This window comes from Vigna umbellata, chromosome 1, assembly GCF_029865625.1.
Source record: "Vigna umbellata cultivar VRB3 chromosome 1, Vumbellata_1.0, whole genome shotgun sequence".
Lineage (NCBI taxonomy): Eukaryota > Viridiplantae > Streptophyta > Magnoliopsida > Fabales > Fabaceae > Vigna > Vigna umbellata.
Genome location: NC_142165.1, coordinates 108,449,172 through 108,500,457, shown reverse-complemented (window position 1 = coordinate 108,500,457; position 51,286 = coordinate 108,449,172). Strand labels below are relative to the sequence as shown.

Below are 51,286 nucleotides of genomic sequence, written 5' to 3'. Positions count from 1 at the left end.
TTTTTTTTTTAGTTTTGAGAATGAAAATTATTAAAATACCCTTAACCTTAAAACTTAGAATCCATGGTATACAAGGATATTTTTGTCTACTAAAATCCGGTACACATTACTAAAATGTACCAACTGAAAAACAGGCGTACGCGCGTTAGCAAACCCCATATATATATATATATATATATATATATATATATATATATATATATATATAACGACACGAATAACAGATAAATATTTTTATTGCGGTTAAATTATGAATGGATATTATCTCGTATAATTTCTTATCACAACAGTCAATTAAATTATTGGTACAGTGACAATACTAGTTAATGTGAGTCAATTAACAATGTATGTCATTCCATCTAATATTCACTTTCTTGAATTTAAAAGTGTTTAGATTAGGAAATAAGACTTTTTAAATAATAATTAAATATTATTCTTAAAATATCTGCACTTTTAGATCTATTCTTATTTTTGCATTAAGAAACACTTGTAATTGGATATAAGATTGTGTGTATTTAATGTCTTCAATGTTTTCTTGACCAAACATTTCTCTAAATTAAGCTAAAGCTGAGATATGAAATTGATTTTTTTTTTCTCTTCCTTTAGATAGGTTTAAAATTTTGGTAAATGTGGCTATTTACATATGATAGACATGTCAAAGTGATAATGATTCGAAGTTTTTTGAAGATTGATCAACAGTTCCATATTAGGACTAATTTCACATATGTGTCTATCTTTTCTGTTAATAAAAATATAAACTATTTCATATAAATATCATTAAATTTGTAAAAATGAAATAATAAAATAAATATTATTTACAACTTTATTATTGGGATTTTTTTACTGTAAGTAGTTAATTGATTTTAAAAAAAATAGAAAAAGGCTAAAATTATAAGGATCTATATAATTACAAAAATACTTGAAAAAGGAGAAATTTCTTATTATATATAAATATAATAACAAATTATTCAATTATTAAATAGTTATTTTAGTTATCAAAATATTATTGTTCTTGTGGTACTAATATCCTGAGAAGGGTATCTCTGAAAAGTAAAAAACCAAAAGTACAAATGCAGTTAAACTTAGAAATTAGGTGGGGTGGCTTTAGAAATTACATTGGGCCAATATTAAATTATTGGCTGCTCGGAATGGACCAATTTGTGCAGTAATCGAATTTCGTTGGCCCAATAATTTACCAGTCTGAATAATGAACTGAGCTGAGTCATCGTAACATAACCATAGACATCGACAGCTCTCTGGAACAGTGGGAGTTGCAGGTATTGCCAAGTTTGTCTGGTATCCTCTTTTTTACCCTTTATCTGCGTCAATTTCTAAACTTCTATTTCGCTTCAATCAAACTATGTGTTTCTCAAAGATTTCTGGTAAGAAATTGAATTCAATTGGTTAGTTGAAGAAATTAATAATGTCGGCATGCTTACTACTAGAAGAAATTAACTTAGCAATTTAGTTTTTATGAGATGGGCATTTTTTAAACTCGTCTCTGGCTATGACCACTGTTAACTCTTCCGAATTTCTGAGAGATAAAAGTGTCTGTGTTGTGTTAGTAGGGATTGTTGTTTGCTCATGCTAATGAAAGATTGCATGAATTCCCGATTATTGTTGGACTGTGCAAAAAGTTGCATATTGGCTTCTTCTCCTGTTTTCAGAAGACAACAATTCTTGATAAGGTGTCTGGAAGGCTCCATTGATCATCGACCTCATTCTAGAGATATGCAAGCCCTAAGGTCTATTGAGGTTGACTCTGAGAGTGTTATTCGAGCAATTACTCCTGCCCTTGATCCTACCAGACATAAAGGCCAGGCTGGTATAACAACATCCTTGCATTGCATCTTTCTATGATCCATTTTATTAACAGAGAATAAACCACAATTTTAGTACATGATTATTACTCTTGCTCCTAAACGGTGTCTAAAGCAGAATATATATATATATATATATATATATATATATATATATATATATATATATATATATATATATATATATATGTGTGTGTGTGTGTAAATAATAAAAGTTATGATAAGTAGTCTCATAAATATTAAAAAAAAAAGCTTTAAAATGGTTCCTGATAGTTTGAAATATATGAATTTACGGACTAAATTGATGGATATTCGTATTTGGAGTATTACTCATATATGTAGTTTTACTTCGAGGACAATGTGAGAGTAATACTTGGGATACAATGTGCATGTTTGGATATAAGTTTGCTAACTTAAGTTCAGCTTAAAGTTAACCAAGCTTAAGTTTTCAAAGTGAATTTGCGAGGCAACCTTAGTTTTATTTCTGAAAATTTCAGTATTCAGACAAAATTTTGATGTGCAGACCTATTTTTTAGGATATCCAAACATGCCATGAAACTGGGTTTATTTTTCAAATTGAGTTTGTAGCACACCAAAAGAAAAACCAAACCCTGTATTTTATTTTTTGGCTGAAGAAAAAGAAGTCATGTCTAATGTTTCCTTCTGTTATTTTCAAATCAGGAAATATAGCTGTTATTGGAGGGTGCCGTGAATACACAGGAGCTCCATATTTTGCTGCAATTTCGGCCTTAAAAATTGTTAGCGCATGCATTCCTTTCATATCTAACATTTTGCCTTTTAACTAAATTCTTGATCTGAAAAAGAAAGAAAAACTTTTCTATCAATTCAAGTTATCCCATTATATTCCAATTCATGCAGGGTGCAGATCTGTCCCATGTTTTTTGTACAAAAGATGCTGCTCCTGTCATCAAAAGCTACAGTCCCGAGTTGATTGTGCACCCTGTTTTGGAAGAATCTTATAATGTCGGGTATAACATCCAGTCTTGTATAGTTAATGTTATATTATGCCCCCCTGTATGAACATTTCGAAACCAAGTGGGTTTTGTTTTTAGTGAGAGACTAATTTCAGGGAGGAAAACAAGAGATCCATAACAAGCAAGGTTCTTGCTGAAGTTGATAAGTGGATGGAAAGATTTAACTGCCTTGTTGTTGGTCCAGGCCTTGGAAGAGACCCATTTCTTCTGGTATGTTTTCTCCTGAATGCTTCATTGTGTACCTGTTTTATTACACACGGTGTTTACTTTTTCGAGTTTTATCTTAAATCCATAATTTTTCTTTCTAATTCTCAGTGAGGCATATGCATTTAGTCTTTCAGTGAGTTGTGTTTCTTCTGACTACGAGGTGCGATCCTATTTCAGGGCTTCGCTATCCCTATGCCATTCCCTCATAATTGTAACATGTTAACGTTAGGATGGTAAACCCCATCCATTTTATCATTAAACATGTTTGATGTATCTAGTTCATTCATGTAATGCTAATTTCAACTATGAATCATTCTATAAAAAACAAAACAAAACAACTATGATATAGTGACAGACAAAAAGCACTCATTTGGAAACAGGCCACTGGAGAATAACCCAAGGTTTTTTTTAATACATGTGAAACGTTCATTTGGCTTCAAATGTGGTAAGGCATAATTCTTGAAACTTAATGCTATTTGGTACGGAAGGTTTTCTCCTTAACTTGTGCTGTAGACAATATATTTTTCTTATTTAAGTTCTATGTATTGTTTTATATGCTTTCATGACATTCTTTCCGCCTCTGTCCACCATCTTTAATTCAACATTTGCTCAATATTGTCAGGATTGTGTGAGTGAACTCATGAGACATGCAAGACAGTCAAATATCCCAATAGTTATAGATGGGGTAGGTATATTGAGTTTTAGATATCTAGCACAAGGTTGAATAACATGTGAATCCTCTCATTTTTTTCACTTTTATGTTTGAACATTCTCATTAAATTTCTGGGTGTTGTTCAGGATGGTCTTTTTCTTGTTACAAATAATCTTGACCTTGTTCGTGGCTATCCCTTAGCTGTTCTAACACCAAATGTCAATGAATATAAGCGTCTTGTTCAGAAAGTACTGAGTTCTGAAGTAAATGATGTAGATGCTCCTCAACAACTGCTATCTCTTGCCAAAAAGTAAGTTCCTCGATTCAACTTACTAGATTTTTTTATGTCAATGCTGTCAGACAATTGCTCTTTGTGTTATGATGTTTATGAAACATGTATCCAGACAACGAGTGAGTTGTAAAATTCTGTGCATCCACACATGTACTTGGACTAACAGAGTAGTAAAAAAGCATCTGTTAGTTTTCACTCGAGTCTGTGTAATATGTAAAAGCAGTATATAATCCTTCTGATTGATTTTGCTAAAAGAAAATTAATATCTTTTAACAATAAAGGGAGTTAGATAATAGCGTAATGCTTAAATAGTTTGCTTTGATCCCCAATGTGTAGTTATTTCTCACTATTATCTATGTTGTGATTCAATGCTCCACTTTATTTACAATTATGGACTGTTGTTAATGAACAGGATTGGCGGTGTTACTATCTTAAGGAAAGGAAATTCTGATCTTGTAAGTGATGGTGACACAGGTAGTTCTTTCACCAATATAGGTCTTATTTTGTTCTTTATTTTGGAGGAGGGGGATCAAAGATTTTGCTTGAATAACAATATTCTGCAATGGCAACAAAGAAGTCTTTCATTTTAAATTAGTCTGTTTCGGTGCACGTGGTGGGTGTCTCCTATGGCTATATTAATTTAGCAGGTTTTGGAACTCAAAAATGTTCTATCCATGACCAGAAAATTTAGTCATGGTACAAACAACTCCAGTGGATAAATTGTATCCGCATAAAGAATATTAATAGAGATTTGCAAATGCTAAGAAGTCGTTTGTGATTGTGGTATTATTTTCATTTATGCAGTCAAATCAGTGAGCATATATGGTTCTCCTAGACGTTGCGGTGGCCAAGGTGATATCCTTTCTGGAAGGCAAGTCCTCTGTTCTTGTTTCAAAATTCTCGTGTGCTATATTATGTTTGGGTGGTTCTTCTCTGTGAGATGGAAATTTCTTTATTTTCAGTAGTTGATTTTTCTAGTGCCAAATTTGCTGATGAACTTTCAAGTAGAATATTGATTTCCTGTTTAAATGAATAAATCATATCCTCATCTTTTTGGCTGGAACACAACTATATCTAATACTTAAAAGTACTTCTGGAAGGAGATTATTTCGGTAATGCTGTTAATGCATTCTTCATTAGTTCTTCTGAGAATTGAAGTAAAGTTGATATCATTAATTGTGCAGTTGGAACATGAAGTTTTTTTTATGCTTATCTTAAGTGGTGCAGTGTGGCTGTCTTCTTATCATGGGCACGTCAACATATCTTGGCTGCTGATTCAAACTCGAATCTCAGTTGTAAAAATCCAACAGTTTTGGGATGCATTGCTGGGTCTGCTATATTGAGGAAGGCTGCATCACTTGCTTTTCTAAAGAAGAAAAGATCCACAGTCACTGGTGACATCATTGAATGCTTGGGACAAAGGTAGTGTATTATAGGACGAAATTGTTTGTGGGATTGTGACCAAATATTCTTTAAGCTTTTGCATTCTTTGTTGCAGTTTGGAAGACATTTCTCCTGCCAGTTAATTCACTCTAGATGCTCACCGTTGCAACCAAGTTTACGTATCCTGCAATAATATTTTCTTTCTTTGTTGAGTTTTCTTCTTTCTTGTCTTTATTTCTCCCATTTTGGTCTGCTTTTTTTATTTTGAATATTTAAAACATGTCTGCCTGTTTTGCAATGATAGCCAAAGTGTGTGGAACAGAGTTTGGCTAAAACTTAACGTTAAACGTGCACAATGCATTTATTAAAGTTTACTACGTTTTTTGAGCTGCCAAACATTTATTGCACTTTTCAAGACACCAAACAGAAAAGCACCTACATTTTCATGCACTTGATAAAAAGTTGAAACTTAAGTTTTTAAGTTTGCAAAAGCGACCCAAACCCAAACTGTGTTTATGGACAAAGTTTTATTCTTTACTAAATTTTGCAGTGTTTTTATTTATTTTTTAAATTTGTTCATTTTTTACTGGAGAAATTATTTTTGTAAATTAATTAATTTAATGAATATTAAACAAAATTATTATTTATTTATTTTTATTTTTTTAATTTAAAACTATTGTTGCATTAAAATACTTTATAACTTTTATTGTGTGTAATTTTTTCGTAACACTGTATGAAAGCTTAGATACAAATTTTGTTTTAATTTGAATTGCACAAAAAAAGTAACTTAATAAAAACTAACAAATTGAGTCTCTGTAATATTAAAATGAGGTTTATTTCTGTAAAATTAAAAAATTAAAAATAATAAGAAAATATATTAAATGAGAAAAACTAATAAAAAGATTAAATAAATTAAAATTTACTGTAATTTATCGAGTACCAACATACTCCTTGTAATAATGTGTACTATAAAAATAATCATTGAATTCATTACCTAATTTATCACTCTCCAACTATGAATTGCATCTTCTACAGTAGTCTTTGAAGATTACATCAATATGATTTTCAAGGATAATAAATCAATATTACCAGCATGCATAGTTAATTTTAAAATAAAATAAGTATAATGTTTGATTAACACAAGTTCTAATAGTTTATATACACATATACATACATATATATAAATTAAGTAACACTGTTATATTATACAAAATTCAATCTATTAAATATTAAAACAAGTTCTAAAAGTAACACAAGTTATGAGATATGTACTTTTTAAAAGTATAATATTGAATCGTAGTAAGACAACTCTAGTCAATTCTAAAATTACATTAGGTCTAACGTTAAAATAATTGCCATAATTATTCTCGCAGAAAGACTACTAGTGATTTACGATAATACTTTATTTGAGTTTATATTTTACAGAATAATTTTAAAAAAATAAAGTAAAATAGAAATATTCGCATATATAACTTAATTTTTCTTTTAATAAATATTTAAAAAGTAATAAATGAATAATAGACAAAATCTTTCAGACAAAATGGATAGAGAATATTTATTACTATTAAAAGAATACTTAGATAAAATATTCTTTTTTATTCAAAAGGTAAAGTAAGAAAAAAAAATAAAGAAATATGGAAATTAATTAGGCATTTTTAGGAGAAAGAGAAATAAAAAAAGTGAGTCAGACTTATTTTTACTTCCTCCCAAATTGGTAGAAAGGAGTAATAATTATTTTAAACAACATAATCCCTCTTTAACACCTAATAATTAATCATCTTATTTTGTAATTTTCTACTTCTTTCTTATTTTTCATGAATCAAATACTCCTATTTTTACTTTCTTCATTGCCATATTCGTGTGTCCTGTTTTGTTCCGTTTTTAAAACGAAACCAAATATGGAATGGAACTTTAATATCACGTTGTGCCGCGTTCTCGCCTGCAGAAAACTCGAATCTCTTCACGTGCTAAAAAGTGTAGCAAAAGTGAAGGATACTAAGTCCAATTTGTATTGTTCAGTGGCAATGCTATGAAATTGATTTTTTGTAGTTTTGAAATTTTGAAATAGAATGGTCGAAGGAAATTTAGAAGCAGAGGAGTTTTTATTAGATTGACAAGCGTTACTGTACACTGATAGAACCAAGTGCTGATAAGAAAAATACTGATAGAACTAAGCTACTCCATTCATATGCCTCATTGCAGTGGTTATTTCTCCAAAGGAACCTCTATTGTCTGGCTGCAACAACTGCTGGCCCTTCCACCTGATGTATATATATCATTCAACCAGTTCATCAATGGAGATCAAAAGACACTAACACTGATCTAAAGAATAATGTATTTGTTTCATTTTGTTACCTTGAAGGTTGCACCCCAGATTTCCTCCTCCTTAGCAGGAACTGCAGTGATCTTATTCTTAGGATTTTCATAACACATCAATCCTCCAACAGCTGTGGAGTAGAAACATCCTGTCCAATCAGAGAGCAAGAGTTTGAGCAATGAGAGAAAATGTTTTATTCTTAACATATTGAGAACAAATTAATGGGAATGGTGATACAAGTTAAGCACCTTGAGGGAAAGAAGCAAGTGACTTGCCACAAGCACCTTTAAGCAATTCTGCATCATCAGCAAATGCTACATAGCCATCAGCAGTAATTCCCCAATACAGAGGTACCTTACCATATTGATCCTGCCAAAAATAATAAAATCAAAATGAGGAAGAAATGACAAGTTACAGTGTATGCTGTGGGAGTGTGATTACTGACAGAGGCCAAAAACAGGGTGGAAGTGGATTTGTCAAACAGTATGAACGCAAAGCTCCCACTGAGATGGCCAACAACGTGATTAACAGGGTAAGGTGCTCGGTCACGCAAAGCTTTGTAAGCCTCAATCACCAACAATACTTCATTGGCTGACTTCCCCAGTCCATACTGTTGTCTCAAGTGCCCCAAATTCTCAAGGACTCCCTCAAACAAGCAGAATACCTCATCCTTCACTGCAAAAGATCTGCATTTTCCACTCAATACTTAGTTAGACAAACCAAACTAACCTTTCTTCTTATTCGTATACATAAAAAGAAAAAAACTTTTAACTTTTCATTGCCCAATTCCTGCGACTAATCTCCGGTTTTGACTGCAAAAACCTATTAACCGTTTCGATAAGACATAGGTTTAGTTGGTACAGACAAAAAATATTCTGAACGATCGCAGAATGTTCAGATTTAGATTTACGTAGAAATAATCAGATCCGGTACGCTTGATTAAACTCGTTGGGCCATCATGGAACCATGGAGCCTATTGGGCCGTCCAATTGCCCCATGTAAAATCAGAACATATAAAATAATCAGATCCATTCAACTATACTTTCACTTATCACAGTCACAGACAATCACTTGGAATATTCTCTTCGGGGACGATAGAAGCAATAAACTACGTAGAGGTCTAAAAAATGGAATTTAAAGTCTCTAAATAAAATTTAAACCTATTCGTATATTATAGTTTCATTTTTCAAGCAATCATTCGATACATGATTATAAATGCTTTTAATAAAATTTGAAATCAATCTTACACATTATCATATTATAAAGAAATACGAAAATATATTTTTTCATTTTAAGGAATTAAAAATAAACAAATTCATACGGTATTAAAAAGAAACTTGAGTTTTGTAAGTTGAAATTAGCAATTACCTTTACCTATTTATTCAAATAAAACCATTTTAAAAATAAAAAATAAAAATAAAAAGTAAATCTGACAACTTCATAGTTCTTGCAACGTGTCGCAAGAACCAACCACGGTAACCAGTAACTACAGTTATTTCACTCACTAACTCGTCGTGTGTGAGTCACGACGATCAGATTTGGCACCATCAACCATACGATCATTTTACGAATTACCTTTTTTTTTCTAAAGTTTATAATTAATATTTTTGAAGTTGAATGATTAAGGAAGGAGCAGCGGTGGTTTATTTTACCTGGGTTGAAACGGCGACTCGTTGTGATGGGTATAAGCTAGGTGGACATGCTCTCCGATCTCCACCGACACTGTGGAAGCGTTTTTCTCCTGGAACCGCTTCCTCAGCGCCGCCGCCGTCGTCTTCGGCGACGGGGTTCGGCTGCCGGCGGCCACGAGCTCGTCCGGCGGCGAAACGATGGAGCTGCTGAACACACCCAACATTTTACACCCCTAAACTGTTTATTTTCCTTTTCTACGCATTCACCAGAATCTTCTTACAGAATGGGATGGGAAGAAGGAGCGCGTGTTCATTGGTTTTATAGAGGGAGCCGGAAGGGTAGTTTAGTCATTTAATTTTAAGAGTATCTAATAATGATGCTAATTGATGAGTTTAGACAGGTGACACGTGGGACCCAAATCGGCGTTACTGCAATCCGACAACATCAGCGAATGGATCCCGCAGCCTGATTCAATGCGACTTTCATCCTACGACTCATATTGCTGCCACGTCCTCCCCTAACCTTTCATGATATAACAGTTCAACCCATTTCGTCGTGCTAATTTTGGAAAATTATAAACATACACGTTTTTAATCTTTTTTTACACCTATTTAATATTTAAAAAATATTAACATTTTTAATTTTTCTATTTCATTCATCTGCAAATATTTCATATTTTAAAACAAAAATGTTGTTTTGTGGTGTTGAATAAGTATGCAGTTAAAAACATGATGTTCATTTCTTATCACCCTTAACTTTAACATTTTAATTCAGTCTTCTTTTTCTAAATTAGATAATATAAACATATTTAAGTACGTATTTAATTAACTTCAAATGAGATAGTCAATAAAAAACTTTAAGAGTACGTATAAATGCTATTAATTGATGCACTTAAGCTTTAGAAATTTATTAAATAATGAATTTAGTTTCAAGGTAAAATTAACATTATCTCTCCTCATATTACCAAATCTTTGATTAATATATATATATATATATATATATATATATATATATATATATATATATATATATATATATATATATTAATCAAAGATTTGGAAAATTGAAGAGTTTAATTTTAAAAATTTAAACTACCTATAAGGATGATTTAAAAATTTTAATTACAAATAATAATAATAATAATAATTAAATTAATCACGTGTATTAATAAAAATTAGAAAAACACATACGTTTGATAATAAAAATTAATAAAATACTAATTATTATAGTTATTATTATAGTTAATAACTATAATAACCCTGTATATTTTTTTATGTTTTGCTGTTCTTTTGTAATAATATTTCATAGATGATGAGATAAATGATTGATTGTTTTTTTGTGGAAGGGAAGAATTCAGGAAAATAATTTTATAGTTTTATGTGTATATATTATATTACTATAATTATTACCCTGAATAACTATATTAATATCGTATATTTTTTAAATTATTTGTTTTTAATTTTATAATATTTTATTTAATAGTTTTATACTATTAAACAAAATGTTACAATAATTATGACAAAAATTAATATCAAACTCCAATCAACAAAATCCTTCTTAAAAAAAGCACAAAATGTTTAATAAGTATGACCTCTAAATATATTATAACTCATTAAAAATCAACATAAAGGAAATGTTGGGATAGTTTATAAGCTTCTTATTAAAAATATGACACAAACTTTAGAAAAATAATATACATTAAATGAATAAATTGTACACTTTTAAATTTTCTGATAAATTATGGGAAATAAGTCCGATTCAATTTTTGTTAGTAATGTATTTTATAAAGACAGACTAATAGTATGCATAAAAGAAATCAATAGAGAAAATATATCAAATTAATAATTGTTATTATTTTCTGCTTAATGTGAAACAAATTTATTATGATAAAGGTTGATGTAAACTTAGAATTTAATGAAACTGTAGTCTCATTATTATAGTTATAAAAAATAAAATTGTAGTACCTAGAGAGAATGGTAGTAGATGTAACAAATAGATGTATTTGGAGAGAATAAAAGAGATGAATTAATTTAGGTTTTGTGAGCATATAATAGTTTTCATATATTCTCCTTGGGTTTTACAATAAATGAATAAAATAATGAAAGTCTTTATAGGAATTAAAATAGGCTTAATTACCTACTTAGTCCTCATGTTAGGAGGTAATTTTCTGTTTAGTACCCAGTTTTAAAAATGTAAACATTTGGTACCTATGTTTTGAAATTTGTATCAATTCAATCCTATCCAGTTAACGGCGTTATAATTGATGCGAGAAATTAAGGACGTTAAAAATGTTTAGTACCTACATTTTTAAAACCGGGTACTAAACAGAAAATTACCTCCTAACATGGGACTAAGTAGGTAATTAAGCCATTAAAATACTTACTGAAACATACTTTTGATTGGTTGGTCGACGATGATGTTCGTGTCAGTGTCTCCTCAAAATATGTAACTTGATACTATTATAATAGTCCGATTCTTCTCTGGTCTTGAAAAAATTAAGAGAAACTGAGTTTTAAAATGATATAAAACTTCAATAAAATAACAAACAGAAATATATTCACTATATATAGCCTTTCTATTTTATGTCTGTTTAAATTTTGTTTTTAAATAAAATTTGTCTTACAATTATTAAACTCAAATTAAATTTTAATATTTTATTATTATATGTACGTAGGAAAAAATAAGACTGCTTAGAATTATTATGATGAAAACCATGGGTGATGTTTGATTAACATTAATCTAATCATATAATATTTTAACACTTATTGATGGGACAACGACAAATAGTTTAAAATAAAATTTTACTTTTGATTTTAAATAAGAAATAAAAAATACTTTTGAACAAAAGTAATACAGGTTTACAATTGAAATTAATTTAAATATATATTTAATCACCTATAATTGTTTAAAGATGACTTTTCTTTTTGAATTATAGAAATAGATCTATTTAATTGGAGAATCTGAATGACGTAGTTGAGTGAAGGTTGAAAAAGTAGAATAATAGTTGGAATAAAAAAAAGTAAGAAAGTGACGTGGAGGTTGTTCTTTGTGGATAAACACGCCTTGTTTTCTGTTCCTTTAATAATCTAACTAACCCCACGCCCACCGTTTTATCACACGCCCACGGATTTTTAATCTTCTCCAATTTAATTCTTCAATATTTCTTTAACTTATAACCACTAAAATTAAATAAGGATTAAAATAAATAAAAAGTCATTTTTTTATAAAATGTAAATTAGAAAATATTTTTTCTTTAAAGATCTTCATATGTTGGGAGGAACAAAATCATTAATTTTTGCACAATTATTTATAAAATGTTTAACTATTATGAATCAAGTCTAAGTTAATGTAAATCAATTTTAGTGTAAAATCTCATTATGTTTTTGTAAATAACTATTAAGAAAAATACATTACCTGTTTTATAAACATTTATTTCAAACTTTAAAGAAACTTAACATTGATGTTAATTTTAGAGAAATTTTTTCAGTCATTTAAATTTGTATTTGTCTAATTATTTCAGAAGAATAAAATAAACATTATAAACTTTGTTACGCTTTTATAGATTTAACTAAAGGCAGCTACATAATTTAGGACTAGATGTAGTGATAATTAATATGCTTTAGAATGAAGTGTATTTGTTTATAATTTCATCCCTTTTACTGGAATTTTCTTTTTCGATTTGTTTTCTTATTTATAAATTTTCAATTTGAAATCTTATTAACTTTTAATACGATATTTGAAAATCCATTTCAAATTGGAATACATTAAACTGCAATTAAAAGTCTCGTATTTTTCTAGAAGTTATAATAAAACTAAATTTTATTAATTTCCTAATGCATAGTATAGCAGTGTCCATAAAGCATACAAATTGAGAGAGCAAACACAGGAGTGTGGTGGTTGGTGTGGGCCCGATTCAACTGCGCATAGCAAATTTGCGACAATGACCAAATATTACTCTGCTTTTCATTATTACCCACACACATTATCGCAGCCACGTGTATTCATTAATAGCCCTTGTTTTCAAAACCACGTCTCAATTTCTCACTGTAAAATCAAACAAAAAACATCTCTTGGATGGCACAACAACATACATAATTTCCACCGCGGGAACGTCTTCACGTGCCACTAATTTCAAAATAATCATCGTATAATATATTATTTGTTTTATTAGTTTTTGTTATTGTGAGCCTAAATCCGATCGGGTACCATAGTCGGCTGGTTTGAAAGAACCGAGTCGTAGACGTAGAGAAAAGAATTTCACCGATCATTCTCTTTTCGGGGTGAAAGAGGGGATATCTCGATCGGGGGAGAAAACGGGTAAATCCCATATAACCTACTATATCTGACAAGTCGCACTATATATCAATCCAAACTGCATCTCTATCCCCGGGGAGTCGAAAGGGTACTCTTGGAACACCAATGGGCATAAAATGGACAAATAATAAAGTCATATATCTCACTTTAGTGTGGAAACGTAAGAATTAGCTTATCGTGTTAAAAATGATTGACTTTATTTTAGATTAATATTGCTTTTTTTTTTAGAAAAAAGAATACTAAAAAAAGTCAAGTTGTTACAAATGGGTCATTGGGGTGATAAGCGAATATGTCTGCATTTACTTATTTAAATAGTCATAGAGAAAGTTGTCAACCCCTCTCGTCTCCCCACCATTGCGTATTGTTACTTATCCGGTATAGAATAAATCTGTTTCTTTGATTTCTACAAATATGATTGTTCTATTCTTCAACAAAAAATAGACACTATGTAACTTTATTGCACTGGAAAAAAATGAATATACCGTTTGGATAATATGAGTAAAGTTAAAACACAATAAATATTACAATGACTATTAATGAATGGTTAAGATTTATATTAATGATCATTAAGAAATAAAGATTTTTATAAACTTTATAAATAGAGGTTTAATTTCGAAATAAACTCATTTTTGACTCATCATTAAATTACTTAAGACCTTCAGAGAAAAGTGACTTGAGCATCAAAGAATCTTCTACAGGTCATTCCCAACCTATCGGTTATCGAAACAAGGAGTTGAGTGAACGTTCAACGGAGACAGAAACAACACACAGACGATATTTCGTCTCAATTAAGCAGTATCTCATCTCAATTAAGCAGAAACAGTTTTATTTTTAAAAAATATCTACAATAGAGCATTTCAAATTATGGTGAGGCTAATCTAGATAGTTAGTGCCTATATTTAAATTATGGAACACTTAATTCACGTCCACACAGAAGCTAAGGTTATGCGTTCTTCTTCAAATGTCGCAATGATGTACATTAGACCTCCACTTTAATATTGCTTTGAAAATCAACATGCTTGCATCACAGGAAAAAAAAATAATATATACGAAAACTGCATCCACGGACATTGATGTCGACACAACAAATACTTTAAATTTTTATAAAATGACATGAGAGGAGATATCCTGTGGACAACGAATTGTAGTACCCATTGAAAATAATATTTAAAATAATTTAAATGTGAGTTAAAGTCTTACATTAAATACAAACAATTAAAGTTAAATATTATATAAAATAGAAATTTTATAAATTTATTTTTGTAATAATTTAAGTTAAATATATGTTAATTTTTTATATAAATTGTAGATGAGTGGAGGGGACCAAAATTATGATTTATCGCCGTCCTTCCAGGGTGTATGGAAGAAAATCTCTGGCATGTCGTTGGTTTCGATCACTCTTCATTCTTCTTTTTTTTATTTTTGCACTTTTATTTTTCTTATATTTTCTTCTCCATGCACAAGTAAACATCGACTTTTAGATAGTGTATTTATCATGGAAGACAATATTCTTTCATTTTCAAATTAAAAATATCTATAGTTTTATATATGAAAAAAAATAAGTGTTTATACCTAACGAAAGATACGCAAAGAGTTGTCTTAACAAAGTTTTATAATTAAGAATTAAATTAAGTTTTGCTTAAAGCGATTGAAAATTAAATCGTAATCAACGTAGTCAAGATTGTTGAACCGCACATGGTGCAAGAATTTATATAATTACGAAGACAACGTCAAATGTCACTTACCTAAACATGCTCATTTATTGGAAGATAGCTTCAAATTGAGATGACAACGATATCATTCATGAAAAAGTTAGGCCAAACATTGATGTTTAACTAAGAAATCAAGTTACATGTTTGGCTTTTGTGATTCTTAAATCAGATTAATACAACAAAATATTAAATAATTAGACAAGTTGGTTGAAAATTAGTGAAACCTAATTTAATACTCATTATAGAAATGTCTATCGTCAAACTTAAAAAATGTCACAATAGTTTATCAGAAACAAACACTAGAACGCATATTACTTATTGATGTTTTTATCAACCTAATAAACTTAAAAAATTATAACATATTTAAAGTTAATTGCTACATATTTAAAGTTGGTTTGAAATGATGTTGAGTGTGATGCGTGGGATATACATGAATATGTGCCAGAAAAGATAAGAAGGGTAGCTAAAGACTGTTTTAAAAGCAAAAACGTAAATGAAGAAGGGAATCGAAAACTCGAGAGGAAAGGGTAATTTGAGTCACGGGTTTGGATTATTTGAAGGGTCCATGCTACATCAAATTTTGAATTATTTAAATACTCAATCCTTCGTTTAAAACGTTTTTTCAAAAAAAAAAAAAATTCAAAGTTTAAAACATACAACATATTAAATATAATTTTTTATTCTAATAATGTTATTTCAATGAATTTGAAATTGAAACATAAAATAAATATGATTAAAATATTTGAAAAACAAATATATAATTTTTAAAAAAGTTGCTAAATTAGATATGTGGGATTTAAGAATTTGCATTTCAATTCGACGGTTGCTTCCTTGAGAGTTTAAAATTTTAATTCAACATACCTTATAAATTGTATAAAAATTTCCCATATAGGTTTTCTAACGTATTTATGTAATTTGGATCGAAATTTAAACCCAACCACGATTTAAAGAATATAAAGATACCATCCTATACAAAAAAAGTTCATTTAAAATTGGAAGAAATAAATCTCTTATAAGTAAAAAAAAAAAAAAAACATTACCATATAATAACTAGATTACTCATTTCTCCCCATAAAAAGCAATTCCAAAAAATGAATAGTATCATGAGTGCATTGAACAATTTGGGTCTGGGACATATGTTCGTTATAGATCAACCCTGCCAATTTTTTTTTGACAAAATAATCTCATTCGATCTCAAATATAAAACTAAAGCGGCTTTTGTTCTTGCACCCCCAAAATTTCTAATCGCATTCCCATACTTTTTAAAATGACCCGTGTTTCAGATTACTTGTTATGAAAGTCTTATAGAATAAGCTCTCAATAATTTTTTAAACATGTATTTTAAAATTGGATTTTGAGAACATAAATTCTGGAAAAATAATTCTAAAATAGGATTTTGAAATAAGTTTTTCAAAGCATATAAAATATATTTTGGAAAAAGCATTCTAGAATAAAATTATCGGAACAAGCTTAGTTCAGTGATGTTTTGAGACGTAGGAAGGGTTGGAGAAAGATGTCTCAGTCTCATGAAAAAACTCTGATACTGATCCAAAAAATGGTGAAAGTGCCTCCACCAAAAGCACTTTTGTTGTTCAATTCCTCAACCTATGAGGGCCTTCATCACACTCCTCACTCTATCTCTTTCATCTTAAACCATCTCCTATCCCATGACATGCTACCCCAAGCTCAATCTCTTATCTTGCGTCTAATCTCTGGTCGAATCCCCTTCTACACATTCTCTCCCTCCTCCTTAATACCTCAACTAACACAAGCCCATTTCACCTCTTCTTCAACTTATGCTCCTCTCTATGAAACAATTGTCAATGCTTATGTTCATTCTCACTCCCCTGATCAGGCCCTCACTTTTCTACACCAGATGATTCACAAGGGTCATCTTCCTACATCAAACACCTTCAACAATCTTCTGTGCTCGCTCGTTAGGTCAAACTGTTTCGATAAAGCTTGGTGGGTTTTTAACCAATTCAAGATTAAAGTTGTTATGGATGCCTACACATTTGGGATTATGATCAAAGGTTGTTGTGAGGTTGGTGACTTAATGAAAGGGTTTCGGCTTGTGACCATGTTGGAGGAGTTTGGTTTGTCTCCTAATGTTGTTATATACACTACGTTGATTGATGGGTGCTGCAAGAATGGAGATGTCATGCTGGCGAAGAAGTTGTTTTGCAAGATGGATAGGTTGGGTGTAGTTGCTAATCAACATACTTATAGTGTCTTAATGAACGGGTTTTTCAAACAAGGACTTCAAAGGGAAGGGTTTCAGATGTATGAGAATATGAAGCAAAGTGGAATAGTGCCAAATGTTTATTCCTACAGCTGTGTGATTGGAGAATATTGTAATGGTGGGATGGTGGATAAAGCTTTTAAGGTGTTTGGTGAAATGCGTGAGAAAGGTGTTATGTGTGGGGTTATGACATATAACATTTTAATAGGTGGGCTGTGTCGAGGGAAGAAGTTCGGTGAAGCAATAAAGTTAGTTCATCGATTGAGCAAAGTTGGCCTCAGTCCTAACATTGTTACATACAATATACTGATCAACGGTTTTTGTGGTGTTGGAAAAATAGACACTGCTGTTAGATTATTCAGTCAATTGAAGTCAAATGGACTTTCACCAACTTTAGTAACCTATAATACTCTGATTGCAGGGTATTGTAAGGTTGAGAATTTAACTGGAGCTCTTAGCTTGGTCAAGGAAATGGAAGAGAGATGTTTTGCTCCTTCCAAAGTGACATATACGATTCTGATTGATGCTTTTGCAAGACTAAATCATATGGAAAAAGCACGCAAAATGCATGCTTTAATGGAGAAGTCTGGTTTGGTTCCAGACGTACACACATACAGTGTCTTAATACATGGGTTATGTAAAACTGGTAACATGAAAGAAGCCTCAAAACTATTCAAATCATTGGGGGAGCTGCATTTCGAACCAAACAATGTTATATTTAACATGATGATTCATGGTTACTGCAAAGAAGGAAGCTCTTACAGGGCTTTTAGGCTACTCAATGAAATGGTTCACAATGGAATGGTCCCCAATGTGGCCAGTTTTTGCTCAACCATAGGGCTTCTTTGCAATGATGGAAAGTGGAAGGAAGCAGAGCTTCTCTTAGAAAAGATGATAAATTCAGGACTAAAGCCAACGGTTTCTTTATACAATATGGTTTACAAAGAAAAGATCAACGTTTAGAATGCCGAACATGGTTTAGATCGTCAGGGCCTGTCCCCGAAGGCCACTACTTTAACTGGGTTAGTAATGACATAGTGCCGTGTACTCTTTTATAGCAGGCTAAACTTTCTACATCCCGCAAATGTATTCATTCATCTTGGAATGCATCTTTTACATTTAAAAGAAGTTCATTTCAAAATAACTGAAAGTACTCAAAAAATTGATAGAGCGCTGGAAAAAACACCCTTTATAGCATGTCAGCCATATGTTCTACACCACAATTGGCCTAGGAACTCCCCAAAACAACACGGATCTAGCCATTGATCTTGGAGGAGAGAACCTCTGGCACGACTGCAGCACAAAATGCTATAATTCTTCCTCCAACCGTAAAGTTGTTTGTGAGTCAAAGAAATGCCCCAAAAACGCTTCATCCATTGCCACTGGCTGCATTGACACTTATAAACCAGGTTGTGCAATCAACGATTTTGTTATGACAATGAGCAACTCATAGTGAAATGTTGTATTCTTTACTGTTTTTAGTGTTTGGATTTGTTTTTAGATTTCTCTTAGCATTTCAAATTTGCTTAGATAGTTGTTTTTCCTTTTTAGTTTACTAATCATATTTTGTTGATTCTAGTTTTTATGTGCGTTTTTATATTACCTGCTGCTTTAGTTATCCTTGATTTTAGTTTTCTCTTACTGTTTTTAAAAGTTGTAGAGCTGTTTTTAGGATCCATTTTCTGTTTTAAGAGTAGTTTAAAGTCCTCATTCTATTTTAGCAGTATAGTTTAAGTAGTAGTAGAGCTTACGTTACTTTCAGTTTATTCTTGTTATTTGTAGCTTTAATTCTAGACAATATGTAGAATATTTTGTTAATAAACTTTGATGTGCAAGTTCATGGTAGTGATTTGGTGCTGTTTTGAGTTGTGCAGTGCACTTGAGAGAGCAATTGGCTTCAGTATGAGCTGGATGAGATGATTGGCAGAATTGGAGAAAGTGCAGCTGCTGTGAAGGCTTGCAAGCCTGCTGCCACGCTGGATAACTGAAGTCAAAGCTGTCTATTTGTATTGTGCTTAGTTGTCAAGCTTACCTGGACAAGCGGTCAAAGAACTCTAAGAGGCAAATTTAAGAAGCTGGCTGACTTGTTACCTGGAAAAACTGAAGCAGAAGCATACTGTGAGGACTGATTGCACGGGAAGCTAACTTGTTCTTGGCACTAAGCTGACCTGCTATAGACAGTATCTTGGTAGTTGATTAGTTACTTAGGTAGTTAGCTATATAAGGACTGTAATAGAGGTATTAGAAACGTGACACTACATATTTAGACACTCTTACATTCTGCATTTTACAGCTTTTCTTAGAGTAGAACGTTTTCTCTCAAGTTCTTTATTTGTTTTTCTACTCACGTTATTGACGATCTATATTGGCTCTGCTCTATTGTTGAGGTTTTTAACGAAATCATCATAGCTCCCAACAGTAGACGCTGGCCAGGGTTTGGATCGTCATGGCCTGTCCCCGAAGGCCCTGTTCTTTAACTGGGTTAATAATGACAGTGCTGCGTAGTCTCTTTTATAACAGCCTAAACTTTCTACACCCCGCAAATGTAGAAGAAGTTCATTTCAAAATAAACGAAAATACTCAAAAAATTGATGTGGCGCTGGAAGAAACACCCTTTATAGCATGTCAGCCATAGCCAATGGGAGGGATCGTTTATATTTGATGAGACATGGCAGGGTAGGTTGTTGGGATTTTAATTTCATATCCAGGGATCTTTAGTTCGCAGATCTACCCATTTTGACAAAAAAGTATGGTCATTAAGATTATACCTACACATTGGAAGTGCTTTGCTATTAAAACCTAGTCCACATTTTGAACGGCGCAGAGCAATCCCTTTAGCTAATGCTCACAGTGGCTCCATCTTCTCCTCCTGCAGTCATTCATTTCATCCTCCTCTCGGTAACCCTTCTCTCAGTTTCCTGTCTACCCTTACCACTTGAATCGACATCCAAAGCAAAAACCCCTCGTCTTGCCAATTAAGAAAGACCCAGAAACCAATGTGTTCTACACCACAATTGGCCTAGGAACTCCCCAACACAACACAGATCTCGCCATTGATCTTGGCGGAGAGAACCTCTGGCACGACTGCAGCACAAAACGCTACAACTCTTCCTCCAAGTGTATAGTTGTCTGAGTCAAAGAAATGCCCCTAAAACGCTTCATGCATTGCCACTGGCTGCATTGGCCCTTATAAACCAGGTTGTGCAATCAACGATTGTGTTATGACAATGAGCAACCCATTAGGTCAATTCAGAACCAGCAATTCAATGGTCGAGGACGTGATATCCTTGCCTCCCACATACGTACCTGGCTTTCTTGCTGGCTGCGTTGATCTGGATGTTGACATCTCTGACCGTGCTTTGCAAGGTTTACCCAAAAGAACCATAGGGATCGTAGGCTTTTCACGGTCAAAACTTTCATTTCCATCACAACTTGTTTTGGCTAATAAGCTTCCTCCCATCTTCTTTCTCTGCTTCCCTTCAAATAACTTGAAAGGATTTGGTAAGATCTTCATTGGAGCTGCTGCTGGTGGCCATTCTCAACTTGAATCCAAGTTTCTCCAAAACATCGCCCTTGTTGTCAACCCCGTTGCCACTACTGCTGTGTCTATAGAGGTGCGCCCTCTATCGAATACTTCATTGATGTGAGATCAATAAAGATCGATGGCCATGTTGTCAACTTAAACCCTTCTCTGCTGTCCATTGACAAGAATGGAAATGGGGGTACGAAAATCAGCACTGTGACTCCATGGACTGAATTGCATAGTTTTCTCTACAAACCTTTTGTGCAAGATTTTGTGAAGAAGGCAGCAGGAAGGAGAATGAAGAGAGTGGCATCAGAGGCACCGTTTGATGCATGCTTCGATTCAAGCACCATTGAGAATTCTGTCACTGGTCTGGTTGTGCCAGTCATTGACCTGGTGCTAGCTGGGGGAGTGGAGTGGAGTATTCATGGAGCCAATTCCATGGTGATGGCAGGCAAAAATGTTGCGTGTCTTGCATTTGTAAATGGAGGGATGAAAGCAAAACTGTCTTCTGTTGAAACATCTATTATTGAGGGGCATCAGTTAGAGGACAATCTTTTGGTGATTGATGAGGCTTCGTCAAGATTAAGCTTTAGCTCCTCTCTTTTACTTCGAAACGTAACGTGCTCCCATGTTTAAATCGTGTTCTACAACATTAAAAGCACAGGAGTTATCTATCACTCATTGTCTGTCTTTTACGTCGTACTGTACATCTTTGTATACTAATAAAGGCTCGTGGTTTTTGTCTGTTACCTCAATTATTCTTTGAAGTTAAAGGTTATCTTTCAATTTACAAAACGTTTACTTGTGAACAATTTTAATTATAATATGACCTACAAATTTTAAAAATATTAATTTGTTATATTAAAGTTTCCACATAACAACAATTGTTTAAAATGTTATACTCCAAATACATAATGTCCTTGGAATAATGCTATTTACATTATTGATATCAATTTAATATTGATATAAATTTTTAGGATGTTAATTAATTAGACCAATTAATGTATTTTATAAATAAAAAATGTATAAGTGAATTTAATTTTATTTTAGATTTAATTAACCTTTTTTCTCATTTTCTTCCTCCCTTCCTCTTTCATATCAACTTCAAGTTCACATTCATCATCTTCCCTAATATCATATGTACAACTATTTTTATTGCTATCACTCTTAGAGAAAAAATATTTGAACATATTTATTATTTGAAGTTATACAATATATAAGTAAACTTGACCATTGAGTATGACAATATTCACCACATAAACCTTTGTTATCATACAACCATTTCAATCTTCCTTAACATAAAACTTTAACCTATTGAATACTACATCTCTTCAACATTAACATAATTCATCTTCTCAAAATTGACAAAATCTCAAAGTAGTTCTATTTATCCGAATCACATGACAAAATAATACTTTTTTTTCATATATTTGAGTGATCCATTATTTATAAAATTTTCACCATGATAAAACATCACTTCGAAATATATATCTCAAGTTATATATATATATATATATATATATAACCATATAAAATATGAAAATGTCCAAAGAATATAAAACATATACCATAAATACACCAAAAGATCGATTTAAATGGAGACCACAACTTTAACACTCTCACGTAACGGTGGATCACCATTGTCAACTAATTCTATAAACAATAGTGACTGAATCACATTACATAAAAATTACAAAAAAAAAAACATAACATTGAAAGACAAAATACATTAAAAAAATACTAACCTAAACCCAACAATCATGGGAATAGCATAAAAGTGACAAAAATTCAAAATCTACACACATTAATATATATTGAAGACATATGCACCTTCCACCAGCAATCCAACTCAGTTCGTTGTTAATAAAAACTTGCACTTCGTTGTTAATAAAAACTTGATTTTTTACTTTCACTTTGCACATAATCCCATAGAAAGCCCTTATTCTAAATCCGTTTTTAATTTTCTTATCAGTCCAAATTTTCAAATCACAAAATCCTGATGTTACATGTACATAAATTATCACGAAATCATGCCTAAACAATTACTATTAACGATTTAAACAGTATAAAAAAAATTGATTGATGCATGTTAACGAATTTAGAAGCAAAATTAAAACAATTAAAAATAAAGCCAAATTAAGACACTTTCTCTGAAAGGACTTCGTGTAATTAAACATTTATTTTGTTTAGTAAAAGTTCCACTTCATTTTTCATCAACTGAAATTTTTGTATTTTCTTTTTATTAAACTGCAGAAACTAGTTCCTCAGTAGAGAACTATGAGTGTAACAATAAAGTATCCAGATTGTGCAGAAGTGACTGCAGAGAGAATTGATTGGAGGACGGAAGGTGGTAAAGAACCATTATATGAAATGTGGCAGCATTCATGATATTAATAATTTCTTCCACTTCACTGGCCCAATGCGTCATCATTGTTGCAACTTTGTTTCTCAGCCAATCGTGTAACTTCATGCTTTTTGTAACAAAGAAGAAAAGAAAAGAATTGAATTTATGTGAACCACATCTTCTTTTCTTTGCCCTACACAATGGATTCATGATATCCTTTCGTAAGTGTCCAAATTCCATAATCAGAGATGCCCTTTTTATCAAAGGGGTAGAATACGAATCCAATCACTATATTTTCCTCCATTTTGCAATTTAACAAAATTCTTTAAGCACACGATAATAACCAATATTCCCATTCCAATGTCAAAAATACAGTGGCGCAAAAGTGCCATCAAATCATAAGATCATAATATCTCTCAACACCATCTTTTAAATAATACAACCAATAGTGCAGGATAAACAAAGAAAAAGGAAAAAACTATCCAAAAATCAAGTTCTTACAAAATTGAGAAGCTTCAGAAACTTAATTGGACAAGAAAACTTGGTAATTTAGAAGCTTCAGTTCAGAAACATAAATCAAACAGAAGGACTTAGTCCTTAGTACTACTAGAGCTAGATGTAGAAGATGGTCAATCTTCAGATGGATTCTGCAGGAATGGAACTACCGAACTTAAAATCGGAACACTTGGTATTTTTGGTGAGAAGTGAAGAACTAAATCCCACCATGGAAGTGGCCAAGTCAAACTGCACTATCACGTCTTCCAATTGATACCCTCCGATCACAATGGAATTTCTCGGGTTCACACCTCCATCCAAGAACCCTAAACACGACACCTCATCGCTCACTCTCACCATGGAGTTCCTCCCATGTACGCTCCACTTCACCATCTCACTCTGCAGAACCAGTTCAATGACCGGCACAGAAGACCCCACTTGCGAGGAACCGAAACAGAGCTCAAAGGGTGCCACGGAGGCCACTCTGGTCATGTTCATGGACAGGGCAGCGTCCAAAAAAGCTTCCTTGAAAGAGTTGTAAATGGAACTCTGCATGGTGGTGTAGGGCACAATTGAGCTTATAAGAGTCAAAGCCCCTCCTCCACCACCCTCTTGCTCGTTGAACTCCGAGGCGTCCAAGGACAACCTTTTCCCGTTGATTTTGACGGAGCTGACGTTGATGAAGTAGTCGAGGGAGGGGAAACCGGTGACGAGGGGTGTGAAGGTTAGAGACTTGAGAATCTCGGATTCGTAAGCGACGTTCCCCAAGAGAAGAACACCTTTGGAGGAGGAGAGGCAGAGAGTGAGTTTTCGCTGCGTGCTGAAGTTGTCGAAAACCTGGGAGGGAAGCGAACTGCGGGACCTAGCGAGGCCAACCATGCCTCTGGCACCCGTGGCGAGGCCATGCAAGAGGGAGTTAGGGGAACACGTGAAGCGACTCTGGTGCTCGTGGATGGTTTTGGATTCCGCAGATTGAAGGGCGATGAGGTCCTCCACGAGTTCTCCTTCGGTGGCGATGGTTCCGGTGATGCTGTTCTCCGGAAAGACTTGGCAAGGTTGGTAGTGGTGCTGGTCGACGGGGCCGGAGAGAAAGGAGTTGGGGGATTTGTGGGTTTTGGCTGCGAAGCATTGGAGGGAGCGGTGAGGGGTGGTGAGGGAAGAAGACGAAGGGGTGTTTCGGGAGGCACAGTGGAGCCAGAGGAAAGAACCTCCCAAATCAAGGACCAGTTTGGTGGGAACAAGAGGAGTGCCGTAGGAGAGGGTTGTTAGGTATTGGTGGGTAGCAGCGTCTTTTGTGACAGGGATTGTGAAGGAAACTGGGGAGTGAGCGTTGGAGAGTGAAAAGAGGAAGAGGAAGGAGATGATGATGATGGGAAGAAGAGAAGCCATTGAAGAAGAAGAGGCCATGGAAGAAGAAGAAAGAGAATGAATTATGGTTTGGTTAAACATTGTTGTGGCTGTGTCCTTATCTTCTATCTCGTCTGTGTGGGCATGGACACGTCACCTTTCTTTTTTGTGGTGGGCCTCTCTCCCTTAGAGTAAAGTTATTACTATTTTGTTTGGAAACACCTGCCATTATTGGTGCTTGCGTAAGCTGCATCAACATTGCATACAATAAATAAATATGTAAATAAAACCACAAGTCTCATAGGATTTCTTTTTCTTTTTTATCTTATAACAGTATTACAGTAATTTTCTTTTATTTTTATTTTTTAATTTCAATTGTGAGTTATTAGTATGTTTCTGCCACCCAGTATTCCTCTAAACAAACATATTTTTACAATTCTTGAAATTCAATTTACTCTCAAAAATAAACTGTAACCATCAAAATTTTTAAACATATGGCTGTATAAAAAAAATTAGCTCACATGCTTATGTTCACAATCCGACTATTTCTCAATTGCTAAATATCATATTGAGTAAATTCAAGAGAATGTGTATATGATATAATATAGCGTGGTGATATAATCTTTTAAAACATGGAAGATTTCTGTAACATTTGTAAAAATCTAGAATGTTACAAATATAAAATTTAGTGCGTGCTTTATTTTGTTTAAAATGTCAATTTTTTTTTTTGAAAAATATTTTTAGAAGATGCTTATGTTGTTTAAAGAAAATTGAAGGATGAGTGTGATATAGTAACTCTGTGATTCATATTTAAAAATCATATACAACATGTATTTTTGTTATTTATTTGATAATTAACTACTGATTATTTATATTAATTATATAACAATTACAATTCCAAATTATTGCAAAGAGACTAAAATAATTGTTTGAGGGAGCATGTGCAAGACAAAAATTATTACAAGTTTACGAGGGTACCCAACTTTTCAACAATTTATCATGGAGGGTTAAGATGATTCTTTGACAAAATATCTACATGAAAAAATCTACATAATGATAACGAGGATACAAATTTAAAAATATACTGGTAGACGTGTTTTTTTCTAGATTATTGAATAGAATTAAATTTTTGTTTAAAGAAATTTAGAGTATTTTATGTTTCTTGATAAATTAAACAAGTTCCACGATTTATTAAGACTGTGATAATTTTGTTATTACAAAATATTACTTAACGAACTACGAAGAGAAATTTCTGGAAATATATCTAATTTGATACATTAAAATTATCATAATAAAAGAAATTTCTATATTAAAACAAAAATAGATATTTATGTAACTCAATTGATCTCTAGTAGTAAAATAATTCATATGAAAAAGGTGTATGATATTTTAGGTTAGAGATGTTAAATTTAGAATATAGACCGGATCATTTAAGACAATATTAATAAGTTATATTCAAGAGTATTGAAATTGACGATGAATCGAAAATTAAAAATTTCAAGTTTTTTTTATTTATTTTTAATGTCTATACACTTCAATCTTCTTCATATTTTAACTTGTTGTAAGTATGATTTATCTGTTTACCAACTATTCTTTAATTTTGTCAAAATAATTTATTTAATATACAACACTCATTCAATACACAATATTCAAAATCGAATCAAACTCATAAATGTTTATTTGTTTTATAAATATACAAACTTTTTATGTCGAATTTTATATAGTTTAAGTTTATCACTAGTAAAAAATCATGTACGAAGTCGAATATTTTAAACTTTTAACGGCGAATTCGCAAACGACGTCATATCAGAAGAAGTTAAATTGACGTCGAATTTTAAAAAATTCGACGTAATCGAATTATTCACGTTAACTTAACGTCGAATTTTATCAATATTCAATGTTAATCAATTTTTTTTTTTAATTAATTGTGATCATTTTTAACAACTCTGAGATTTGAAAAGCAGAAAAACAACAAATTTTAAGTTTTTAGTATTTTATAAAGCATGAACTTTGATCAACAACAAACAACAATAACAAACAACCAAACAACTCCAATCAAACAACAAAAAACAAGTTCAACCAAACAAGAACGAAAAACAAGTTCAACCAAACAACAACCATAAACAAGTTAAAAAAAAACAAACAAGTTCAACAAATAAGTTATTCAAAACGAAAACAAAATAAAGTGTTGTCACCCGTGAAAGAGAAAACAGAATACATCTATGAAGGACAAGAACACGAAAATAATTAACATGCATTTGTATCAAATGAAAGAAAGATTACCTGTGATGGTCGTCAAACTTCGTTCGAAAAAAGTTTGAGAAGAGAAGAGGGTCTCACGCGCTAAGATAAAATAAATGAATTTTCAATCTCCCGTTCAAATTTTTATTGAATTCACTAACCTTTTAAAGTCTAAGGCTAGGACATTCAAAGTTTTATATTTTTTTACGTCGAATTACAATTATAAACGACGTTTTTTACATTTATTTACAAAAGTGTGACCGATCATTTTTAACGTGGGTTATTTACTGGTTGGACGTTATACGTTGTTTTTGCACTAGTGTATACTAGTGCAACCTTAATATCTAGTTTTATATTTATTCAACAATAATAAATTTACGTGTCATGCATTAATTTTATACCTAAAAGAAATTCAAATTATGTAAGTAAAAGGCCTTGTGTGAAATGTTGAGCATAATTTTTTTGTGGGTAAAACAAAACAAAAGAAAATTCACATAACAATGACTTGAAAATTCTCTTCAAATATTTTTTAATAATGAACTTTTAATCTATAAAATTTATTTACTCTCTAAATGAAAATATGAATAATTAATTTTACCTTGTGTTATAATTAGATGTATAAAATTTTATTTTGAATTTATTGAAAGTTTACTTCGATTGTACTATTCTTCTTTGTTAAACATATTTGTATTAGTTTGATTTTCTTACTTGAGATATTCCAAAGATTATAAAATATTCTAAACTTAAGTTATTATGAAAAATACCTAACCGAAATGAATATTTTAAATAAATTTATTAAAATTCAGATTTTTAAACTTTTTATTTTATAATATTAATTGATTGATTATAATTTGTAAAGAAAAACTTTATATAGTTTGTGACACTCAATTTTAATCTCTCTATATAATTTTTTTTTCTGGAAAGAAAATATAAGTTTACATAAATTAACAAATGACTTTTTTTTTATTCAGTAGATGCCTTCGAATACTTCAGAGTTACTAAATATATATGTATATAATTAGTGCTCTTAAAATGGGTTGTAACTTGCAAGTCAACCCGACCCACTACGGATTTCAGCCGGGTTGGATTTGAAAAAAAAATATTTTTTTTTATGCAGGTTAGTTTTCAACTCAACTTACTTAGAATCCGGCTCACCCAGGTTAAACCCATGGTGAGTCGGATTGACTCATCAATCCACCTAATTTAATATAATTATTTATTATTTTGTGTTTCAATAGTATCAGATAACATTTTTTTTATTATATTGTAGATGAAGATAAAAAAAGATGTTTCGAGAGAGAAAAATATTATAGATTTATCTATTCAATACCCTAATATTATAAATGGACAAGTGATACAAAAATTATCAATATTCAAAACTTATTTATTCGCCTTTTGTGGCTGTTTTTTGATTACGCTTGAATTGTATAGTATATTTTTTTATTTTGAATTGTCTTTGGAGTTTAATATCATTTTAGAGTGAATTTTATTTAAATTTGAATTTTAAAAAAATTATAATTTTTTTGTTTTAAAAAAAATTATAATTAAGTGAGTCACTAAACCAACCCGTTGTGGGTCGGACTGGGTTTGAATTTTTTCAGCTTGTTAATAAGTGAGCGGGACTAAGTTGATTCACTAAGTGACCAACCTGTGGTGGACCGGATCTGGTCGAGCTGAGTTACCCATTTTCACAACTCTGTATATAATGTATTTAGTTTATACAAGAAACAAAAACCCTAAAAAATAGTTGCGATAATTTGCAAACTAGTGTTTTTAAAAGACTAATTATGTATGTATATATATTAATTGCTATCTTACTTATTTTATCAAACAATTTAATTATGTTAATCTAATGATAAATATTTAAAATAATTTAGTAAAGATGATAGGAGAAATTTACCTATATATGCACGTGAGCTTTATATGAGGCTTGTGCTTAATGAGAAATCCCTGTCCGTTATTCGATATTTGCGATACTTAAAGAAAAGTGAGTGTGTTTGGGTGAATATGATCCATACAAACGCATTAGAAGTTAACGTCTAAAACTTTTCTATTTACAAGCAGCCGCGTCCCAAACGCATTCTCTCCTCTTTCCTTCTTCCACAATTACTCCTCATCGATGAAAAAGATATATATTTTTCGTATATATAATTCTAAAAAAATAGATAACCAAAAAGGTTAATTATCATAAAATATCTACTTAATTATTCAAAGGAATGATGATAAATAAATATTCAGGTTAGTTTCTATATATCTTTTTATTGTTATTTATTTTCAACGGAACTTAATTACTGTAAAATATCTAATTTGTTGATTAATTATAGAAAACACAAGGTTGCAAAGTTTCGTGTATAAATCAATAGATCCTTCACTTCAGAAACTGTTGGGTGAATTGTCTGATCATATAGGAAAATATTGTGCAAATAAAGAGAACGAGTGAATTACATAAAATTAATAATTAAACATAATTATAACTTATATACAAATAGATAATTTATTAGAATTTATACTTAAAATTAATTTAGTTTTAAATATTCAAATTAATTTATTTTTAATTTAAATTAAAAAAACATTTTAAATGTATAATATTTTTTTAAAATGTTTATTTGAAATAACTTAAAAAATTGTATTTTCCTTTGTTTAAAATCTGTATTTCAAATATTAAAATTAAAAAATTACAAGTGTGACTTTACGATTATATTTTTAATAGTTTTTAAAAATTATTAAAATGATAATATTTATTAAAATTAAAATCTTTTAAAAAAATAATTTCAATATTTAAGTAAAATTTTTAATGCATAAATTATAAATTTTTTTTAACATGTATATATAAATTTAAGTGTTTTTAAATGAGTTTTTATTAAAAAAAATAGATTAATTTAATAATTACTAGTTTTTTTTTTATATTTTTCAACTAAATTCTAAAGTTTAATTTTATTTAATTGAATAATTTGATATTATATTGAGTGAATATAAAAAAAAGTTAAGTAAATCATGGAAAGAAGACTTATAAATTTATGACAAATTATACATAGACTCTTTCTTTTTGTCTATTCCTACTATACCCTTGTTTTTTTATTTATTTCTATCTCTCTTTTCTTATCACATTATATAACTTATAAACCTATTATTTTTACTCTCTATATATTAAGTGTTGATTACCTTTTTGGTGTCTATGAATATTTTTTCTAAACGGATTGTTTTAGGATTTTAGTCTAATACGGTATTAAGTTTCAAGTTTCATTAGTATTGAATTTTCGCAGTAAATACTTTTTAAACAAATTAACTTTTATATTGTTTTATATTAATCATAATACCTTATATAGTTAATTAATAAAATAATTTTATTCTTACGAGTTAATTATGTTTTAAGGTGTAACATCCCAAAATACAGTAATCACTATAATTTAGAATTAATTACAATTAACAGTTAAAACATGCAGTCTTACACTAATAATAACAATTCCAAAACGAACGCTGCTTAAGTACAAAGAGAAACCACCATACAACAGTATTTCAAATTTTAAAGACGAACGGTTTTACAAACTTTAACCGAACGTCCAAACATCTAAACAGAAACACTAAAGACTACAACTAAACGAGCGTTCTAGGGCTCGGCTTTAACCTCTACTTCGACCAGATTGGCGTCCTCCAAATTTTCTTCTTCCAGAGTTTCTTCAAGCAACACCTCTCCGTCTGCTCACATCCACACGGATGATCATTGCATAGACAAGACGGACGTACACAGACGAACGACAACACAAGGAGATAACACAGGGTAAGCTTATTGAATTTAATTCACAAGTAATTCATACAAATAGTACATTAACATTCATAAAATATCACAACACATATAATCAGCTCGAACTCTCATAAGACAGACCGTCCGGACTGTATGAATCTGTGTATCTACAGGCGTTCATGCACCCGGGGGATTAAATAGCTGGGTAATACCCATCAGCTGCCACCCGAGGTTAGCCCTATCAGTCCAAAGTACTCAAAAGGACTAGGACCTCCTGCCGTTCCCACACATGACCTACTCCCCTCTACTTGAGGACGAGCACTCACGGAACATCAGGATGAACAGTCATCAGCAGCTTTACCACAGTCATACTATACAACTTTCCATATTCAATACAAGAGTCGTTCCTCCACGGAACGCTCGTTCAAACTCCACATCCATAGATTCATCTAATATACTGTTCATTATCACTAACTTTCCAACGTAACATCATTTTCATACTCCAATTTAGTTTCATAAAAAGACGAGCGTTCAGCCCCCTTCATAATGAGGACGAACGTTACCATGATACAGAGAATGTCTCGTTTCTGAACGGAAGGGAACGAACGTCTTTCCAACGACGGACGTTATGACCACTTGAATCAGTTAAATGAACTGATTCTAGGACGCTTCAAATGATACTTAGAATAATTTAAGTTCAATAACTATAGATCGAATCCAAATGGATAAAGACACCGCAAGGCGTTTAGGTACTGATACCGAGTACGATTTAATAAAAGAGACTAACCACCAGTCAATGACCGAACGCGGTAATATGTATTTATCGAAGTTTTGGACGAACGTTACTGAAAATTTTGGACGAACGCTATTTCTACCCATTTAGTAATTAAGGATAAAGAACGAACGTTCGGTATAAGAGCGAGCACTACTTATAACTTACGCTTTTGGGATGAGCGTTCGGTATAAGAGCGAGCGCCACTTAGAACGTACGCTTTGGGTCGAGACCCATTGCTGATGCAAAATATTAATAGAAATAGAAATTTATAAGATAACAATAGGGAGGTGAAATATTCCAGAATGACTGAGTATAGAATTTATATTTTTCAAGCTTCTCAATTTCTCACATAACACTCAGAGCACCTACGTTTGGCCGAACGCTCAAACGCAAGACTAGTATAAGAGGGCGTTCGTCCTAAATAAGTATTCTTTCCAGATGAAAGAATTCTGCTTTTCAAGGGAATTATACAAATACCGAACGGTCAAGGACCGTTCGATAACGAACGTTCATTATCATAGCATTTCATATTCAAGATCTCAATTTCAGTAAACTCATTTTTCAGTATAAACTTTCATACATTTAACTACTCATATCGTAGCACATTTCATGAATTCCATATAACATTTCATCATCCAGATCATATACCAAAGATCAATTAACACAAATTTCATGCTTCACAACTCATATAATATCATACAGCACAACACATACACATGAATTAAACTTAATAAACTTCCCTTACCTGGTCCAGTAGTGAACGAACGTCCTAACGTGTAAATTCTGGATTCGCCCAACTACCACTTCTATCCTCTGATCACTCAACTCTTGCGAACTACAACCATTTACAGAACCAAAGTTTGATTCAGACAAGGAGAATGCAAGTAACCCTATTTGGTTTTGCATGAGACCTAATAATGGACAACTAAGGGACAAACTTACCAGATTCAAGACTTGAACTTGTTCGGGTTGATGGAAAGCTTAGGACGTCTGGATCTCTTCTACGGTCTCTGAAATTTGACCGGAGAAGAAGAAAGTGAGTTATGGTAGAGAGAAGATGGAGGTTCTAGAGAGAAGTTAGAGAATTTGGAAATCAAAAGTTTGGGGAAGAAGACGAAGCATGCATAAGAGTGGGAAGAGTGTTTTTCAGAAAATTAATTTCTCTCCCCACGTAGGACGAACGTCCATTCACCTACTGCCACTTGGATTCCACTAACGTTTTCGAATGTTCCAAAGTGACACTTGGCAGTTGCATGCAGAGTGAGTGTGAGTGCGTTTTAGTGGCACTGCACGTGTGGCGAGGGTGCATTAAATGGTGTTCAGAACGAGAGGGTGTGGGTGCGTTTCTTAATAAAATTTCTGGACAGGGTTTTAGACCATTAATGGGGTGATTTGACAGGTGGAGGTTTTAAATTTTCGAGACCTTACATAAGGTTTTTAAATATCAAACGATTTTGATTTTAGTTTATATTTCAAACTTGATCTAACCTTGAAAAATTGAAGAAAACTCTTTTTTATTCTTTTGCTTCCTCTCTTTATGGCTTTAGTAACTCATGAATCATTTTTGTTGAAATGAGTTTGAAATGATGATTATTTTTTCGATTTGAAACCTATGAAACTAGCAAGTTCAAGTAAAATCATTTGAGAGTTTGAATTAAACAAATGAACTTAAGTTTTAACACGTTTTAAACAATTTGTAATTATCCACTGTTTACAATTAATAATTCATAATCAATTAATTATAAACATGGCAAGATTGGATGTGGCTTAAAACGAAGTGGTGATGTGACACTTTAATGTTATTTATTAACGAGGACCAATTCCATGAATTTCAAAATTGAATATCAAAATTTAAAATAAAGACTAAAACAAAAATGAATCATATTCTTACAAATTGGTATTAAACAATAACTTTTATACAAATCAAAATGGAAGTGCTTTGCATCGAAATTACAAGTGTCCCTGACCTCCTCTAATTTATTTGCTCCTGCTCATCTCCTTTATCCTTTAGCTTTAATTTTCATTTTAAGGAACATCATGGATTTATATAATGTTCTCTGTATCTTCTTATTCACAATGATGTGTTTATTGGATGAAGGCTAAAAAACTAAGTTCATTTCACATCAATTGGCATAATGTAATAGCAATTCCTTTTTACACTCTTCTACGTATGTTGATAAACATTTAAAACAAATTGAATTTAAATTGTTCTTACCAGCCATTTCTGGAGAAGTTGTTATATAGGTAAATGTTTTGCACTGAGCTCTGAACTCCAAAGAGATTACGTTTAGTCATTTAAGTGTGGAATAAAGCTTAATGTGCATTATATACTTTAATATTTAAGTTAACCAAAAACCATAATAACGTATTTTTAGAGCGAGTAGCTTACTATAATAAGATTTATAATATAATGAAGTTTTTAATATATATATAAACTTTACAAAAGATAAGAACAATAATAAAATGATTATCTCTCAAAATGTTACTATATGACTCGTTTTATTTGGAGATAAATTAAATGATAGTTAAATGATTAATTTCTATAGTTTCCGAACTGAAAATTTGAATAAAAAATCTCTATAAATATGTGAATAACAATACTTTTTCTTTTTTTAATGAGTTTGTTGATTTGATCAACCAATATCATAAAAGCATATATTTTTGTCTCATGTATAGTAGGTTTAACACATTTAAGAAAAAATCAGGTAGGCCTAAAAGATGTTTGAAATCTCAATATAAATATATAAATAGTAAATAATTAGAGGAAAAAGAAAGAGATATGCGTAACGATCTATTTCACGTAATATCCATACACGAGTGTTTGAGATTTGTAATAATGGGAAATCTATCTCTACGCTTTCAAGTGAGAAATTGATGAAAAATTAAGTTTTAAAATATTTGTTATTGAATTTCGACATAGTTAACGAGATATAGAAGAGACCGAAACCGAGAAGTTAACGAGACGTGATAAATACGATTACAAGGGAAAATGAAATTTATTGATGACGAAATTAAGGAAACGTTGAAGGGAAATATCAAAGGAGTCTGAAATGGGAACAGGTAGCATTGTGGAGTAAAAGGGAGGAGCTAAAACCAAATCTTGAAGAAGCAAGGTCAAACTCCAAAAGATTGTCCTCCATCTGATACCCACCGATAACAATGGAGGTTGCTATGGGACTTCCAGGCTCCAAACCTGCATCCACAAACCCAAGGCATTGCACCTTTTTGTTAACCTTCACCATAGAATTTGCCCCATAGATTCTCCACTCAACCCCACCTCCAAGGACCAGAGCTATTGCTGGCACATTCCCAACCGTTCTCGAACTGAAGCACGCCCCAAACGGCGCCACCGAAGCCACTCTCTTCATTTTCCTAAGCGCTGCTTTCTTCACGAAACCATCCACCAGAGGCCGGTAGATTGAACTGTGCAACCTGCTGTAAGGAATAACGGTGCTCAGTTTTGTGCCCCCGTTTCCCTGTTTGTCAATAGACAACAGAGAGCTGTTAACGTTCACAGTTTTCCCGTCAACTTTGATTGACTTAACGTCAATGAAGTACTCCGCGGAAGGATCGTCGTCAAAGATCGGACCTGTGCTATGGGGGTTGGTAACGAGGGGAGTGTAAGTTAGAAACTTGGAAGCATCGTGAGGTGGCAAATAGTAAGGGCCGCCACCGACAAAGAGATCCCCGAGTTTGTTAAATTTTGAAGTGGAAGGTAAACAGAGCGCAAACTTGCGTTGAAGGTGGTATTTGTATTTGGTTGCGAGTTGGGCTGGTAATGAAATAGCAGTGTTTGCAAGGCCCAATACTCCTTTCTTGCCGCGGGCCAGGCCCAGGAGAAAGCCCTCGACCCCAAACTTATCCGGGTAGACGCAGGAAGAGACGAAGGCCGGGACGTGTAAATTGGAGGGTGCTCTTGCACGGGTTGTGGAGTGCGCGGAGGAGAGGGTGTCTTGTCCGACATCGCCACTGACGTAGAAGCCGGCGAAGGGGTTGAATGGTTGAACCCCGCAGGTGTTGTTAGTGCATCCCGTTTTGAGAGGGTGGTTGATGCATGTGATGCAATCGGTGCCTTTGGCTTGGATGCATTTCTTGGTCCCACATCGGACAGGGTGGTAGGTTGAGGAGTTGTAGTCGCTGCCACACTCGAACCATAAGAAACGTTCTCTTATGTCAATGACTAGATCTAGTGTGAACGGAGGAGTGCCCATCTCCACGGAAGTTGAGTACTGAAGGGTTTTTGGGTCTTTCTCGATGGGCAGGATGAAGGCATGGGGTTTAGATGGTGCATTCACTGCCAACGACGAAGATGAAGACAGCAGTGAAAGCAGAGCTATTGAGAAGATGAAGAAATGGAGTATGTCACACGAAGTAGCCATTCTGAAATATCTCTCGGTAACTCCTTTGGGGTCTCCTTTTCATATACCTCATCCAAAATGCTGTAAGATCTACTCTTCATTATTAATCAATTTTCTTTACATCTGACTATATTATCAACATATAATATATTTAATTGCGAAACTTTAAAAAATCCTTAGATTCACATGTTTATTACTCATGAACCATTCAAAGTTGTTGTCTCTGGATATGAATTTTTATTCCCAGTCTTTAGCTTACAACGAAAAGATAGTACCATAGCTTACAACACAAACTTCAACATATTTTTTATTGCCAACTAGTTGTTCTTTCAATACTCCATCTTGACTTTTTAATTTGACCACCAGTCTATAAAAGTGACTTATTGGAAGAATTTATTATTTTGAATTCAAGAATCCAAACCAAATAAATTAAATTAGTTTAATTTTTTAATTTAATTATATTTAGTTTTATCTAGATTAATCAAATTCTGTTGGTGATTGTTTTTAAGTATTGAATTTTTCCTTCTTTTTCTTCTTTATTTCTTCATTGATTTCCCTCGTCATTTTAACTGGTAGCGCATGTCCGAAGTTTGTAATGTAATAAGATCCAGAGATTTAGAAAAAAATAATTATTGAATTCAATATAAAATATAAAAGCCAAGATTGTTTGATTTATAAAAATATATATTAAATAATTAGCAAGTGGGCAAGGGTGTGTAAGTGTAACCATGTAATGCGTGATATACACGTGTTTTTATAGTGTGTAAAACAATACTACCTGTCATTCTTTTACAAGTTTTTTTTAAACAAATGTGCTTCTAGTACTTTACAGCTTAGATAATTTTACTTTTCAATTTAAATTTAAAATTCATTTTTCTACTTCTCATAATTTTTAAAATTATGTTTTAGCTTTTCGTTCAAACCATTTTTGGTCAAATACTATACAAAAATAAATGTATATATATTTTTCTAAAATACCTTTTAAGTCTCTGCAATTGTCAAATTTTATTTTATTAAATGATTGTTTCAGTCTCTCAAATTTTAAATTTACTATTTTAATTCTTAAACTAAAAAGAAAGTGAAAAAAAGTCATTTTCTAATTCTGGAAACTTAAAATATTTTTTCTAAGAATGTAATTATATAAAATTAAAAAATTACATGAAAATTATATAAAACGATAACAAAAATAACAATCACGTAATTCAATTAAAATATATCACCTAATCAATAAAAAATTAAAAATAATAAAAATTTATTAAAAATACGATTTTTTAAATATTTAATAGATTGTAAAAATTTAAATAATTATTAAAATATTTGATTGACACGATATTCAAAATATCAATCATATCTTGAGTTTCACTGAAAAAATAATTTGTCACCTATCCTTTTTTTAACAGTAAAATATATTTTTTTTTAACTTCTTTCACGTGCTAAATAGTTTCTCTGTCCTGTTTGTTATCGACTTTTTTTATTTGAGAATTTGTGGCTCTGGTTCATCTAAGCTCGTCTCTCTCCTCTCTCTCTGTATATAAAAATGTATTTTAAAGAAAATAAATAATAAAATTAATTAATATAACAATTCAATTATGTATTAAAAAAATAAATACTTAAAATATATTTATGAATGATATTTTTTAAATAATTATGTAAAATAAATATTTTTAAGGTGATAAAAATAACCATTTTGTTGTACAATTCATTCACGTGGTCTTTAAATAAGATATTTTATAAATTAGGGCTAAAACTAGTCGGTATATAAATTCTAAAAAAATAAATATAGGAAAATTTTGTGAAAAAGTTTTGACAGTGTTTTAAGTTAGGAATTTTTTTTCTTTTAAAAGTGATTATGAATATATGATAAGTTAAACATTTGTTTGTTACTAAAAGCTCCATTCGTCAAGTTAGAACAAATTTGGGAAATTTTATGTTAGATTTAATAAATTAAGATTAATTTTATTGTAGCTTATAAAATATTTTGTAATAGAACAAACTCCGGTTCAAAATTCGTGATCTTAATTTCATATTATCATATCAGTATAGTTCTATACCTATCTCTCACTGGTAGGAGGAGGAATAATAAACTACAAATAGGAGGTAGAAGTGGAGTTAAAAATAAATAGATAAATAAATAAAGTATTACTTTATTAGAAGGATTTTGATGACGAAGAAAAAGGGAAGAAAGCAATAAGTTTGTTACAAATATTTCACAGCAATCAATTTGCACGCTTTGTTGGTAAGTTCTTCTCCTTCCTCGCAAAACACTATATCGCATTCACATCCATCTGCTCTAATCGTAACCTTTTTTACCAGAATATTTTGCAATCAGTTTGTGTTCCGTGTTCGATTTTCGTTTCTTATTTATTGACTATCAACGATTCATGTTAATATTGAATTGATGTTTATTGTTTTAAAGGGGATCGAGAATGAGCACCTCAGCGGCTATAGAACAATTTGACAAATGCATGAATGGGCAAATAGAAGTTATCGCACGGGTTTGGCATTTATTTCAAGCCTACAAAAAGGACAAAAGTCCTTTCAAAATAGATGAGGTACAATTCTAATTTCATTAGGACTTCTTTTGAATGCATTCTGTTTGTGTTAAAGGCTGTTATTCTGTTATTGCTGTGTGTTATGGATGCAGGGTCTGTATTTGGGTTCGATTGGCACTGCAGTTAACAAAGCTTCTTTGAAAGACCATAATATTACTCACATTTTGACTGTGGCTGGTAGAATACCACCTGCACATCCTGATGATTTTGTCTATAAAATTATACATGGTATGCTAATTTTCTTTGAATCAAACTTTGTTTTGCATTTCACATCGATCTATAAATGTTTGTGACTGGTGATCGATGAGCGGATTTTAAAATTGATGTAGGGTTATTCTGATTGGGATTTGTTGCCATTGAAAGGTGTTTCACGACTTATAATTGAATTCACAATGAATGGGATTACCCTGTGCGCTTTAGGATAACAATTGTGTTTGTTTGCTATTCTGAAAGTGCATGCTTTGTCTCTTCAAAGTTTTGTATGCTGTTGCTGTCAAAGTATATAAGGTTACTATCTAGTACCGTGTCCATACTAAATATATGATTTTGTGGGAAAATTGAGGCAGTTGTTGACAAAGACGATGAAGACTTAAGACAATACTTCAATGAGTGTTTTGATTTTATTGATGAAGCCAAAAGACTCGGTGGAGGTGTTTTGGTTCACTGTTTCGCTGGAAGATCAAGGAGGTAGCTTCTATTCCTTTCTCCCTTGTTTACGTGCGATCACTTCCTGTTTTTGATAATTTCGTGCATTTTCTGGTTTAAATTATGTGGAACACTGTTTCACGAGAAAAAAAAACTAGACTCTTGTAGGAACAGAGTAAACTGAATAACATCTCTCGTGTTTTGATTGATCAACTGAACCATTGAAAAGTACAAGGACTTAGCTATATAGAGCTAAGTAATCAAGAAAAGAGGAGGACACTTCCTCTAACAGAAAACATACTTACAGTAACAGCAGCAACAGTTATTTTAACTGTTTAACTATGTAAAACTATCTCTAATAGACCCAACGTGTATTTCATTATCCATTGGCCTTCGGATGCTGGCTCCGATACCCACTGATATAAAAGGTGGCCCCCAATGCACAAGGCTCTTACCCAGTGAGGTCTTTGGAAGGGCGGTGGAGAGGATAGACACGACCTTAAATCCCACGAATGGAAAACTATTTCTAGGATTTGAGCCTGCCATCACTAGGTCACAAGCGGCAATCTTACTTTAAGGTTGCTCCAGGGTTCACTCCTTTTCATATAGTGGTGATAACATAGAAAATCGCTCGCACATGAGTCTAAGTAACAAGTTTTACATGAAAAGTCTGGTAAACATCTGTTTGCCTTACAATTTTGTTACAAAGATTGCACTGGGCACACCAGTGTTCATTTTCCTTGTAAAATATCTTTACATATCTTGTTATATGACAGTATTTCTTGAAACCTATTGTAACAAAGTTTTGAACAAGTATAGTTATCATATGTGTGATGATGTGTTGGATTTAAGTTTTCGACTGTTGTGCTAAATGTGAAATGGTTTTCATATAGAAAACTGTAAATCTGTTGTAGCCTTGAGTATTATTGGTATCCTTTTGTTGTTTTCTCTGCTTCATTGTTCATTTATTTTCTTTTTCTGGAATCTGTTTTTGTATGGATTCTTCCACTTGCATGTATTGAAAATTTTAAATAGTAAGAAAGGTTCGTGTGGCATGAGTTGAATCAAATCATTATTTTTCTTGCTTCTAGGTTGTTGACTATCAAATCATTATTTCTTGCTTCGATTTTCAAATGCTGTCAAATTTTTAAACATCTAAGAAATAAGTTAAAGCTTAAGTTTGTTAACATACTTAAAATATAGAATTAAGGATGTAGCTTGAATTTCAAGAGTGGTTAATTATCTCCTTCCGTAACTTCAGTTCTGCATGAAACTCTTGCTTGCATTTTAATGCCCAAATCTGAACTTCTTAAAAAAAATCTTGGTATATTTGTTGTTTTGTTATTTTTATTTTCTTATGATGATGAACTGATGAAAATTGCTGCTAATAATGTTACACCTTGCAGTGTGACTATAGTTGTTGCATATCTGATGAGGACTCGTGGAATGAGCCTTTCTGAAGCTCTGCAACATGTAAGGAGTATACGACCAGAAGCACGTCCCAATCAGGGTTTTATTTGTCAGCTGGAGGACTTCGAAAAGTCTCTTCAAGGTGCCTCTAAGTCACTTTAGTCTCTTTATTTCAATTGCATCCTAACTTGATGCATTATTCATAAGCTTATCTGAAATATATTGAACCATCAAGATACATTTAAAATTACACATCGTTGCATGTAAGGAGGTGTAATCTGTAATGATAGCTTAAACCTAACGATTTTACGTGCACACTGTTAATCTAGTAGAATGTGCATGATAAAGAAAGTAAAGAGTTTTGTTTTCAATTAATCACAACTGTTGCAATTGTCGAACATTTTGCATGTCAGAACACAATCACATACTTCAATTTATTATTAGCCGATGAGATGATACCTCAGAACATAATACGTTTATGTTAATCCTCATCTTCCGTGAAACCATATTTCACAGCCTTGTGTTTCTCTTTTTATTTCTCGGAATCCAAATATTATTACACGACATTATGAAGATGAAAAGTAGGTGGCTTTTGGAATAAAAAGTCGTTTTCTTCCCAAGTAATTGTTTTTGGAAATGGGATTATTAAGATTAAGATTAAGAATATGATTCCTGAAGAAAATTGCAGAGCACATTCAGTTGTTACGGAAAAGCTTAGTAACTTTACAATCACCCATGGGAATGTTTTATTGACAAAGTGATTAAAACATCTTTCGCTCACCTTTTTCTTATCCGAGGCTATTAAAACTGGGATTGTCAAATTGGTGGTCTGGCTCCACCGAGCATGATCCTACGGGCAACTCAAACAAGGCAGTCTTTCAAGCTCGAATTTTTTATTCTATTTTTCCCTTTCCAAATTGTATAACTTAGAAGTTATTGTTTGATTTCTAGATTCCGAAATCTTAAAGCTTTTGGGATTGTGTAATCTGAAAGTCAAAAATAACTTTGGGATTGCAAAATGGAGAATTTTTTTTTCTAGACTTGAAAATCAGGAAATGGCAAAATAGGAAAGAAATTACGGGGTTCAGAAGAAAGTTATGGAGGTGCAGGAAGAAATTATACTTAAACAAATTTAGTGGTTCAACCTAATCTATATTTTAAGAGTGTTGCTCTCTCCACCACTACGACAAGCTCCCTGCACCTTCTCAAATTCTTTTATTTCCAAAACTATGCTTACGTTAAAGGTTAAAACTTTTTTACTTTTATCATAAATTTTTAATTTATTTCTCAAACTCTAATTTTACCTTATTCATATTCCGTGAATGCAGCAGTTATACCCGACTCTCATTTCAACTCAATCTTCTTCTACCTACTTGCATCCATTTTAGATATGGATTTTTAATTATCTTTTGTTGATAAAGTATAAAACTATCATGTATTCGATTATACCTAATACTTATTATTGAATTTTAGTTAATTAATCTTTTAAATTTGAATGATGAAAATTCATATCTGTTGCTGTGTTCGGGGAATATGAAGAAGGTAAAATTAGGGTTTGGGAAAAAAATTAAAACTTCGTGGTAAAAGTAAAAAAGTTTTAACTTTTAACCTAAGGATAGTTTTGGAAATAAAAGAATTTGAGGAGGTGCAGGGAGCATGCTGTGGTGGTGGAGGGAGCAACACTCATATTTTAAAATCGGTCATAATTTTTTGGGTGTTGCTCCCTCCACCACCACCCCTTCTCCCTCCACCTCCCCAATCCTCTACAATTTTTTTAATTACAAAAATAGCCTTTTTTACTTTTAACCCTATTTATTTACTTTATTCTGAAACCCTAAATTCCTACCTATTTTTACTTACCCATTTTCACTCGCGCAGCCCCACCTCCCACTCTTCCAAGTCTCACTTTCTCTCTTTCCATATTCTCACCCCCTCCAACTCTCATCGGATTCGTTTCTTCTCATCTCCCAACTCTTACTTCTCTTCTCCATATCCGTTTGGTTCTTCTTCATATTCCTGTCTCCATATCCATTTGATTTTGTGGTGTGGTGGTGTGGCTTTTCGTGGTGCGGCGATGTAGGGTGTTTGCGGTGGTCATTCGACAGTGCAGCGGTTCCAAACGATAATGAATATTTTATGACTAACAATAATGAATATTTTATGACTAACATCATAAAAGAATAATTTTATTGACATTGATAAAAAAATTCTAAATGACATCAACGGAAACATATATCATTAATGTTGGTAAAAAAAATGATTGCAAAATAAATCTGAAAATTGACCACAATCGATTGTTAACATGAGAGAAATATTCATTATTGTTAGTAATGAGACAAATATTCATTATTGTTAGTAAAATGTGTTAAAGTACCTGTATCTCAATTTCAAAACGATAATGGAATAAAAAAAATGAAAAATGTATACATGAATTAATTAAAAAAATTTCAAAAGTTCAAAATTCTTACTATTTAATTATAATTTAAAATTTTCTAAATTTAAATGATCAAATTCCTCTCTTAAAGTTTTAAAATTTCCATATTTTAATTTTTTATTTACATGATTATATAAAATGTTTCAACCTTTTTATAAAATTAACTATCCTCCACAATATTTTTTCTGACACATTGCGACGTATATTTCTTGCTCATGTATCAACATTATTAAAAAAAAATTACAATCTGTCCATGCAAAATAATTACGGAATATTATTGATCAAAGTTCTAAAGTTTAATGTTTAGTAAATGCATTATACATCATCGTACATCCTAATGTAAATATTATTTGAAATAACTTTATTAATGTTTCTTACATATATGGTATGTGTAATTAAAACATGAAAAGGTTTATAAAAGTAACCAAAAGTTCATATCACTGTGAAATTGATAAACTTAATTAACATATCACAAAAAACAACTAAGCCCTCTCAAGACTACTAAACACTTTTAGTATTTCAACATTTACTTAGAAAAATTACATCCAATTAGCCAAAATGTTTATGTAACATACTTAAAAAAAATGTATCATCTCTTTGTTATTGACCTCCGATATATTATCTCCTTCACTAGTTTGCTAAATAAAGGTTATATCTCTTCCATTTCTTTTGCGTCTAGAATTGATAATACAAAAAAGAACAATTGTTTGGTTTTATAACAAGCATAAATAAATATTATAACAAATTCAATAATAATTTAAATATAAGAGAAGGTCCAATCTGATTGTAATCATACAATCAATCACGATTACAAAAGAGAGGTTTGCAGGGTTTGCACATTTGTGGGGAATAAACAATTTCTATGCTTATGGAAGATGTGGCTACCAACGATTAAATAGGGAATTTCTTCTTTCACCCCCATAGCCTTAGTGTCTTAGGCCAGGCAAAAAAAAAACCTATTTTTATCTGGGCAAATGTTTTTAAAGCTTAGCCTATTTTTGTTGATATCAGAAATATTAAATTTTTTTATTCTTGATCTGTATGTATTTTTGGTGAATACTTACATGTCCTCCAATATAGGAGGTTGAATAAGCATAGGTTCCCCCAATTTTGCATTTATGACGTGGCATTTTAAGTATTTCAATCACGACAATGACTTTAAAATCTGTAGTTAACATTGTTAAGTACAAAAATTGTTTACTCTGATAAATATGTAAGTTCTCATTTGTACTCATAATTGGTTGTATGATTATGATCAAGTTGGATTTTCTGGTAAATTAAATTATTACTGAATTTGTTATAACATTTATTTGTACTTGTTACAGAAACGGTTACTTGCTTGATTCTTAGTGTATTATCAATTATAGATGCAAAGGAAGGAAAAGAAAATACTTTTTTTTTGTGTGTGTGAGCAAACTAGTCAAGGAGATAATATATCTAAAGACATCAATAATAAATAATATGGTTGTACGGTTTTTTATTTTTTATGTATGTTGTATGATATTTTAACTAATTAGATATTATATTTTGCAATACAAAAGGTTGAATTAAAGGAAGTGTTTGATTACTACTTTTAACTATAATTGTCAATTTCATAGTGATACAAACTCTTTTTTCATTTTTATAAATATTTATTGTTTTAATTATACATGTTAAGTATTTGAAATATGTTAATATTTTTTTAATTAATATTAGACAGAGATGCAAAATGTTGTATAATACATATTATTAAATATATCATAATTTCTTTTTTTATAAAGTGTATTTTTTATTTATTTTTTAATTATGTAAAAAATCTTCGATGAACCTAATATATGATCAAAGTAATTTTTTTTCATTTTAAATGGGCCTTAATGAGTGGGCATGAGCCCAATATTAGGAGTGTTGCTCCCTCCACCACCATCAAATGCTCCCTGCACCACCCCATACCCAACTTACCCTTGTTATAAAACGGATGTCAACATCTATTTCATCTTCATCGAATGTTAACATCCGTTTCATCTTCAACGAATGTCAACATCTGTTTCACCTTCAATGGAGGTTGACATCCGTTTACATATTTTAATTTTTTTTTATATTTTAGTTTATTGTTTTTATTTTAAATTTTATTTTAATAATATTTTTTATTTACATAATATATTATAAAAAATAAAAAAATTGAATACTTTATAAATTAATTTAAAATATAGAAAAATTTTAAATAATATTTAGATATTAATTTAAAATACAATAAATTAATAAACTAAAAACTAAAAAAAAAACCTTAACGGATGTGGCACACCGTTTAAGTAATTATATAAAAAATATTTAAATAAATAATTAAATAATAATACATAAATTAAATTAGTAATAATTATTTTATTAAATAAAATAAAATTAATTTATATATAATTACGTAATATATTTTAAAAAAAATTTAAAAAATATGAAATTCAAAGGTCTCAAATAGGAAATGATACTCTGAATCATGGAATTAGAATGAAATACACGATCAACCAACATTTATTAAATTTGAAAAAAGGGTAAGAAGAAATGGTTCGATCCTCTTATTTTGATTTCTCGAACGGAGAGATCTATGAATTGGGATCCTAATGTATATAGATACAAATGGTCCAATGGGAGCAAGAATTTCCAGGAACATTTGGACTATTTCATTTTTGAGCAGAATAGCCGTTTTCAAGTAGCGTTCGATCATTTAAGTAATTATATAAAAAATATTTAAATAAATAATTAAATAATAATACATAAATTAAATTAATAATAATTATTTTATTAAATAAAATTAATTTATATGTAATTACGTAATAAATAATTTATTTTATTTAATTAAATATTTATTATTAATTTAATTAAGTTATACATTTTTTTATTAATTATAATCAATGGATGTGCAACATCCGATGGTCACATCCATTTAAGTTTTTTTTTAATTTAGTTTATTTAAATATTATATTTTAATTAATTTATAGATTATTATATATATTACGTAATATTTTATTTAATTAAATAATTATTATTAATATAATAAATTAACTCATTAAAAACTAAAAAAAAACATAAAGCTTAAACGGATGTCGCATATCCATTTTTTCTTCAACGGATGTCGATATTCATCGAAGAAAAGAGGCAAGAGTGTAAGATTTTTTAAAATATAAAGATTAGTTTTTGAATTTTAAAAAATATGTGGTGGTGCAAGGAGTAATCTGGGGTGATATAGAGAGTAACCCTCCAATATTAGATGTGACTAAACTTGTTTTGAGCCTTTGTTATTTTGAGAAATCTTGTCAATTTTGTTTTTAAAAAACAATAAAAAGTAATTTCTTTAATAGAAAATTCAAAGTAATCACCTTCTATCTGTTGTCACCTTTTGAAATCACCAACATGACTCTTCACTGCAGGCATCAATGGAGGTCCTTCACCACAACGAACCAGCTCCACACTTCACGTCTCCTTCCCACATGCAAGTCTCAGATAAAACTAAAAGACAAGACAGAAATTAAATAATATGATAGAATCCAGAAATTATCACAATTCTAAAATAAAACCTTTAAAAGTAAAGAACTTGTCTCTTTAATTTAAGAGTGGATGTTTATGCATATTTATTAAAATAACATTTTTTGTTTGCTAAAAGTTTAAATATTTTAATATGGATTTTTAATCACAATTCTTTTTTCGAAACAAATGTCCAACTTCTTTTATAGTTCCTGCTAAAATCATAAAATTTCATGTATAAATATATATTTCTAAAAAGAAGAAGAAAATGCAGAATAAAATTAAATATGTTGTACATAAATTAATTTACAGAAAGCCATGACAAAAACATTTCACATCTCTTCCCACCCAAAATAAATGCTACCCACGTACCATGCATGTTGTAAGGCTTAAACCTGTCCACGATCACCTACACATAGAATAAGTCCCACACACCTACATTCACATGCCTTATCTTAATCAATGTCGTATAACATGCACTGCTGCATATACCAACTAAATATTTATAAATGCTTTAGGTTTTTAATTAATCCTTCCAACCAATTGTTAATATTTATATTAAAAACCATGTTAATAATAGTTTATAACAAATAATGCTATAATTACAAAGGTTTAAATTTCTTCTTCCCCAACATATAACGCATATAATGGTCGAATCATCTATTTTGTCTTAGAAAATGTATATCTTTTGAAAATGTATAAATAAACTAAATTATATATTAGTAATGATTGCATATAGAAATTTGAATTGTATTTTAATTTTAATTACAAGAGGCCTGATTAAAACGAGAGATGGGTTTCACTTTAATTTATTTAAATTATATAATTAAATTGGAACTTTTGTATGTTTGTAATAATTAATTTCATTATTTTACCCTTAAAATCTAAAAGAGTTTAATTTGACTGAATAAGAAGTAAGATAAATTTTACAATGGTTGAAAAAGTTGGATTCAACTCACCTATGACTCAGTGGTCGATGACTCATCATCTTACCAAAAAGTATTAATATCTAATTAAATTTATACTGAGTTTTAATTTATTATATATCGATTCGATCGTACATTATGTGAAGATTTGAATTGATAGATAACTCTTATGTTAAAACTTACAAAAGTTATAATTGACTAATTGAGAAGTTCATATAACGTTAATCCATTATATAAAAATCCAACGTTACTTTAATAAATTAAATTGTCACTTTATTTAAAAGTTTTTATTATTTTTAAACTTTCAGTATTAAGAAATAGAGTTTGACCACACTAATTTAAACAGAGACAATTGGATATATTGAAATAAAAATGATAATTTATACACATAAACTTTTTATATTTCTTATTTTTTACATTATGATTATTTTACTTTTTATAATATATGTCATCCGATTATTACTTAAATAAAAATTTAAACATATTTCTCCTCTGTTTAATTAGCTCGTTATAACGGTAGAAAGAAAGCTCGTTATTTTATAGTATTTTACTTAAAGAAACTAAACTGCTATGACTTAGATATTTGAGTATCAATACCATTCAAAAGGAAAAAAAAATCGTCATAAAAATTAATCTTCCAAAAATTGTACATGTTGCTAAATTAATTTGTAAAATATTTGTTATATTTTTGTAAAGAAAATGAGATTGTGGAAAGTAAAAAGTATGATGAAATAAAAAAAAAAAAAAAGTGTTGGGTAGCACTCTGATACACACACATCTTATCATTTTCCATCTTCCTCATCCAACTAACCTTCTATTATTCTTCTCTTGTCGTTTCTCAATTATTACTATCTTTGCTGTCCACCCATTTATCACTATTTATCACTATTTATCACTATTTATCACTATTTATCACTATTTATCACTGCCCACTGCATATTCAAATCCTATCAAAATCTTATATATATATAATTCATATCTTAATAATAGTCAATATCCCATTAAATAGAATAAAAAATTCCCTAACAAAATCAAAAGATATATATTTGCATAGAAATTTTATTTTATTAATTATTTAATTTTTTATATTTTTTAATTCAATTTTTATTGTTTAATATGAAATTTTAAATATTTAATAAATAAAAAACTTAGTAAAGACTTAGTTAAAAATATCTAAAGTTATCACAATTAATTAAATTTATTTATTTTTAAAGGAAAGCAGTTTAAATTATTTGAATATAAATCTTAGACTGAAACGTGTCTTATGACGATGGATGACGAGTATGTATGAATATATATAGATAATGGTGACATATATACAAATTTGATTCCTAGTAACGGTGGATATGAATGCTCAAAACAATTCAATTAATATTTAATAAATTCAAGTTAAGTCAATATTATATAATAAAAATAAATTTACGTTATGCTCTTTATATATTATCTTCATTTATTGTTTATTTTACATAAATCTTAAATGCTATTAATTATTTATTTATTTTATATTTAATTTTTGTAGTTACCACTATATAATATATTTGTTTTCTAAAATAGGATTAAAAATTGGAAATATAGAATAAGATTATTAGTTGCGATGCAACGCATGATAATAAATAGTGTATTTACGGATTATAAAATAAATTGAATACGAAACATAAGATTAGACAGTTTAACTCACGATTTGTCTAATCCATCAATCCCACAGATTCAGATGAATTCATCTGTTATTAGTCTGAAAGAAAGTTTCTTAGTTCAATTCATTATTAAGTTACACCAATTGATCTATTTCAAATTAAAAACTTCTTTTAGAAAAACAATTTTAAACATTTCTTTCATACATTTAAAAAAATAATATATGCAAATTACGACTCTATAGTAAAGAATTATTATTCTACAAAATACATAATAAATTAAGGCCCTCACACAATTCACCAATTCATTTCTCAAAGTTTATTAGCTTCATTTTTAATAATTTAATATATTTTGCCTATCAAAATTAGATTTAATTACAAGATAAAAAATAACATTAAATTTAAGTTATATTATTTTTTCGGAATCTCTTTATCAATGAACATAGAAAACATGATTGAAAACAAATATTAGTTTGGTGAGAGGTATTTTAGATAGGTTTACAGGTGAGATAATACATAAAGTAATTAAGAAGTGTTAGTCTACATTTTTTCTATTGAAATCTTCAAATGATTTACGTTTATTTCATTAAATTAAAATAAAAAACTGCCAGTTTTTTTACTCGGGAGGCAAGTTAAACATTTCTGATTATTTAGGCTTTGTTTATTTGAGTGGATTTGGAGGTAAATTTGGAAGTAAAATTTATGAGAATTAGTATAAGATTTGATTGATGTGACAAATTAAGAAAATTTATTTTCAAATTCACTCTCACTTACCTTCAAATCAACTCAAATAAACAACAACAAAATTTACCTTCAAATTCTCTCAAATCCCCTTAATCACTCTCTCTGAAATTTATTCAAATGAATATTTTCTTTATTTTTTTAAGGGGGAGAAAAACTAAACTGAATTGAGTTAATGTTAAACTGAATTGAACTCCTATAGAATAATTTAACTATTCTTTTAAGCTGGATTAAACTATTTTTAAGTGTAGTGTTTTTAAAATTAAACTATTGTGGTAATGAAAACTATTAAAACTGAACTAATTTTAATTTTTACTTTACTTAAAAGCACTATATTTGATAAATTAACAATTCTATGTTCTGTAAATAACTTCCTTTTTAGCATTGTCTTATTCGGATGGACCTTAGTTTGATAGTCGTTATTTACAAATATATATATATATATATATATATATATATATATATATATATATATATATATATATATATATATATATATATATAAGGAACTAAACAACATTTTAGTTTTTACATAAAACAAACATTATTTAATAAATATTAATTTACTAGGAACGATATTTAAAGTTTTTAAATCATTTAACAGAAGGTTAACAAATATAAGTAATTATGGTAACATAGATACATTAACTAAAGGTGAGATAAATCTGCACTTAACCATTTACCTGACATCCTAAAAGAAAAATTAAATAGAAAAATATTTAAAATATTAAGGCACTTATAAAAAATGCATTAACCAGTGTCTATTATTTTGTATGTTAGAAAATAAGATCAGGAAATAAACCATCAATACAAATTATTTCTTTCAGTGAGGATAAGTTTAAGAAAATTAATACAAATTTCATTAAATTTTAATTTTAGTTAATAAAAAAATGCCTAGGAACTTATGTTAGAATTTTTCATATTTCATGGATTTTTTTAATTTTTTATAAAAATTTTCAGGAAAAGTGCTTTTTGCCAATGTTTTTACTAATTTTGATCAACAATGTTTTTACTAATTTTGATCAACAGGTAATACTTTTGTAAGTGTGATATGTTGAAAG

At 30.6% G+C, this 51,286-nt stretch overlaps 4 protein-coding genes and 3 pseudogenes across 11 annotated transcripts; 4 read left to right on the top strand and 3 right to left on the bottom strand.

Moving 5' to 3' along the window:
* Nucleotides 1–1,212: 1,212 nt before the first annotated feature.
* LOC124824723 (pfkB-like carbohydrate kinase family protein) lies at nucleotides 1,213–5,726 on the top strand. Of its 5 annotated transcripts, none has more exons than XM_047297217.2 (11): nucleotides 1,213–1,277; nucleotides 1,668–1,825; nucleotides 2,502–2,578; nucleotides 2,700–2,809; nucleotides 2,911–3,025; nucleotides 3,645–3,707; nucleotides 3,821–3,984; nucleotides 4,379–4,440; nucleotides 4,771–4,837; nucleotides 5,194–5,388; nucleotides 5,465–5,726. In XM_047297217.2, the coding sequence occupies exons 2-11, from the start codon at nucleotides 1,732–1,734 to the stop codon at nucleotides 5,490–5,492; spliced, it is 975 nt and encodes a 324-aa protein (XP_047153173.1). In that variant the 5' UTR covers nucleotides 1,213–1,277; nucleotides 1,668–1,731; the 3' UTR covers nucleotides 5,493–5,726. The 5 variants fall into 5 exon arrangements, with proteins under 5 accessions (XP_047153173.1, XP_047153174.1, XP_047153172.1 ...); XM_047297218.2 differs by having other exon boundaries at nucleotides 1,226–1,296; XM_047297216.2 differs by having other exon boundaries at nucleotides 1,247–1,382.
* A 1,706-nt stretch (nucleotides 5,727–7,432) lies between these two features.
* On the bottom strand, nucleotides 7,433–9,593 carry LOC124824725 (stem-specific protein TSJT1). The gene is made up of 5 exons (XM_047297220.2): nucleotides 9,319–9,593; nucleotides 8,112–8,352; nucleotides 7,915–8,035; nucleotides 7,705–7,814; nucleotides 7,433–7,610 (listed from the first exon to the last, which is right to left on the bottom strand). Exons 1-5 carry the CDS (start codon nucleotides 9,519–9,521, stop codon nucleotides 7,575–7,577), a joined length of 711 nt encoding a protein of 236 aa, XP_047153176.1. The 5' UTR covers nucleotides 9,522–9,593; the 3' UTR covers nucleotides 7,433–7,574.
* A 7,199-nt stretch (nucleotides 9,594–16,792) lies between these two features.
* Nucleotides 16,793–19,943, top strand: LOC148207087 (uncharacterized). The gene is made up of 2 exons (XM_088105508.1): nucleotides 16,793–18,588; nucleotides 19,441–19,943. The coding sequence occupies exon 1, from the start codon at nucleotides 16,838–16,840 to the stop codon at nucleotides 18,527–18,529; it is 1,692 nt and encodes a 563-aa protein (XP_087961634.1). The 5' UTR covers nucleotides 16,793–16,837; the 3' UTR covers nucleotides 18,530–18,588; nucleotides 19,441–19,943.
* A 142-nt stretch (nucleotides 19,944–20,085) lies between these two features.
* Nucleotides 20,086–21,828, top strand: LOC124824701 (putative aspartic proteinase GIP2; annotated as a pseudogene).
* Nucleotides 21,829–23,799: 1,971 nt separating this feature from the next.
* Nucleotides 23,800–25,517, bottom strand: LOC124824726 (putative aspartic proteinase GIP2 pseudogene; annotated as a pseudogene).
* A 9,496-nt stretch (nucleotides 25,518–35,013) lies between these two features.
* On the bottom strand, nucleotides 35,014–36,415 carry LOC124824727 (putative aspartic proteinase GIP2 pseudogene; annotated as a pseudogene).
* On the top strand, nucleotides 36,339–41,376 carry DSPTP1 (dual specificity protein phosphatase 1). Of its 4 annotated transcripts, none has more exons than XM_047297223.2 (5): nucleotides 36,339–36,477; nucleotides 38,811–38,946; nucleotides 39,039–39,174; nucleotides 39,513–39,633; nucleotides 40,998–41,376. In XM_047297223.2, the coding sequence occupies exons 1-5, from the start codon at nucleotides 36,389–36,391 to the stop codon at nucleotides 41,161–41,163; spliced, it is 648 nt and encodes a 215-aa protein (XP_047153179.1). In that variant the 5' UTR covers nucleotides 36,339–36,388; the 3' UTR covers nucleotides 41,164–41,376. The 4 variants fall into 4 exon arrangements, with proteins under 4 accessions (XP_047153179.1, XP_047153180.1, XP_047153181.1 ...); XM_047297224.2 differs by lacking the exon at nucleotides 36,339–36,477 and adding an exon at nucleotides 38,473–38,630; XM_047297225.2 differs by lacking the exon at nucleotides 36,339–36,477 and adding an exon at nucleotides 38,643–38,690.
* The last annotated feature ends 9,910 nt before the right edge of the window (nucleotides 41,377–51,286 follow it).

Excerpts from the sequence above, each read along its gene's own strand:
- LOC124824723 (XM_047297215.2), top strand. The coding sequence starts at position 1,585 with ATGCTAATGAAAGATTGCATGAATTCCCGATTATTGTTGGACTGTGCA. Across the intron at positions 2,579-2,699 it reads CAATTTCGGCCTTAAAAATT|GGTGCAGATCTGTCCCATGT; the intron begins GTTAGCGCATGC and ends CAATTCATGCAG. Across the intron at positions 3,026-3,644 it reads GAAGAGACCCATTTCTTCTG|GATTGTGTGAGTGAACTCAT; the intron begins GTATGTTTTCTC and ends CAATATTGTCAG.
- LOC148207087 (XM_088105508.1), top strand. The coding sequence starts at position 16,838 with ATGTCTCAGTCTCATGAAAAAACTCTGATACTGATCCAAAAAATGGTG.
- DSPTP1 (XM_047297223.2), top strand. The coding sequence starts at position 36,389 with ATGGAGTATGTCACACGAAGTAGCCATTCTGAAATATCTCTCGGTAAC. Across the intron at positions 36,478-38,810 it reads TATACCTCATCCAAAATGCT|GGGATCGAGAATGAGCACCT; the intron begins GTAAGATCTACT and ends ATTGTTTTAAAG. Across the intron at positions 39,634-40,997 it reads TTCGCTGGAAGATCAAGGAG|TGTGACTATAGTTGTTGCAT; the intron begins GTAGCTTCTATT and ends TACACCTTGCAG.
- LOC124824725 (XM_047297220.2), bottom strand. The coding sequence starts at position 9,521 with ATGTTGGGTGTGTTCAGCAGCTCCATCGTTTCGCCGCCGGACGAGCTC. Across the intron at positions 7,815-7,914 it reads ACTTGCTTCTTTCCCTCAAG|GATGTTTCTACTCCACAGCT; the intron begins GTGCTTAACTTG and ends CTGATTGGACAG. Across the intron at positions 7,611-7,704 it reads TCTGGGGTGCAACCTTCAAG|GTGGAAGGGCCAGCAGTTGT; the intron begins GTAACAAAATGA and ends TATATACATCAG.